This window comes from Mangifera indica, chromosome 5 (assembly GCF_011075055.1).
Source record: "Mangifera indica cultivar Alphonso chromosome 5, CATAS_Mindica_2.1, whole genome shotgun sequence".
NCBI lineage: Eukaryota > Viridiplantae > Streptophyta > Magnoliopsida > Sapindales > Anacardiaceae > Mangifera > Mangifera indica.
In genome coordinates, this window is record NC_058141.1 from 20,900,195 (window position 1) to 20,963,324 (window position 63,130).

A 63,130-nucleotide genomic window follows, 5' to 3' on the forward strand; every position below is an offset into this window, starting at 1 on the left:
GACATTTTAGTATTATAAGAATATCAAGTTCGTATATGTTATGAACATATAGAGTGCATTTTGATATTGTATAATATATTATAGAGTAAATAAAATATTAGAAAAATATAGAGATTATTTGGATACTAACCAATATAAGAAATAAACATTTGGTTTCAGATAATGTATGAGGGTATTTAATGAAATGTTGAAAAATTAGAGGTGGCACATAATATTCAACGATATATAAGGGGATTAAATGAAATTGTAGAAAAATGTAGTGGTCATTTTGATATTGGTAAATGTTTATTGCAAATTTTTTATTGATAAATGTTTAATTTTTGACCAAAATTTTCCATTATAAGATTGATAATTAAAATGACTAATTATGTTGTTATTTGTTTCTAATTAGAATGGATCTAACGTAATTAGAACACAAAAAATATATTGGAGGTTTTAAAAAAATTGGTTAAAATATTCTCTGGAACAATACTTGAGAGATTTATCTAACTCTTGAGTAAATAATGTGGTATTGATCTGATTCGAAATTACATTCAACTATACATAAAATCGAAAAGAATTGAGTTCGACTCCCCTATAAAGAATGAATATGATGAAGATGTGCAAAACTTTATTGACATGTCGCAATACTTCAAGAAATGTATTCATGTTTTTGTTACATGTGTTGTAATCTAAGGATACAAAGAAAAAGAAGAAAAAGAAATTGGTGGCAACGATGATAGTGAAGTGAAAAAGAATTTGTCAAGAAAGACTTGATTGATTTCTATAATAATGCATTTTATATTGTTGTTGAATGAGTTCGTGGAGACAAAGAGAGGGTTCCAGATTGGGATGACTTTGAGAGGAAAGAAATGATTGATATTTCTCTTGATAAGGCAGACTTCAAGGATATTTCACCTGTTAACTGTGATATAAATAGTTTTCAGTTTGAAGATCCTATTATGGGTGGTGAAAATTATTCTAGACTATTTTTTGATAATGTCTCCATTGATTCATTTAAGTGACTATCAAATTTTTCTTCACAACCTAAGCATGATAAAAATAAAAAAATAGATCTAAAATTTGATAACTACACATCAAAAAAATCCAAGAATGACAAAAACCAAAAAACAAACCTGAAATCTGAAAACTATAAATCCAAAAACCTAAGAATGATAAAAATAAAAAAATCGATCTGAAATTCGATGACTACACGTTGGAAAACCCAAAAATAACAAAAACCAATAAACGAACCTAAAATTCGAAAACTACATGTCAAAAAACCTAAGAATGATAAAAATAAAAAAATTGATCTAAAATTCGATAATTATACATCGAAAAACCTTAAAATGATAAACATTAAAAAACAAACCTAAAATTCAAAAACTACACATTAAAATACTTTATAATGTCAAAAAGAAAAAATAGATTTCAAAATCGAAAACTACACATCAAAAAACTTAGAAATGATTGAAATAAAAAAATGGATATTAAATATGAAAAATACATATTAGAAAACTCTAAACTAACAAAAACAAAAATCCAAAAACCGGCCAGGAAGCACAAAAATTGAAAACAGATTTGAAATTTAAAAACTACAATTCAAAGAACCCTAAATTTGGAAAAACAGACATAAAATTTGAAAACTACAAATAGACAAACCTTAAGAATAAAAAAAATCAATTTGTCCCCTTATCAAATTTCTACTCTCCCCGTAGGTGATATAGTTTTAATTTTCGCCTTTATCAATTTTATTATCTTCCACAAGTTTTATAGTTTCAAAAAATTATTTTTTCCCCCACCCTTGAATTCCCTCGGGTTCCTTGGAGCACCCCCTGGAGTTATTGCTCAAAATACCCCCCTCAGGATTTCCCCCGTAGTCCCCCAAGGTCCTTACTATTAGAAATTTTGCATTCCCCCATTCCACATGGCATCGTTCCAATCCAAAGGAGATTTTATTCATCTTGGAGAATCCCGAGGTCCCTCGAGGTAGATCTCCAGCCAAACTAAGCCATTTTCCACATGAAAATCATCATTTCAATCCTATAACATAATAACCCTCAACAAATTCAACTAAAACAAATAAGAATCAACACATTTAGATATTATTCAAAATCGAAACCCTAAATATTTAATGCTCAAAATCTTCATTAAATCGGTATAAATTTTTGGCTTATATATAAAGGTATTTTAGCTATTTCACATAAATGGAATATTTTTACTTAATATTTAATGTTTGAGACAATTTCACTTAGAACTGTGATGTTTAGACTAATCAATTTAATTTTTCATATATTTTTTTATAATTATTAATTATATAATTAATATAAACTAAAGATAAAAATATATTTAATAATAATTTAAGAGAAAAAATTATTTAATTTTAATAAATAATAAATAATATTTCCATCTTTCTAATTTACTCATTTTAAAATAGGCAAAACACCGATGCTTTATTTATTATTTCGTAAAAAAACTTTGTTTTTGTAAATGTGAACTTAAATTATAAATTTAAATTGGGTTTTAAACCTAGGGATTAATTTAAACTCAAATTAATCTTAATTTCTGTTGGTGGACAATCTCAAATCATTCAATTTTTCATTTAAACCAAACCGGCTTGATTTTTGTGCGTAAGCCTAAATGAAGAGGTAATATAAATTGTGATGCCTAAATCAACAGGCAAACTCCGGATCCAGGTTCCGGCCGTTATAAGCCAAAGGTACATACGAACGGATCCAGTACCTAAAAAGTGGTAGGAACTCAATCAAGCAAGAGCATGTCGTCAAGAGAAGCAGCTGCAACCACTAAACCGCCGCCATACCCTAGTGCCGCAAGAATCTCAGATTCTCCATGCTATCCTCAATACACCGCCTCTCTCAAATGTAAGCTTCAATTGATCATTTTTTCCTTTATTTGGCATTTTTCTTTATCATTATAAAATCTGTGGGAGTAAACTTTAATTGGCAATATTGGAAATATTAAAGGAGAAAAATTAGGGACTGCATACAAATGAACTTCCCGTATGTTCAATCGTTGCTTTGAGTAAATGGGAATTTCGTGTTTATTTATTCAAGTTCAGTTTTTTATGATCTTGGATGATGTATCAGTGACTTCGTGTTGGATTTTAATTTTGTGTTAAACAGCAAGATTTCAATAAACTGGTGTTGCTAGTGCATGCAATCCATCTTGTTTAAAAAAAATATAGTGTACAACCTCTAAGCAAATCCAGTATCAACAAGGAAGAGATGAAGGGTCTATAGGGGCATCCAACCTTGGAACTGTGTATATAAAGCCACGATATCTTGACAATGGGTTGGGCTGTTGATCTAGATGTTTGTGTGATAATAGTGGTTTCTCTCATGGCATTTACCCATTGCCAAGTTGAGTTCCATCTGATCAATGATCACCTCCCATTGCCATAAATGTTATTTCTTTTCACATTTGAAACATACACTGTTATCAAGTTGCCTCAGTGACAAAATAGGGAAAATCATTCCTTCAAGTTGCATGTCCAGAACATATGGTCTACTTTGTCAATGTGAGGGAGACTGTCTTTGTGCTCAATACTGGCATTATGTTTTCAATTATGTGTTTACTTATTGAGTTATATGATTAACAGGGCTTTGCCTTTTTATTTAAAAGTTGTGCACATAAAAAGTTATGTTGGGATCAAATTTTATTCTTACAACTTGACAAATAAAATGGCAAAAGTTTAATCCTAGGATAAGCTTTTCAGGTCTTGAAGAGTTTAGTTCAGACAAGAGCAAATGTCAAGAATATTTTGATGTTTACAAGGAATGCAAGAAGAAGGAGGTATTCCTTTACTTTTTTAGATTCTCTGTCTTCCCTGTTTATGTTGTTTTTCCATATATTTTTTCTGATCAAAGAGCTTTATAAACAAAATTTGAGTGAATAGTTTCTTCATGCTTGCATTTTTACAATCTTAATTTCTTTCTCCTGTTTGTGGGTGCCAGAGGGAAGCTCGGTTGGAACGCAACAGGAACCGGTCCTTATTCTCATGAATTCTCTCATGGCCCAGAAGAATAACAATAAATGTTTAAACTCATCCATCCGGTCAGGGCTGATTTATAGAGATGAACTCACTGTTAGGAATTTGGAAATTATAGCCCCCTTTTGTACTGCTATGAGTTAATAATATATTTGTTTAAATATTCGTATCGAAATGACAAATGATTTGTCCTGTGCTGTTATTGCTTGCAAAGTCTGTGTTGTGTGTATGTTTTCTTTTCATAGTGTTTCAAGTGAATTTGCATATAAGCCTGTGGGATCTTTTAAGCACCACTAATTCCATTGGCAAATCTTTCTGGGCTAAACTCGTGAGAATCAAGTCCCCAAAGATCTGGGTTATGTTGTAATATTGGAATTGGGACCTGGATGCCCTTGCCATCTGGAATCATAGTGTTTTTGAACTTGATATTATCCAATGCTTCTCTAAATACAATTCGGTTGGAGGGTATAATTGCAGTGTCTCTTGGATTACCACTGTTAGCTGCCACAAATTTTGAACAACAGATTGCATTAACATCATTTTAGATAATATTTGGAAAGGAACTGAAAAAACCATTTTGGATTTATACGTACAGATTTAATGCTTTGGAGCATATCAGCATCAGGATTGCCATCTTTACAAACTCTGACCACCTCTGCACAGACACGTTCCTGCCATTCCGGATGTAGAGCTAATAACAAAAAGGTTCGTGATGCTGTGAGTGCAGAGGTCTCATCTCCAGCAAATTAATTGTTCTTGCAGTTGTCCTCTATGAACTTGTCACAAGATTTATTTGAAGGGAACGCCATTGCTGTCATTGCAGCTTTGAGCTCCCTTCTGTACCATTTGCAAAAGATCATTCTCACGGAAAGAACGGTTGCTTCTATTTTTGACTACTAGTAGTATCACTGATGAAATCTGTTTCTCTAATTTCCGTATCTTTCTGTTGCTTTTGGTGGATAAGTACCTTTTAACAGGATAAGAAGTTAGTCACTGGTACTCAAGATTGCCCTTGAAACAGGAACTCCAACAGGACTCTTGGACATAACTTCCAAGTGAGATCCGAACTTCTTGAATATTAGTTGGCATTTGGTAACTGCTACTAAATCGAGCTCTTGAAATTACATCTGCAGCCAAGTTTTGTATATCCTTATCCAATCAAATTTCTGCATTTCCACCTTCACTTGGAATTTTACTCTTCCAAGTCCTGCCACCGATACAAAAACAAGTGAGGCAACATCTCTTTGTATATTTAGAGTAGAAAATAATTAAATAATTTGAATGAAAGTCATACCATATTGGTGTCTATACATCTCAAGATATGCAAGAACTGTTGAAGGCCAATTACGCAAGGTACCAACATGTGTTGGCATTTTGCAGTTGCAGCTTTTTGTTGGGTGATGTTTCCCAAGAGAAATGAAGAAGAAGGTCCTTTAAACCCTTGCTTTGGGAGCCTTGATCTTAACCTCATTGGTTTCAAGAGCAAAACGTTGTACAAGTGTAGAAACAATAACCCTATCTCTCCCAACACAATTGCTGATAAAGTTATCCTCTAATCCCTCAGACTTAACATATCTTTTACCTGCTCAGTTGCCCCTCTCTCTTAATTTTATAGCATGTAACATAAAGTCTAATTTGCATTTTTGCAAAGACTCCGGCTATTAGTCGAAGGAGATGACTTGAAAGTTATGATTGGTCAGACATTGGCATGTTCCCACTCTGAAAGCTAATTTCTGCATTTAAACAGCAGTCTAGGTTCTCATCACTCATGGCATTTGCATTACAAACTTTCATAATTTATTTTTAATTGATAATCTTGACTTTGAATATTTCTCCAAGCTCAACAATCAAAATCTCTTCTAGTGAATCAAATAATACCGAGTCTTTAGTTTTTGGTACAGGGTAATCACTAGTTTCAGCAAATGCTTTGAGGTCTCGATTCGCTTTCTTTATATAGCATTTCTTCAAGTATGGTAATGAAAAGACCCTATGAAAACCCAGGTCTGAGATTTCAAAAGAATAAAGAAAGGAGGCTCTCTTTGCTACTATTCATTTTCTGATTTGGAAGATTTTTTTAATCTGCAGTCCTACACATGTTAGTTTTTTATTTTTGTCTATGCGAAGCCATTTATTCAAATTATATAACAAATGCAAGAAGATGACCTTTTTGCTTTTATTGCTGCTTGATTGAAGGGTGATTTGGTTGAATTGTATGCCACTGATAACGAACTTAGAGACTCTTATTTATTGTCCACCGCCGAAATTTAAAGGTTTCCTACTTTCCTTACATATAGATTGACACCGTATTTAGGCTCCACAATCAAATTATAAACAGGGGAGTGAGAGTATTTCGGAGATATTGAGAACCAAAATTTTGATAAAATGAGAGATAATATCACCCTCAGTTCTGCAATGGCAAAGTGTTGGCCTGCACAGATTCGAGGCCCCATTCCAAAGGGTAGATAGGCTTGTGGAGTTTTGCAAGCAGCAGAAATCCCATCGGCAAATCTTTCTGGTTTAAACTGATGTGCATCTAGCCCCCATAAATCTGGACTCTGTTGTAACACAGCAACTGGTATCCGTATGCCCATTCCTTTGGGAATTACAATGTCTTTGAACTTGATATCTTGCAAAGCTTCTCTTGGCATAAATCCCACTGGTGGGTACAGCCGCAATGTCTCTTGAATCACCATTGTCAACTGCCGCCAAATATAAGTATTAATTTACATAAAAAAAAATCACATATGAGTGACTTCCTATACAGTTACTTACAATTTTCAGGCTTGGAAGCATATCAGCATCTGGAAGGCCATTTCTACAAATTTTGAGCACCTCAGTGCGAGCACGATCTTGCCATTCAGGATGTGCAGCCAATAAAAGCAATACCCATGATGCTGTAATTGCACTAGTTTCATGACCAGCAAAGTATATACTCTTGCAATTATCCACTATGAATTTGTCTTGAGAGATTTGAGATGTTAAAGCATTGTCAGCTTTATTACTTTTGGCAACTTGTAGAATCATCTGTAAAAGATCCATTTCACTGGAAGCCTCAAGTCTTAGTTTCACCACTTTGAGTATCACTGAGTTGATCTCTTTCTCTAATTTCCATATCTCTCTATTGCTTCTGGTGGGTAAATATCTTTAACAGTTTGTTGAGACATCAAATTGGCAGAGGTAGATAAGTCATTGGTCAGATCATAAATGAACAATTGAATATTAAAGAAGTTACTACTCGAATGCAATTTTACCTTAACCCAGGAACACCAACCATTCCCTTGGACATGAGTTTTTGTAACGATCTGAGTCTGGAGAATATTTCTTGACCTTTAGAGTAATTGCTTCCGAAACAAGCTCTCGAAATTATATCTGCAGCTAAGCTTCTCAAATCCACATCAACTGTAATTTCTGCAGTTCCACCCTCAGCATCAATTATTTTTTCCCAAACTCCTACCAATGATGTTGTAGAATCCACCATCAGTTTCACCATACCCTTTCAAAACAATTAATTGCAAAGTGATTATCAGCTCTGTAAAATTCTACCTAACATGTAACAAAAATTCAATTAACTTATGAGAATTACCTTGACTTTATCAAGGTAGAACTCGGGGGCAATAATCTTCCTTTGATGAGCCCAGAGAAGGCCACTAGACGAAATAAGACCATGGCCTAGAATTGGTCCACGTTCTTTGGTTAGATAAGAAGGCTTCCCCAAGCTCAAAGATGTGCACAAACTCAATTCTTTCACCATCTCAATATCTGCTACACATAGCATCTGCATATTACCGGTTGAATACAAGAACATTGGCCCTGCAACCACCAAAAAATATTATTAATTATTGTCTAATCTCCTATAGAATATAACAGAGGAAAATAATCATACAGAAGAGACTTGGCTTACCATATTCATTGGTCCACTTCTCAACAAATGGAAAGACAATGGAAGGCCAATTATGAGAGAGTGAAAGAGCAGCTTTATTTTGTTGTTCCGAAAAAACTTGGAGTTGGATCTTCTTCATTTCATGAATATTTCCCAAGAGAATAGAAGGTGAAGGTCCTCTAATCCCTTGCTTTGTAAGTTTAGACCTCAAAATCTTTGGTTTCAGCAGCACCACATTGTACAGATAGAAAAGCAACCCAACTAGCCCACCCACCACTACTGACAAAATCATCTTACCCATTAAACTTAACCCTACTCCCATTTTTTTTTTTGCTCCTTCCCCTTCCTCTTCTCCTTCTCTGTGTACTCTTTCTCACTTGTATTGAATTTGCTTAAAATTTGTCAGGTAAAGGAAAAAAATATATCCTGAAGATTGTGGTGAGCTGGAGTTATGGATCTATCACGTGAAAACTTAAGCTGAAATAGTTATTTTATTCTATCATAAGTTAAAGTCGTTTTTTAAACACGCTTCTATTTGTTTCTTACTTGATACAATCTTTAAAATCTTGATGATCAGAACTGAACTCATAAAACTGGCAAGCCTAAAACCGGTCCCTCTTCTGCCCTGCATACTCGCCACTCATCACCACAATTGGACAGATCACGTTGATCATGACTTTTGATTAGACATTTTCCCTCCAAATTAAATGATGGGAACACATTCGATTTCACACCGTCATTTTCCTTATTTTTGTCCTCAATAATTGATGAAAATAGTCATTTGGTCTGTGATTGTGAAGAACAATATTAATAATTCGACCATCTTTATCACAATGTCATTTATTGGATATGCAGCCCAGAAATTGCTTTAGACAAGTTCAAAGCATATTCCCAAAAGATCAATAATAAAAAATCCTGGAATATGAATCACATATGTTGAGCAAACCAGCCAATGTTTGAAATGTTTGAATCATTTCCACACCACATTTCATCTCACCAATCAGGGAAAGTTGCAATTTATTTATCTGATAAAGAAGTAGAAAGATGAAACTAAACAGTTAAAAGTTGTTCACAGTGGTGTGACGATTAGTCGAACTCCATCTTCTGGTTCTAGAACCAACCTATGGGAAGGTGAGTGATGGTATGTTGGAGAGAGCGAAAAGCAAAACTTTGATAGAATGAGAGACAGTATAACCTTTAGTTCTATCATAGCAAAGTTTTGGCCTACGCAGGTGCGCGACCCTGCTCCAAAAGGAATGTAAGCTTGTGGAAATTTGCAAGCCTTAAGAATTCCTTTGCCAAATCTTTCAGGATTGAACTCGTGCGCATCAGGCCCCCAGAGTTCAGTGTTTTGTTGCAACATTGGGATGGGAATTTGAATGTTCATTCCTTTTGGTATTACGATTTCTTTGAATTTTATATCCTCCAAGGCCTCTCTTACCACAAACACAGCAGGTGGGTACAATCGTAATGTTTCTTGAATAACCATGGTAAGCTGCAAATATATAAATACAAACACTTCAATATTTGGAGGCAGCTTGATTTTTTTAAGGAGATTCTAAATTGATATATAAATGAACATACAGTTTTCATATTTCGAAGCATATCAGCATCTGGAAGGGCACCATCTTTACATATATGAAGCACCTCAGTACGAACACAAGCTTGCCAATCCGGATTTGCAGCTAACAACATCAAGCTCCAAGAAGCTGTGATGGCAGTGGTTTCATGGCCAGCAAAGTAAATATTCTTACAGTTATCCACTATAAACTTCTCTTGAGAAAGCATGCTTCCTTTAATGTCAACACCATAACTTTGAGCACCCTCAAGTATCATTTGCAAAAGATCCTTCTCATATGGACCCTTAACACGTTGATTAACCACCTCTAATATCATGGAGTGAATCTCTTTCTCTAGTTTCCATATCTCTGTGTTGATTTTGGTGGGCAAATACCTTTGATATATATATTTCATTAACATGATATGAATGAATTAAAGAAAATATATATATTTAGACAAGAGATTAAATTTACCTTAAGCCAGGAATCCCAATCCTCACCTTGGACATTGTTTTTTGGAGAGTTCTAAGCTTTGAGAAGATTTCTTCCCCTTTGGAGTAATTGCTTCCAAAACAAGCTCTGGAAATTATATCAGCAGACAAGATTCTCATATCATCATCAACTATTATATCAGCACTGCCTCCACCATTCTCAATTCTATTCTCCCACGATTTCAATATACAAATTGTAGCATCTACCATCAGCTTCACCATGCCCTTGGAAACACAATTGGAATGTCATTTATAACAAATATTAAAGAACTTTTATCCACAACTGCAGGGGGTGGGAAAAAATTAGTACCTTAACTTTATCAAGGTATAATTCAGGAGCAATAATCTTCCGTTGGTGAGCCCAGATAGGGCCACTTGAGGATAGAATACCTTGACCCATTAAAGGGGCAAAATCTCTGGATAGATATGAAGGCTTCCCTAAGCTTAAAGAAGTAGATAAACTAATCTCCTTGGTCATTTCTATATCTGTTATGCATATTAGCTGTATACTTCCAGTTGAATACACAAACACTGAGCCTGTCAGTCACCAACGAATGCATAAATAAAACTGTTATTGTAAAAGTAAAAAACTTTGTACAGTTGTCAAGAAATTATAGTTGATAATTGACAAAAAGATGATCATTGAAGTAGAAGAACAAGATGAAAGATGAGTACCATATTCATTCCTCCACTTTTGAAGATATGCGAAGACGGTGGAGGGGCAGTCATGGGAAATAGCAGGTTGAGTAGATTGAGTTTGTGTTTGAGATTGATGTTGAACTATTCTTCTCATTTCAGAGATATTCCCCAAAAGAAGAGAAGGAGATGGGCCTCTGATCCCTTGGTTTTGAAGCTTTGACCTGAGTCTTTGTGGCTTCACAACCAAAATATTGTACACATGGAAGACAAAAACCACAAACCCACTTATTATAACTGACATAATCATCTTCAATATCCTCACTTTCTCTGCTTCCATTTGCAGGTTCTTCTCTCAACTCCACCAGACGCTCTAACAGACGAGTGACAAGGAAATCCTAATCAGTTTAGTATAATTAATAACCCAGCAGGGTAATTAATTAATGAAATAATTAATTAATTAGCCTTTTAGGGAGAATAAAGTAAGGAAGAGAAGGGGTGATTGTTTCTGGTGGAGGTGTTGTTATGAGTGAAAAAATGGCCTGTCTCCCACCCACGTAAGTGTTAAATGAATTTTGCTGCTGGATGAGAAAGCTAAATTTCACACTTTGTCCTTTGGAAAGCCTGGGTGAGAATTGAGAAATTGTCAGACCTCGTAAATTATCTGATGAAAATGGGCATACAGTTGTACTTTCGCAAATGCAATTCTATATATTCTCTTGATCCAAACATTAGAACTAAGAAATATTATCGAAGCTACAAAATTAGGAAAGGTCGGAATTTTGTTATCCTAAATCACAAATTTATTGTTTTCAAATTTTAAAAGTGGAAGCTTCTCCCCAAAATAGAAGAATGAATGATACGTCCTATTCATTAATAGTTATCGTTAAATTTAATCTGAGTTTTTAAAACTCAAATTATAACTATAATTGAATGATTTAAATTCAAATTTAAATAAATTTAAGATGATTTTTATAAATATATCAAATTTAAATCAATTCAAATATTCGATTTTAAGTTTAACTCCTATTGTACTTAAAACTAAACTGTTTTTAAAATAAGTTCAAGCCTCAATTACTTAACCATCTTAAACTAGTTTTTTATGTTTGAACTGATCTCGAACACTGTGAGTTACTCTACTCTCAGTGGGCCAGGAACTTAAGTGTTGGGCCTTTTAATCCAGATGGAAAAAAGTCAAAAAAAAAAAAAAAACAGAGAGAGAGAGAGAGAGACAAAAACAGTAAGCAGAACAAAACAAGAAAGACAGAAAGACCTAAGAGGAGCTCCTGTTATGTTTCTCCCTATCTCTCTTACATTCCTTTGTTGTCTCCGTCTCTCTCCCTCTCTTTCTCTTCAACCTTTCAACTCCTCTCTTTCAAATTTATCCTTTCGTCATCTTCATCTTCTACACGGTATCGTTTCTTCTGTTTAATAATTATATATAAAAAAGAAACCCTATTTTCGGTTTACGAATCTAGGTTTATTATTTATTATGTTTATTATCGAAGTTTAATTCTTTGATAGCAACACGTTTAGTAGGGTTTTCAAAATTAAAAGCAAAAGAATTGGGGGAGTTATGTATAGAGATCGAGGAGGTGGGGCGAAATCGGAATTAGTTGGCGGATCTTTGGATCGAAAGCGTATAAATGATGCTCTGGATAAGCACTTAGAGAAGTCCTCCCCTTCTACTTCCAGGGCTTTGAGTTCTAAGGATAAGGAAAGATTGTCCATTCCTTCTACTTCCACGGGTAAATCGCAGCTCGATCATCGCGATTCTCGCTCTGCTTCGATTGCGAAGAACAAGTGCTCAGATGGTTAGTTTATTTATACTCATTCCCGAGCTTTTCTTTTCTGGATTTTTTTAAGAATTCCTTTCTAAAGTGTGATTGGTTACTTGAATATTGTGTTTTTCATCCGTTCATTATCTGCTCGAATGTTTTATTTTGTACGCGGGATCTGGGAGTATGGAATATTTTACTGATTTTGTTTTAGAGGAGAAGATTGATTGAGGTTCTGAGTCACAGCTTTATGGGGTTTATTTAGCTTTTTGGTATTTTAAAGAGTGCAAGTGGCATATCTTTTTAGACCCTTAAATGGAGCTTTTCGATTACTTTGATAAATGGTCAATAGAGTAATCTGACATTTATGAAAAACATAGTTAGATTGAAAAGAAAATTATCCTTTAAAGAACATGTACTGAAATCTCATTAGGTACTATGATATCCATTACAGCTAATTAAAAGATGTAAATGGGTGAAAATGGTGATTCAGTACTGGCTCTCTTCTTAAGATTACTTTGGCATTTAATGATAGCTATTTAATGGGATCATCATTCTTACGTCAGGAAATTTTTTATCATCGATATCGTTTGTTTTGTTCTGGTATTAGATTAACTATTCAATTGGTATAATTTAGATGCTGCACCTCAGAACGGTACAGGAGTGATTTCAATGCTATTCTAAGGAAGAGGAAATAATTTAAATTTCCCAGGGTTACCCTGTTGGATGCTTGTCATATCTGTCATTTAGTGGAACTTGGGCCTCTGTGTTTCACATTCTCTACGTAGCTGCTGCTTGTATTATCACTGATAATAATCTGATGCTAGCCTGTTGCTGCTAATCTTCTTCGGCATATTATGATGCATTCTTATGATATGGTCCACAAGCTATGTGATATTCTTTTCACCTAGACTTTTGGATTGCCTGACTTTTCAGCTGATCATGTGCTTGTTTCCATTGACTGCAGAGGAATCAGAAACAGACAGTGAAGAATCAGATGTTAGTGGTTCAGATGGAGATGATACATCTTGGATCTCATGGTTTTGTAATTTGAGAGGGAATGAATTCTTCTGTGAAGTTGATGACGAATACATCCAAGATGATTTTAATCTCTGTGGACTGAGCAGCCAAGTTCCATACTATGATTATGCTCTTGATCTAATATTGGATGTTGAATCTTCTCATGGTGAGCATTTACCTTCTGTGCCCCTGGTCCTTTGTCAAAATAATGTTCAATTTTTTATATGAGAGTCCTTGTCCAGTAATTTCATAATATTTTACTTCTGTGATCAATAACCCTCTGTTAAAGAGAAAGATAACGCTATAAAATTTGTATTGAAATCAAGCAGTGTTAGATATTTCTCTTTATCAGTGCTTTTGATGTTCTGGTTTTATTTTGCTGGCTGTTGCAGCCATTTTATGACCTCTGCTGAAGTTTCATTTGGTACCTTTGACTCCAGAAATTGCTAGAGTATTATATAATTAGACACAATCAATTGTGCATGGTTATGTGTAATGTGAATATTATAATCATTAGTTTGAAACGACATTAGATTATTTGAGGTAGTTCATGATCTGGATATAGGATATGAAAGGTGTTAACTTATAATCTCTTTTGTGTCTATATTATCACAGTTATCTCTCTCTCTTCTCCCTTCCAGGCTCTAGCGTATCTGATTTTTGCTAAAATCCTTACTTTCTGTTTCTCATGTGATGGACCTCTTCAGGTGATATGTTCACAGAAGAACAGAATGAATTGGTGGAATCAGCAGCAGAAATGCTGTATGGTCTCATTCATGTCCGATATATATTGACCAGCAAGGGAATGTCTGCAACGGTAAAATTCTGAGTCATATTGCCTTTATTGTTGCTTTTTTCCTAAAATCATATTCTCTCTTTTTGGTTAAAATGCTGCTTTGGTTTGCAGTTAGAGAAGTACAAAAACTATGATTTTGGGAGATGCCCTAGAGTTTACTGTTGTGGACAACCGTGCCTTCCTGTTGGTCAATCAGACATTCCTCGTTCAAGTACTGTTAAAATATACTGTCCAAAATGTGAAGATATATACTATCCTCGATCAAAGTACCAAGGCAGTATCCTTTAAATGTTTTGATTGCTTTTAACTTTGAGGTTAGATTACAATTATTTTGCAGAGCTAATGTAGCTCTTATGATTAAGGGTCCTGTTCTCAGTTGACATTATTAGTTTAATGGTACGCATTATAGCTGGTTTGCTGGTGCCATTTTCAAGATTCCTACACTTCTTAGTCTGTGTGGTTTCCACAATGATTACGATTGTAACTTTCTGTTTTAAGTCATATTAATTTGCACAGCATGTTCTTTTGTTAATATTTCGTATTTTTTTCATGGCATAATTTCCTTGACATACCAAGATATTGATGGTGCATATTTTGGGACTACATTTCCTCATCTTTTTCTGATGACATATGGACACTTAAAGCCGCAAAAGGCAACACAGAGTTATGTCCCAAGAGTTTTTGGCTTCAAGCTCCACAAGCCTTGAGTCTGGAGTTGCTTGGTCCAATTGCATTGAGTTGCCCTCTTGTCCTTCTGCAGTGGTATAACATATACGCATTGATCAGATGCTTCTGTTGAAGTATGAAAGGCCCTAAGTGAGGTAAATTGAGGCAGTTCAACTCGGAGAGTTGTAACAATTGATCTGAAAGTGAAAAAATGTTTAAAATGCTAGATGGCCTACTAGTACAGTAAACCTATCTTTAAATTTTATTCCTGCATTTAACGGAGCGTTTGTAAGCTTATTTGGTTTACTGCTTTGAAGACTGTTTGAAGCGCTTTACATTGTAGCCCTTTTTTTTTTTTTTTTTTAATTTTTTAAATGAATCGAGTATGCATTTATATCTCGGCCTTTAACAGTAGCTGTTTGAAATGTTTTGGGTGTTGAATCCGTTTGCCTCCTCCATTCTGTCCAAGAATGGAAACTGGAAATAGAATTGTTTTGTCCTTTAAAAATTTGCCAGATTATAATTCACTTACACACTATTGTATCAGTAAAGCTGTAACTTAAAAGAATCTGTGTCCATGTCTTGATTGGTCCTATTGATCTAACTATTTGTTGAACTACCAATTGGAATTGGCCTAACTAGCTGGTGATAGAATAAATAAATATTAAAATAATATTTAATCAAAGAGGAGTTTGATTAAACTATATATTTTATCAAATGGATTTTATCTGCTTTATAACATATTGATATCAGCATGAACTTTGGCGGTTGGATTGATCATGGGCATTTGGTCGATCTGGTTTGATTAATTGGATTGACAATTTGGTTGTCAAACGAACTGATTCAAGAATTGACGATTCAGTTGTCAGCCTATTCGGGTTTCCAAACATTGGTTAGTTTTCAAGAATCTGATAAACCTATTCTCGCATACTATTGTAGTAAATAACAGATCATAACGTGATTGATGTCTCCCTGTTCAATTTCTTTTTCTTTGGAAAATTTATGAATTTGTCACACCATAACCATTTTGATAAAAGAAAATGACAAGAAAAGTAAATAAAAAGAGAAGGCAAGGGTATATTAGGAAGAAAACCCCAGTTTAGAGTTGAGAGAAGAAGTTAGCCCTGTGGTTTGAAATTAGTAATTGTTGATTACCATAAACTCGACGCAGAGACCGCTCTAAAGTCTAAAGCCCATCTATTTATATACAAAAATTCAGATTTGTGTTTCTTCAAAGTAGAGAAAATCTGATTGATTGATCCATCGAAAGCTAAAGCGAGAGAGAGATTTAAGTTTGTTTGGTTATGTAATGCATCAGAAGAAATCAGAAGTACAGATCGGAAAAGAAAGCAGTGGCGTCTCTTCCGATTTTAACCCTACTCCACCGCTATTTGTTTTCCCTTCAAATATTCATCAAAAACATCAATCTGCGTCTGAAACAACGGCCTCTACTATTCAAGGGATTCGCCAAATTTTGATTCAAAAGGACCCTATTACCCCTTCTTCTCCTTCTCCTTCTCCTTACAAACGTCCTCAACATTCTTCGTCAATTTCTAAAACCTCTACTTTGTATCAGTTGAGGCCTCCTCAATTCAATTCTCACCGACAAAACCCAGCTTTTATTTCCCTCCCAGTTGCTGCCAAATCAGCTGTTTTTCGTCTCCTTCGCCGTTTTAAACACCTTCGCCGTCTTAGAGTTCATCTTCGTTTAATCCTTTTATTAAGTCTTCCATTTTTTTATTTCTTGGTTTCACATCCTAGTCATTCTTTTTTTCTGGATTTTCTATCTGCTTTCGCCTTCTCAGCAGCTTTGTTGTTCTCTCTAAACCTCGCACGCCCTCGATTGCCTTCAATTCGCTTGTTCTTAGCGCGTTCTTTCCCTATCAAGCTCGCCTCATCTCCTACAGTTACTAAACCCCCTTTACCTGTGTTTTGGTCAATTGGGTCGCGCCCCAAATTGGACAAAAGGGTAAATTCTGGGTGCTGGGTGCAGGTTTATAGCAACGGGGACGTTTATGAAGGTGAGTATCACAAAGGGAAATGTTCAGGGAGTGGAGTGTATTATTATTACTTGAGTGGGAGATATGAGGGGGACTGGGTTGACGGAAAGTATGATGGGTATGGAGTTGAGACTTGGACCAGAGGCAGCCGTTTTAGAGGGCAATATATGCAGGGACTTAGGCATGGGTTCGGTGTGTACAGATTTTATACTGGAGATGTTTATGGAGGGGAGTGGTCTAATGGCCAAAGTCATGGTTGTGGAGTTCATACTTGTGAGGATGGAAGTCGATATGTTGGGGAATTTAAGTGGGGTGTCAAGCATGGCCTTGGCCATTACCATTTCAGGTTTAACTCTCTTTTTTGTTTATTGCCATTTTTAAATTGCTGTAGTTTTTGTTGTCTTTGGATTTGGTTGTGCTATTTCGGGTTCTTAGGTGTTAGATTTGTTGGTCTTTGAATGGTAGGTGTTAGATTTCTTGGTCCGTGAATTGCATTGGCGGATTCTTTGTACTGAGATTTGGAGTCTTGTTTACTTCCAAATACATAGTTGATGGCCCTACAAAATAATACGCAATAACTGGATTTCTGATGTTTTAGCTAACCAGTATCATTTGAAATGGCTATATGATTCCTAAATCAAGGCTTTCCTAAATTCTTTGGGACTTGGTTACATAAATCATGCTGTCATCATTTTTCTGGAGTGTTAAGTAATCATAGCTTGCATTTACATTTTCCATGTTATGATCCTACTGAACTTATGTTTGTTCAAATGGCCAATGTTATTAGGAATAATACTGTTGTCTCCTGTTTTGCATTGGGAGGCTTCTTTTTATTTGCAGCTATGGATGGATAATTGTTGTATATTAATACATATTGTTATGTGCAGCTGTAGATGGTTTTGTGTATATTATAACATAAGATTATTTGATTTTTTTTTTATCGGTTATTGAGTTCCAACAATGTAATTTTCTTTTTTCAGAAATGGGGACACATATGCTGGGGAATATTTTGCCGACAAGATGCATGGATTTGGTGTCTATCGTTTTGCCAATGGGCATCAGTACGAAGGAGCATGGCATGAGGGTAGAAGACAAGGGCTTGGAATGTACACATTTAGAAATGGGGAAACCCAATCTGGTCACTGGCAAAATGGAATTCTGGATGTTCCAAGTACACAGAACACCACTCATCCTGTATGTCCTGTTGGTGTTTATCATTCCAAAGTACTTAATGCAGTGCAGGTATCTAACTTTTTATGGCTCAAAATTTTTTTTCTTGTAGGTTAAATTTTATTCAATGTTTCTGCTAGTGTTAGGGCATACATTGTTGGCAACAATTGTGAATTTTAAATTTCTGGAAGTGCTACTGTCATTGAAATGAATATCTCTCCCAGAGATTATCTTCAGTTTTGCGTTTACATTTTCTTTTAGCATTTTAATGTGGTATAAGGTAGACATTAATGATATTAGTAGAAGTTTTTTTTTTTTTTCCTGACCATTATTTTGGTTGGCTAGAAGAAAATTGCAGGAGTTACCATTACTAGTTTATACTGGAATACCTTCGCATATCATATGTAATTGTAGAGCTCTTTCTAACAGATATCGTTTTACGATCAGGAAGCACGGCGAGCAGCAGAAAGAGCTTATGATGTGGCCAAGGTAGATCAGAGGGTTAATAGGGCAGTAGCAGCTGCTAACAGGTCAGCAAATGCAGCTAGAGTGGCAGCAGTTAAGGCTGTCCAGAAACAAATGCATCATAATAACAATGACTGTGTCCCCATTCCAGTTGTGTGAGACTCTCATGAACGGCATCATTATTAATAGAATTAGGTAAGATGTTAGCAATAGGACACATCTTCTCTGCAGAGTCTATCTTTATTTAAATGGCTGTAAATGGAAGGTTCTTCCATATACTGTCACTTGTAAAGGATAGAGATAATCCATGAGGATCATATTTTGGTCAGTCCTTTTTAAAACATGTATACACAGTTGAGTCCCTTCAAGAATAGGGAGTGGAGAGAGAGCAGATGTAATGGTTACTATGGATAGTGCATATTTGTTTTTGTATCTTTGTTACATTTTTGTAAAGTTAGATGTAATGTAAATGCTGGAGCAACCTCGACCCAGCTTTTGTTAAATGTGAAGTCAACTGCTGATTCTGGTTCGTTACAATCGAATATAGTCATGTTTATATGATATATTTTGGCTTCTCCTAAGCAAGTAACAGAATATTGGTCTGGCTTCTTTCCTTGATAAAAGCCAGCACTTATGATTAATCGATATGACCAAACTGAAAAATCCCACTAATTCAGTGGTTTTCCCACTATCTATTCATTTCATACATAGACAAATCTTCATTAGGCATGCAGTTGAACATATCTTCAACCAGTCAAATTAAACAGGCAACGGTTCTGCTGAAAATTTGTTTCGATCAAATTGGATTCAGATTCCCTCTGATTCTGCAATTGATATCGTACTTGAATTATGCTTATGTAGTTTTAAAATACTGATCCACATTAATAGGTCTTATAACAAAGAACCATTTCTTATGCCATACACCCGACACTAGAAAAACACCCCGTGATGAAAATAGCAACATTCTCAAACACCACCAAATTTGATTAACTAGATTCAAAGTAAAAAACACTCAAAAACAGATATTCATGTGTAACAATTCTGTTCAGAACATCTTGCACCAAAAATTATAGTTCAATGACATAACAAAAGAAAAACATTCAGCAATAAAATTAACTCTCAGTCTGCTCCCGCAGCCTACGGATGGTGCTCCTGACAGTCACAGCACTTGCAGTGCTGGCCAAAGATACAAATATTAGAACTAATGCACCTGTAAACATAAGTAGATTAGTATCAATGTAGGTAAAATTCTTACTTCAAAGTGTAAGCACCTCCTGCCTTAACCTTGCCGCAGTCTTTGCAACCCCAGATTCCAACAGCCTTCCTTTTCACTGCATACTGCAAAAAATAAGAGTTCATCAGATCAAAAACATCCATGTAGGAAAGCAAGCAAAAGAAGAACCGGAATTTGATTTGAGATGAGGAAGTAGGAGCAAATGGTACTGATAGTATTACCTTCCCACAGAACTCACAAAAGTACTTGCTGTGCTGACTGACTTCCATCTTTTTAATCTGCTTGCGCAAGCTAGCACCGTATCGGGTACCTGAAATGAGAACATGTTAAAATGCCTAATTTCCAAAAGTTACATTAAAAACATACAAGAATCTTCACAAAATCAACATAGCTTATACGTGGCTAGAAACTTGAATGATCAACCATTCAGTAAAGGAACAGAAAGGGTTTAACAAAAGGCCTTTCTAAATGAAGTTACTGAAACGAATTTCTCTGAATAATGCCATTTTCATAATAGAAGTACAAATAACCAATGTAGTTTATTTACCATTGTTATATCTTTGATACGGAGCTAACTCGACATCCCAAACATTAAAAAGGTACATAAACTAGGTTCAACACTTACCATACTTCCCAACAATCCCAGCCTTCTTGGTTCTCTTGGTCTGTACAAGAAACTCAAGTAAGAATATTATTAATACAATTTACAACTTCCTAATAGTGTAAACAAAGACTCCAGCCATTACAAAGAAACATAGATATAAATGACCATCAAAGAAAAACCAAAGCAGCAATTAATGGGGTTTTCGTTTTCGAATAATATAGATAAACCATCACAAAATAACTACCAGCTCGGAGAATCAATAGCACTCGATGTTATATATCTTATATTCATTTTTTCCCCTTAATTCAATATCACAGTCGATTCTAATAGCATTATCAAGCTACATCTTGGCAGGGATGTGAGTTGCCATAACTCGTAAAAACTCAATAACAAATTATAGATCTCATTAATTTTCTGCAATTAAAAATAAAACCATAAATAATTAATAAGTTCAGCAAAATAAATGGATAAACTAAATTACATCGAGAAGCTTGGAGGAAAATAACACAGAGTGAGAAACAGAGAGGTTTACCATTTTGGATGGGTTTGGAGAAGCAGACGAGAAACCCTAAAACCTGACTAAACCGAACAAAGTAGCCAACACAAATGGTTAAAAATGTTATTGCACTATATATATATACTGCCAAGCATACAAGATAAGCCATGGTTAGATTTTTGCCCGAGGACCCGACCCGTATCTGTCAGTTTTGAATCCTAGTGACCCGCAGAAGCATGGGCCTGGCCCAATTGTTGCAAAGCCCAAATTATCATGTGAAATATGCCGAAAATGAATTTTATAAATCATTTTTAATTACTTATATTGATTATATATTTAGGTACCGATAATAATATATAATTATATGATTAGATAATTTTAAATTAAGTATAAAATAAAAAATAATTATATAATAACACATTATCATAGATACTCATTATAAATGTCATATGACACATATTTTAATTGGTATATAATAGGGAAAAGGACTATTTCCCATCCAACTTTTAGCCCAATTTCAAACTCACACTTGTGGGAGATAAAAAATCCAAACTTCCACTCATGACCAAACTGTAGTCCAAATTTTTAGTTAGGGATAGGGGTAAAATCGTCATTTTACCTAAAAATTTTAAAACTTTAAAATTTTACCATTTTCCCCCTCCAGATTTTAAAAACTAGCACCTCAAACCCTCCTCAAAGTTTAAAAAGTCCCTAAGGTTTGCTTCCTTCTCCGACCACCACCAACGGCCGACGCATTTCATCGATCTCTCATCTCCGATTACAAAGGACGACCCTTCGTCACCTAGATCTAGACGACTAAGCGTCATCCAGACTTGGAAGAACAGACAAAGGACGACGCTTCGTCGTCATGTCTGGACGATGCGATGAGCAATGAAGCATTGTCCTTCGTCGTCTGGGTGGAGTGACGAATAAAGACCTCTTCGTCGCACTACCGCCATCGCACCAGGAGAAGGAGGCGGCCGAAGATGACGTCGGAATATGAAATTGAACAATGGGGGTGAAACTACTATTTTTGAAAGTTACGGGGGGCAGTTGCATTTTGAAAAATATGGAAACCCTAGGTTTGGAGGTGAAAATGTTATTTTTCAAAGTTTAAAAACTTTAGGTAAAAGTGAAATGTTAGTTTCTAAAACCTATGGGGGTGAAAAGTAATAAACTTTATAACTTTTAATATAAACAGTAAAATAACTATTTTACCTTTCCCTTTAACAAAAAAAATTAACAGAAGTTTGCTTATAGGTGAGAATAGAGATTTTTCATCTCCCATGGGTATAAGTTTGAAAATGACCTAAAAGTTATGTGGAAAATAGTCATTTTCCCTATATAATATAATCAAGATGGACAAATTTTACTATGCATAAACTTATAAATAATAATAATAATAAATTAAAATTATTTGAAAAGTTCAAACAAGCTCAAGATAGGTAAGCTTGAGCATAAGGAGTTTTGTATTATCGAGTTTTAGATCAAATTTAAGTCTAAGTTATATTATTTTATTAAATTCAAGTATAGGAATATTTGATTCCTCAAACTCATGAGTATAAAAAGTTTAATTTGAATTAACTAAAATGGTATTGTTTTGACTAATATGCATCAAAACAATATTATTTTAACCGATTTTAATTTCACTATAATATTAAGTTGAACTTAACTATATATATTATAATCGAACTTAAGATCAACTTATATCAAATCAAATCGAACTTGAGTTAGTTTGACAAAAACTCTAGACTTGAGATCGGCATGAGTCCATTTCTACAGTTAGGATCATTATGTAGTAGGTATAATTTAATTAATAATATTATTATTATTAAATTAAAATTATTAAGAACCAGTACTTACAGAAACTCAGTCTGTCTTTCATAATCTTTAACCTTGAATTATACATCTTCAGAAGTATATAAATTAATACAAACTATTTCTACATTTCGACAGGTCAAAGATCAGCTCTAATGGTGCCAACGCCATGAGTTTCTGCTTCATGCATGCAAGCTAATTAAACACGGGAAAGCGGGCATCATATGGAACTAAATTTCGGAGATATAAATATTCTGATCCAACTGAAACTAGAAATACTAGTTTTTCATTGAAATGTTTTGAATTAAAGCCCTGGATGTACCTATGTAATCAAACCCTATGTAATCTGCACGAGGATACAAGCTAGAAACCTGCTACACACAAGCTTTACAATATTATTGTGTACTGAAAAGTAAGAATAAGATATGTCCATAATCCTGTAGATGTGTAGCATCGTCCAATGTCTGTTAAGAGAGAAAAGTACCCAAAATGGTACCAAGTATCAAGACTACCCAATAGTCGATCATCAACAAGAAGGCAGGTAATGAGGATTGATCACAAAAGAAAACAGACAGCAACTTTGTACCAACCAAAAAAAAAAAAAAACCATTTTGATGCTGGATTGAACCCGTTTCATAATTGCAGTTAATACTTTGAAGAAACAATATAAGGCATGGAGAAGGAAAGCCCCATACTGCTGCCTGCCATACCAAATCCCACCCCCACCCACCAAGAAAAATATTTTCGCAAAATTAACAGGTACCCTAAAAGCACTGTGGATGAATTTCTTCTAACAAGATACAATCAGCATCACTATCCTCTAAATAAATTTTCTAATATCCTTGATCTTTTGGGATCTGGAGGCCGGAAATCCTCCAATCTCAAATTGGAGCTCATTCGAATCTCATTTAATTCAGTTTCTCCTTTAATTGATTTAACATTCTCTAATACGCTACCAAGAACATCACCAGCAAGCCCAATTCGTATAAGTCGTCCAGGCTCCTCTCCTCCTTCATACAACATTCGCCCTATGTCTCTCAAGGGTATTACATTCTCAACAATGACTTGCCCAAAGATACGGCCAAGAAATTCTGCTGCTTTTGGGGCATCATTTACCGCATCCTCCAAAGTACTAAGAACAGATTCAAACCTGCCCAATGGTAATAAGTCAATAAGAGATTAATTATTTTATCTACAATTTAAAAAAAAAATTGTATAAATGCCTAACATAATAAATCTTTCCTACCCTTTCGTGAGCTGAACTGGACTTAACATGCTGTCCTCAGATTTTGCAAGATTAACCAGAAGCCTTGCCAAAAGATCCCTTTCCATGTCCTTCCTCTCAAAAGAGTCTGTAACCCAGAGAGAGACCATTGAAGGATGGAAGCTTGGGGAATTCAATTCCTTAATGCACGAAGCAACTTCTTCCTCATCCCTGGCACTGAAAAGATTAAGAAAAAGGAAAAAGAATGTGAAAAGATTTTTCAAATTTGTCCCAAGCCAATTCTAAAAAATAAAATTTCATTTGCCAGCAAAGGAAATAATCATTGGATTATTTTACACTAAATCAGAAGCCATGAAGTATTATTGTTGAACCTCCTATTAAAACAATTCACACATTGAGCTCTAGTTAAGAACAGATTTCAAATTTTGAACAAAAAGAGTGATTTTTTACTGAAAAAACACACACTCTAACTCCGATGAAAGAAATCAAGTAATTAAATAATCATTTATACACATAACATTCAATATGAACTTAATGTTCATACAAGATTCAATCAACCGAAAGATCGATAAGCAAGCATATAGGCATTGATGTGATACCTGTAAAATTCTTTAATTGCTGCCAAGGACATATCTTGCAGTTGTTCTCTTGAACACACCTTCTCAGATGAAACATTAGGAGTGGAAGCTTGTCCCTGGCCTCGTGTGGGTGGTGAAGTTGTAACAGGTCTGTCAAAACTTCGATCTGGGGTCCTTGTATCCCTATTAGCAAAATTGATGTTATGCTCCTGAGCACTCATTTGATCAAAAGCAGTTGGGCCTGCAAATTTATCTGGAAGGTATCTTGGCATTAGATCCTCTCTAGAACCATAAACAGTTCGCTCTGATAAAGAACTGAAACCGTTCATACCCACTGTCATTCTTCTAGATTCACCAACACCAGAAGACAGATCAGGCACCGGAGTGCTTGACATTGCCGGTGGACCTCTACTTGACATTTCTCTGGCAAGACCACCTTGAGGCCCCAAAGTAATTGAATCATCACCCATAAGCCTGTGAGGCAAGGGAACTGACATGGTCCTAGCATCATATGATTGCCTATCATCCATTCGTACATCCTGAATAAGATAACCACGACTTTGAGAGGGCAACCCACGAAAACCACCCATCTGAGAAGTTGGGGAAGATAACATAGCTGATCTAGGACCAAAATCCATAGCTGCCCTTCTTGACAAAGAATTCATACCAGAACCTCTTGCCAGCCTATTAGTTTGAGCTTGCCGTTCTTGTGCAGCATCTCTGTGCACTTCCTCAATCTTTTTTGGTCCTTCAACCTTCCTCCTCTGCTGCCACTTATTATTCCTCAACTCAATTGCATCCTTCAACATAAACCTAACTCTAGACGATAACTTCATATTGCTTGACAACTTCGCCATCCTATCAAAATATGCATCCATATGCTCTCTGGCTTTGGGATGGTCTATCATTTCCCCTATTGTGCTCATCAATTTACACAAAGCTTCAACATCTTCCTCATCAGGACTCTCATACTGACCCAGCAACTTCTGGATACATTCATGCATAATTCTTTCAGTCAACATTTTCTTCTTGTACAGCTCACCAATCAGCCTAATGTTACCAAGCATCCGTCTTCGGGCCTTAATTCTCTTTTCTTCTCTTTCCTCATCAGACTGCTTATTCTCACCTTCTTTGTCAACTTTGTTAGCTTCTTCTTGCTCTCGCTCCCCTCTCTCAAATTCCTCTTGGCATTTGTTCAGCAGCAATCTCTTAAAAGTAATCTTTTCATTGTCTTCACTAAAATCAGGCAACTCCCCAGCAAGATAAAAGCAGAAGTTTGCATACATCTCACAGAATGTAGGCTCCATCAAAGCTTTATCAAAAATTTGAGAGATGACACCAGTAAGTGTTACAGCATTGTCAATATTTACTGCTTTTACTTGCTCAAAAAGTTTATCAAAATTCTGAGGTGTTAGCTTGTTCAGAATAGCTTTCAGCTGCCGCTGTTTGGCTTCTTCCTCATCTGCCACTTCACCCACTTGATACTTCTTCTCTGCTTTGTGCATGACCTGTAATGGAGTTGGAGAAGGAATTAAACCCTTCTGCTGGAAATTTGTAGCACGTTGCCACCTGTCAGCATCAGGACTACTTCTCTGCATCCCACCCTGAGGACCCATAGACTGCATAGGCCCAGATAAGATCCCTCCGGCATACTGCACAGGCATCTGCACCCGTGGATTTCTTAGGACACCGTAGTTACCTCCTTGGCCAGGTCGAAATCCTGTATTACCACCATAACTGACATCCAGACGCATATCCCTCCCCAAATTTGATCCAGGTACTCTACCCCACCTGTCATCATCAACCATTGTGCCACCACGACGATCCATTCGTGGTCCCCCAGTCTGCCTATCCATTACTCTTCCAGGACTAGGGTATGAATCACGATCAACAAGATGAGAGACACTGATATTAGTACCCATCAAGACCTCCGCAATATCAGATGCAATCTCAAAGCCATCTGGAAGCTCAGTACATTGCTCAGAAAATTTCAGGAGGAAATCTCTGGAGTACTTTTTTCCCAGGTTCCCATCTCTGTTGTCCTTGTTTTGCACCAATGGTCTTGTAGACTGTTCCCCAACACCTGAGGGTTCTAATTTAGGTGTGGAGATGTCAGCTGCATCTTCCCAATCATCAGGCTCCATTTTACTCTGCACAACTTTCTCACTTGCTACAGCAACTACAGGTGACTGTTTTAAATTAACAACAGTAGATAAGTTTTCCACAGTTTCTAAAGGCAAAACAACCTCCTTCTTCTCTTCGGGACCCTTATAAGCCATGTACAGATCAGAAGTTGTCCCAGCAGCATCTGCTTTCTGAAGAATTTCTTTCCTCTTCTTCTTAGCTTTACCAGTAGTGCTCTTTGACCTAGTTAATTCTGGTACAGGCTTCTCTTTGGTACCAGTTGTTGGAAGTGATGCCAATCCAGCCCCCATGTTCTCCAGACCTTCCCCTTCATTTTTCATAATTTCTCCAGGAGTTTCGGCGGTTATAGAGTGAGCAGAGTTCTGGTCTGTTGCACAACTTCTGCTTGAAGAGGCATCCACAGTTGAGGTCTTACTGCCATGTAAACTTTCAACATCTGTTGAACCCATGGCTCTATCGGTAGACATGTTGTCAGATACCCTGCTAGTGCCAACTTCTTTACAAATACTTGAAGGTTCATCCAACCTTCTCTCAGCGGTTCCAACAACTGAAACATCATTGCTGATAGCTGCTGTCTTCAACACTGGTTCTGGTTGAGTTTGGCCATCAAGTTCAGAATATCTTGAAGTAAGTGGTTGAGAAGGAATATGAACGGTATTACTATCTTGCTTGGACCTTTCACGCAATGTCTCTTCCACTTGTTCTTCTGTTATCGAGCATTCCCATGGAGCAGGTTCAGCAAGATTCACATTAGCATTTTGAACAACATCCAAGGAACTATAGTTGTTCACAGCACCAGAAATTTCAGCCTTTGACTCAGGAGCAGAAGTTGAAACATCAACAGTTGACACCAATTCTCTGCTTACTTCTGACAAACCTTTACTAGTTACTTTTGTAATGGTATTTGTTTTCACTTCTACAGGATCAGAAACTTCACTGCTGGAAGATATACCAGGCTCTGAAGCCTGCAAAGCCAAGCTTGATGTTGAAGTAGATAGTCCACCAACCTGCAAAGAAAGATTTAAATCCACAGAACTATTAACCACGCAAGGTTATAAAATAAATTATACCTGAAAGAAAAGTGATTGAAATAGAACATAATTACCTGCTGCTGAGGCTGGACCTGTTCTTTTTTGGCTGGCTTCTTTTGATGATCCTTGATTGAGCTTGACCTACTCAAACTTTCTCTTCTCTTGTCTTCCTCATTGGTAGCAACTGGTGCAGGCTCCTCAGATGGAGCAGTTGAACCAGAAGACATTGTCAGGTTCTCAGAAGAGGCAGCAGTGGAAACTGATGAAGACTGTTTAATAGCTGCCTGAAATGACTTAGGAACAGTTGATTCACCACCTTCCACAGACAGTCTAGAAGATTTTGACAAACCAACCGAGGTATCCAAAAGAGAAGAGTCTACAACCTTTTCTCCAACAGATACTGTGACTGGTTTAACTGTCACCTGTACAGTTCCTGAAGAAGCAGAAGAAATTATACTATGCACATCACGAAAATGATCTGAGTTCCATGGTTCCACAACAGCAGGCATTGCAGCCCCAATTTTACTAACTGGCAAGGAGCCAATGGTTGTTGAATTTATAAATGATATATTAGGGGGACCCTGGCTAACAGTATAGTTGTATCTTGGTGCCTGAGAATTGGGAGTTATCTGGCTATTAGTTAATGGTACAGAGCCTGGAGCTGGAAAAAACATGGAATTGGGATTGTATGAATAATTCATCTGATGAGCAGGTGCAAACGATTTATTTGGCTGGGATTGAGGAATGTTGGTGTGGGACCTAGGGGCTGAAACCCCACCATCCGTATGAGTGTCTGATCGTTCATCAAGTTTGACCTCTTTATGTGTTTCCGGATGAGTAATTTTCACTGGTGTCTTACGAGTATTAGCAAATTTCCCTCCCTGCTGTTGGGGGTATTGTGCGGTAATGCCAATTCCCATATTTCCCAGCTGGGGAGGACCCATCTGAGCTGTGAAATTTAGGCCCTGTCCCTGATGCATCATTCCCTGAGGCTGCATTGGATGCGGTTGGAGCCCAGGAACAAACATATGCTGCTGCACTTGGGGAGCATTTCCAATGGGTAATGCAATGGGAAGTGGCAATTGAAGTGAGGTACCAGTTACATTCTGAGACTGCATCTGCGGGTTATGCCCACCAAACTGCACAGATACCTGTTGCTGGTGAAAAGGCATTTGCATAGAAGCCATTGACATAGGAAGAACAGAAGGCTTATGCGTTTGATTTGCAGTGGGAGGATGCGAGATGTGTACTTCCTTTTTGGTTTTTGTCACTTGATGAACTTCCCCAGGACTAGGTTGAGCAGTAGCACTAGTATCCTTCCTTGACGACTGCTGCTTAGAGGCAGATGGTGTTGGCAAATTTGGCATTGGCATTGGCATTGATCTGTAAGTTTCATGGCGTGCCTGTAAATCAAATGTTATAAGCAGCTTAATGATTTGATCATCAAACACAAGATGAACAATAAACTATAACTATCTAAGCATTAATGTCAAAATATATTTGTAGGTAATATCCCATCCAGACACAAAAATATATAAATAAGGGTCAAACCTGTGATCTATATTGTGAAAATAACAAAAAGACTACAAAAGAAAAAGAACACACCTGATCACGTTTCTGCTCATCCAAATTTGGGGGAGCTGAACTAGTTCGAGCTGGAATCTAAAAAGAATATATTTGTATTAAATTTTACAATAGTTTGATCCTATAAAGTTTTTCACTTTACCTAAGGTTTAAAAGTAATACATATTACCGGCATCCCAATTGAGCCAAATTGAAAATGGAATCCCTTCGATGCATCTCCTTGAGCTATGCCACAAGGTGAAAACGTAAGCATACAGTCAGTCACATGAATGGGGTCACATGTTATACAAAGTTGAAATATATGGCAGCATTCAGCATTCTCATAATTAACTGATACTTTAAGCAACCAGTGTACCAAGCACACGGTGAAAAAATAAAATAAATGAATACCCTTTGATTGATTTGCAGGTCCAGTACTTTCGGGATTCACGGAGGCAGGTTGAGAAGTTGGAGCCTTTGGAACAGCTCCGGTGCCCCTCTGAGTGGTAGACGATTCAACTTGCTTGGAAGCACTGCTACCAACCGGTGTCTCAAATGCTCCTATAACTAGTACAGATTTAGAAATCCTGGTATGATTTCACTTCTAGCTCTCTTTTCATAATAAAAAAGACAGACTTCCTCATGTGAGAGATAAGCAAAATAGGAATTTTCTTAATGGGAAACATACCATGTAACTGAGACTGTGAGTGTGCACCATTCTGTACACTTCGCGATTCAGAAACATTACTGCCGGAATCCGAAGAATTGACATTAGGGACGTTTACCCTATATTGACTTCCTTGTGCATTGTGAGACTTCTTAAAACTATAATCAACAACCAAACAAAAAATCAAACCCTGATTTGATAATGGAGTGATGGAAGAAACCCTAAAATTGGAGAATGAAAATGAAGGTTACAAAAATAAGCATGTACCTGCGACTAGACGAAAGAGAGGGAGAAGAGGAAATAGACGGTGGTGAAGGGCCGGGCCCACCGCCAGAGCCCTTACCGTAAGAGCCTGAGGAGGTCCGCTGCTGATTAGGGCCGGCGGATCGTCCTGATTTTCGAAACTGTGTCTCGCTTCTGTCGGACCTTGATTGATGGAAGGACATAAATCCCTAGCGTCAAATAATTCCTTGAATCGTTTAGATTTTTCTGCGACCAAACAAACAGAACAAAACAGATCCACACATGAAAAACAGAGATTTTTAAATCATAATAATAATAATAAAAATAACAATATATATGTATGTAATGAAGAATAGGGTTTAATTGTTAGAGTGCGTAGTAGAAGACCTGTGAGAGTGCAGAGCGATAAAATTAGGGTTTTAATAGGTGGACATGACGGTACTCGGAAACAGAGAGAGGAGGGAGAGAGAAAGAGAAGAGAAGATGAAAATTGAAAAATTGAAAAACAAAAAAAATATATATTATAGTTGAGAGAAAGAAGGGTAAATTATTTTAACAAACTGACCACGAAGGTGGTCAAAAGATACGTTTTTTAGGGGACTGAAATCGAATGGGTCGCGCGTCGTGATGAGACCTCTTCGCTTTATTACGTTTTTTTTTTTTACTTTTACTGTCTTGCCCAGCTCACTTGCTTAAGGCCCTTAACTGACAAGAGGATGAAATTGCATCGAAGCTAGGTTAAATTAAATTAAATTAAATTGAAGTCAAATAAGATTCAGATAAAATTCAATTTAAATATAAATAAAACAATCAGTACAAATGTGAGTTTGAATTGAATCAACTCAAAATGGTTAATAGTTATATTGAAAAAAATCGTCGTTATTAAAAAATAAAAAAAATCATTTATTTAAATAAATAAATTATAAGGTCACAACACAAACTCAATCTAAACTATTTATTGAACTAATATTTCAAGTTAAGCTCAACTCATTTGAGTCCAACAAATACAAAGAGATGATAGGTTAGGTCATATTAAATTAGAATGAACAATATTTTTAAAATCGGATTAATGATTAAATCAATTATCTTATTGATTCGTAGTTCAATTGGAGAATCGTTCAACATAACTTATTATCAAATTAAAATTTAAAAAAATTCAAAATTTTGGTTAAATTCGATTTTTGACCGGTTCATCCTATCAAACCTAATTTTTGATCGAATCAATAACAAAACAGACTTTTTATATTAATTAGACTGGACTTAAAGTTGGTTTCCGATTTAACCGTTTGAATCAATTGATTCGATATAGTTTTTAAAATCATTGAGAATGAAGGTAATTGTATTGTATAATTTATTAAATCAAACTACATAACAAAGTCATGATCTGGAGATGGGCCATATGGGGCTTCATAGTAACGTTTCTTTAATTTTGACACCCCAAGCCCATCGTGAATGGACGGATCAATTGATTTCTGGGCTCCAGGGGCAGAAATTAGATCCATGAACTGATATTGGAAGACCCATTTAGAATGGATCTGCCCCTGAATTTATAGCTTCATTCATTAATTCAGGCGGAGATCAGCTTTGTTTGTTCGTTCGTTCGCCTATCCAATTTACATTATTTATTCATTAGCATATTGTTTACTCTTTCAATATCCTAATATTATTTTATATCATGGCATGTAGTATATATTTTGGAAAAAGGAAAATCCAGAATTTTGTCTTGAAACCTGAAAAGGATTTGATTATTTATTTATTTATTTATTTATTTATTTTGATTTGAAATTCACAATGCTTATAATAACCTTTGGTGCCCTCGGGAAGTTACATTTCCAATCAATAACACTTCATCCAAATAATCACTACTTACTGCTATTGGGTTTTCTATTTAAATATTTTCATAGTTTTAGTTGACAAAATTCTACTTGAATAAGATTGAGATTAGACATTCCAGAAGGTCATCAGATTAAGATTAGACGAAAATAATAATAAAATACTGGCATTTCTTTCGATTGGTTAATAAAGGAGCCAAAAACCATGTTGGCAAAAGTCGTGTTTGACCATGACAACGGAAATCTCAAGGGGGATCTGATCTATCTATCTGTCGCCAGGATGTTCAATTCTTCAGTCTTCTTCTGGAAACGAGGTATTTGTTGGGGCCTTGAGGATTTGTTTGTCAGTTTCTAACAGTCATCTGAATTCAACCAACCCATCTTAATCACCAAATCACTTAGAAAAAAATTTTGAGATTGAGACCCGTGAGGAGAAAAAGTCTTCTTTCTCTGCAAACAGTAGATACATTCAGGTCTCTTACCAACCAATCTACTCTCCAACCAATCTACTCTCCAACCAAACAAGAGCCTCTTTTATATTAATAACACACTCAAAGTCAATGACTACTGTTTGATCTCTCCTCTCTTCATTTTTCCCTGTTGTCTTCTTTCACAAACGTCTCTCTCCTTGTTCTGATTCTGTCTCCACTCTGTCCTTTCTCATGTTGGTATACTAATCAACTCCAAAAAAAAAAAAAAAATTCATTACCTTTCTGAACGAATTCTGTTTTCCCATCTGGGAATTGTTATGGTAGATTTTTTATTTTGACTAGTTTATGTATATGTGCCTGTTCTTTGTATTTAGTTTCCCTGTTGAATATATAAACATAAGATGAAGTGCTTTCACTACTTCAAAGAGAAGAAGTTCAGAATCAGGGAAGAAAGATCAGCTCCAGAGTTGAAAGAATCAAGAAGATCGTATGATTATTCCGGTGGTGAACGTGTGGTTAAGTCTTCATGTTCAGAAGCTTCTCATCGTGGTATACCAGAGTTGTATGAAGAGAAAGCTCATAACCTCCGAGTATTTTCTTTCTCCGAGCTCAAGCAAGCCACAAATAATTTCAATAGGCTGCTTAAGATTGGTGAGGGTGGATTTGGCATCGTCTATAAAGGTTCAATCAAGCCTGCTGATGGGAAAGGTGACTCCACTGTAGTGGCCATTAAAAAGCTTAACAGGGATGGGTTACAGGTAACGGTTATTTGGAAGTATTGTGATTCATGATTTAGTTTGGATTGAAATGTTTAAATGGTGTTTGTTTTACAATATTGGATTCAGGAAATTGCTTCTTTTCTTATAAAATGTAGAAAAATATTTTGAAGTATGTCCTTTGATGCGTATGAGTTTTGTATTGCTGACTGACTTGGTGATTTAGGGTCATAAACAATGGGTGGCCGAAGTTCAGTTTCTTGGGGTTTTGGAACACCCGAATCTGGTCAAACTCATAGGATACTGTGCTGCGGATGGAGAAAGAGGAATCCAGCGTCTTCTTGTGTACGAGTTTATGCCAAATAGGAGCTTAGAAGATCATCTATTTGGCAGAGCATTCCCACCTCTTCCTTGGAAAACAAGATTACAAATAATACTCGAGGCAGCTCAAGGATTGGCTTATCTGCATGAAGGATTGGAAGTTCAGGTTCGTTTCGTTTATATATAAATTACTCGTAGAACGTTACTTTTGTGTTGAGAATTTGTCTCTATCCACGGTAATTCTAATGGTGAAGGTGATATTTCGAGATTTCAAATCTTCCAATGTGTTACTGGATGAGAATTTTAAGCCCAAGCTTTCAGACTTTGGTCTTGCAAGGGAGGGGCCATTGACTGGGCGTTCACATGTTTCAACAGCAGTAAGTCACTTTTATTTTCTTCATGGTGGTAGTGGTACATTACAGATAAATAAGTTAGTTATGGTTTGGAATGATCAGGTGGTGGGGACATACGGATATGCAGCTCCAGATTACATAGAGACTGGACATTTGACAGCAAAAAGTGATGTATGGAGTTTTGGAGTAGTACTGTACGAGATTCTAACAGGGAGGAGGTCTCTGGAAAGAAACCGCCCAAAGTCGGAGCAGAAGCTTTTGGAATGGGTCAAGCAGTATCCTGTTGATAGTAAAAAGTTTGGGTTAATAATGGACCAAAGACTTGAAAATCACTATTCTATCAATGAAGCTCGCAAGATTGCCAAATTAGCAGATACTTGTTTGTCAAAGAGTGCCAAAGATCGTCCCATGATGAGTCAGGTAGTGGAGAGGCTGAAGCAAATTCCAGAAGAAGTGGACTCTTCTCCTTCTAATAAGAATTTGGAGCTGAATGAAGGGGACCCAGTAAGAGAAAATAAGACCACTCAGTTTGAACCTTCTGAATCATGGAAAAGACGGATGGCTCACCTAGCTAAACTGAGCGACCATGTAGATGGAGCAAGTAGAAGAAGACTGATGATCATGCAGAAGACCAAAGTGCTTTGAAACTTTCAAATTTCGTTCCTTGTCTTGTACAGCCGATGTAATTATTGTTATCTGAGGGACTCTTGTGCTGTTATATTTGGAAGTAATTCTAACCTAATTTGTAAGTGTGGCATGTAGCAAACCAAACATTTCTAACATTTCAAAGGTGAGAATCAATCAAGATTCAAAACCCCTCAACTTACCAACAAGAGAAGCTCTCACTGGAATATTTAAATAATTCTTACCTAATTGAGATGATTTTTCTCACAGATGAGAATTTGGGTAAAAAAATAGAATTTCATTTCCATCTTAATCTTTTTCAATGTCACATAATGTGTACAAAAATATTAGAGAAGGGAAAAAAGTGAAGAAGTTCCTGAAAGTATATCATTAATTTGCTTCTGAAACTCTGATTTTTCTCACAGATGAGAATTTGGGTAAAAAAAGAGAATTTCATTTGCATCTATGTCTTTTTCAATGTCACATAATGTGTACAAAAATATTAGAGAAGGGAAAAAAGTGAAGAAGTTCCTGAAAGTATATCATCAATTTGCTTCTGAAAGTCTGCTTCTGGCTGCAATGGGCAAATGCTGATATTTTGAAATACCCATGATTATGATTGCTTTGGAAAGCTGCCTATATGCACAGATGCACAGAGTAGCCACAACACGAATTGTCACTGCAAACACCAATAATTGTTTGCCATTACTGAGTCTGGGCAGATATACCTTCTTCACTTGCAAACACCAGCTGCACCCAGCAAACAGCAATTAGTCACCCATTTTTACCGCTTCAATCCCTTCTCATCAGATCTGGTGCTATTCTATAGACTCTTTTGTTTCTTCAAATTAAGATCACAAATTCACAATCTACAATACAGAGTTTTACATATATACAGAGGAGAATTTAAAATTAAAAGAGGGAGGAGCAGTTACTTACGCTAACCTGTTACTTCTACTTTTGTCATGGTATATAATAGGACTCCCATGATAAAAAATGATTTAACTCACCCGTTAGAAATCAACTGCAATCAGCATTTTACATCTTACAAATATAACACTTGAAATAGATTTGATAAAATAAAAAAAAAACATTTAGGCATGACATACAAAACATACCAGAAGAGCCATCAAGCAAGACTTCTCCCAATGGATTAGGGCTACCCTGATATCTCTACCCACTCATCTTTTGATTTCTTTGCTCTTTGCAGTACTCTCAATTACAAACTTGTCCTTTCAATACAATCACCAATCTCTAGTAAAATGATCTCAAATAAAAATTTTCATCTCTTCTCACCAGAGCTGCTGTTTGTACCAATGTTGTGCAGAAGAGTATGTGCACAGAAAAGTCATGGTGATCCTGAGACTGCCATATGCCAATTCATGATCAGACAAGTGATCCAGGGAGACAAAAGAATGCAAGTTGCAAAAGATGTACTATAAATCAAATCTCAGGATCCACAAGAACCATATTAAATTAGTTTAAGAGGAGATTGAATGGTTTTCCTGCAAGGTCTATTTCTACAGAAATAATCATACGTAATGTACATGAGGAAATCCAAAAAGAGGCTCTTTCCAGATGTTTCACTAATAAATCCAGCATTTCCTTGGATGTTACAGTAGGCTCTGTCCATTAAAAAATAGGAAGTCTCATCAAAATTGAAGGAAATCTCACTCAGCTTCTGACTCCACAATAAAGTCTTCTCTGGCATCCCCTGCTTGCAAAAGTGAGACAGCAATGTATTAACAGTAATGACATTTGGAACAAAGGCCATCTTAAGCAATTTTGCGGCCACTATCATAGCACGATCCATTATGTCACGACAAACACCATTCATCATAATGTTATATGTTACTGTATCCGGAACAATACCAGCTCTAATAAGCTCATCCAGAATAATAACAGCTTGATTCATCTTTCCAATATTGCTGAAACCATGGATCTGTAGGTTATAGGTCGTAATATCTGGATCCCAACCACTGGCATACATTTTACTCACAAATCCATCTGCATTAACCATGTCTAACGCTTTACAGTACCCAGCAATCAAAGTGTTGTATGTAATTATATCAGGGATTAAACCAGTCCGATACATGCCTATAAATACATCAATTGCAGATTTCAATCTGCCTTGTTTGCAAAAGCCATTAATGATTATATTCACTGTAAAAATATCTGGAAGCAGACCTTTTTGCCTCATCTCTTTCTCCAATTTTAATGCTTCAAGCAATTTCCCATGGCCACAGAACCCAGAAATTAAGGAGTTGTATATAAAGTTATTTGGAACAAATCCTATCCTTAACATTTCTAAAAACACATTATATGCATCCTGCACCAGGCCTGCCTTAGAAAGTCCATTAATGTAGGCTGAGAAGGCAACGGCATCAGGAAACATTCTCCTCCTAACCAACTCATTCCACAGATTTTGAGCTCCCACCAGATCCCCCATCCTAAAGTACCCATCCAAAAGCATGGTAAAAGCCACTCTATTTACTGGCAAACCTTTCTCTATCATCATATATAAAAGCTCCCCAGCTTCTTGCAGTCTCCTCTTCTTGCACAAACCAAGGAGCAGAGAACTGCATGTGGATGAAGAAGGAATCAGACCAAACTTATCCATCATTTTATATACTTCATAAACTTTTTCTTCTAAACCCTCCCTGCTATAAGCCGCAATAATAGAGTTGAGAGCAACAACACTTGGAGGTATTCCTTTCTCAAACATATTCTCAAAAAATTGCAAAGCCTCATCCAGATGACCAGACCAACATAGTCCTGCTACTGTAATATCATACAATGAGCAATCTGGAAGCAACCCTGATTCTGTCATATCCCTTAATAACCTGTCCCCATCCTCTTCCCTACCATATTTATAATGCCCTAAAACCAATACATTAAAAGTTACACCATCAGGAGCTATACCTCTAATCTTCATTTCTTGATAAAGCATGTTAGCCTGACCAATGTCCCTCGCTTTAACATAACCATTAATCAGGCTATTATATATTACCACATTCGGAGAAAGACAAGCATCTTGAATCCCATCAAAAATCTTCCTCGCTTGCACCATGTTTCCCTCTTTGCAAAAAGCATCAATAAGTGTACTGAATGTAACAATGCTTGGTTTACAGCCCCTTTCAATCATTAAATGCATCCAATATAGACCATCTGAAGAGCGCCCCCTAATGCAATAAGCATTTATCAGAATGTCATAGATATATATGTCAGGTACACACATATATTTTTGCATCACATGAAACAAACTCTCACCAATGCTAACATATCCTTTTCTACAAAAGCCAAGTATCAATGCAGTGAAAGTATAATTACAAGGCCTAGGCCCTTTACCAAGTATATCCCTAAACAACTTCCACACACTACCATAATCACCAACTCTAAGCAACAAATTGAAAAGAATATTAATTGCAGACAAGCTTGGCCTGACTCCTTCTTCCCTCATTCGACACAAAATCTCCATTGCCTCCATAGGCATTTCCACATGCAAAAAGCCACGCATTAGCGTATCAAGTACAGAGAAATCTGATTCGTATTGATGGTGACCGCTCCACATGATCTCTACAAATTCTTTACTCCTACGCACCCCAATTCTACTTATCACCCAAGTAACTATATCTTGTGCAAGAAAGCGAAGACTATCTACCGCTAAAATATGCGCGGCGACACAAGAAGAGCGAATTACAGACTCGGAATCATCGCAAAATGCAACTTTGAAGAATGCAAAAGCCGTCTCTCGACTTTCTAATAGTTTCATTATCTTAACTAAAAAAAAGGGGCAAAAATTATGTGAGAATCCTCTCAAAACGTATCCTTTCTGACTTTTAATGATTTTTGATAACCCCACAATGATTTTCCGCTGCTCATTGGAATTTGTAAATTTAAAAGAATTTGAGTTGGGCTTACAGGAAGGTATAAACTGATCTATATAATCAAAGCTGTCACGATTTGAAGAAGCGGAAGAAGCATAAGAAGAAGAATTTTTTAGGGTTTGCAGTTTTGAAGAAGAGAGAAAAGGAGATGAAAAGTTTACCTTGAAAGTATTGCGCACCCCGCGTACATTTGACATCCGAAGTTTTCGGAGAAGGGTCAGCGAATATTTTTCCGGCGAAGGGGTTTTAGAAAGGTTTTATTCAGTACGGCAGAGCAGTGTTTGCGTTAAGCGTAGCAAATGTCCGTCACTTGGTGTTTTTATTTAGTGTTTTAAGCCCAAATCGAGTCTGTTGTACCCAAATTAGTGCAATGTGGGCTTGAAGGCATAAGAAGAGCCTCCTTGGTGAGATGTAACCATATCCGGAAGTGACTCACCAATGTGATAGTTTTGGGCTGCTTGTTTGACGTATAAGTTCATATTTTATGTTTAGGCACCCAAGGTATATTGCGCTTGCAAACTCACATTCTTTAACTATTAAAAACTCATAATCTTCCTCTTAAATTAATTTTTGTTAAAATTTTTAATTAAAATTAAGAATAAAATTATTATTTAATAATAATATTTAAAAAATAAAAATTTATATTATTTCTCTCTCTTAATTTGAAAAACTAATAATTTTTCCTAAAATTAAGTATTAAAAAATAATATTTTTTCTCTATCTAAGGTTTCAAATTTCTCTGATGAATGACAGACCGCTCTCTCTCCCTCCAATACTTTCTCTTTGTCCAAATCTTTTTCCCTTAGACGAACAATAAATCTCTTTTCCTCAGACGAATGAATTAGCTTAATCCAAATAACAATGATGTATCCAAACCAAGACATTGTCTTCATTGTCTAGATCGTGACCACAGGAGTGAAGAGACAGAAACAACAATGACAACAGTTTATAATGAAAATGGGAGGTCGTTAACACCAAATATGATGATGGAAGAGATGAAGAAAAAAATCATAGATTTTGAAAAAAAAAAATATGATTTTTTAAAACTAAAAACTTTTAAAAAATGTATTAGTTTTTAAAATCTAAAATAAATATAATAAATTGTATTTTTTTAATATAATTATTAAAATAATAATTTTATCTTAATTATAATAAAAAAATTTAATATAATTTATCTCATGGATGAATTTTAAGTTTTTTGAAACTGACGGGAAAGATTTCGTCAGACCTGGGGTATGAACAAGTTTTTTGGCCTTTAATATTCTTAACAGAAAATTATGTGCACTGCCCATTTTAGTAGGGATTTATTCTGTTCCAAAATTGGCATGTTTAACCTTAATTAATATTCCCAGATCATGGTCATAGAAAACGTCACGAATATGGCACTTGAAAACTTCATCTATGACTTGATCAATCAAACAAAGAATTTAGACTGAGATTCTTGTGATTGCTAAGTTGAAAATCACGATTTCATTACAAAAATTACACAGATCATCATCCCTTACAAGAACGCTCCGGTTGCTTCCTCTTATCGAACATTTAATCCAGAAGAAAAAAAACGAAACAAAATGATGGGGTTGGTTTTGCTTCGTCTCTCATCCACTTAAACTCAATCCACCATTCACTTTCAGATCGAAGTCTGGATCATAATGGTTTTACTATTACGTGGGAAATTTAAAAACAAAAATTATCCTGGCGAACCGTGGTTGGTTGATTGGTTAAAGTCTTATATATCCTTAAGCCACAGCAACTGTTCCAGTGCGTACAGTTTTGTTGGTTTTAGTGGAAGAATTCTTTGATTCTTTGTTTCTGATAGATGATGAAGACGATCTTTTCCAACTCTTCTCCTTCGCCTCATCTATCTCTATCTGTTCTTGTCTGCACTCTTTGCTACAAAAAGGTGTGTTTCCTCTGCATAATTCCATCAACATACGCTCAGTAAATCATAATTAAATTGAATTTAAATCAATCGACACTGTTACTGGATCCAGATTCATATAAATTTTTTTTTTTTTTCTGAAAATTCACATCAAAATCAAAGCTGACCTGTACATGAAGATATCGGAGTTATAACCAAGTGGTTTCCGGCACAGAAAACATGCATCAAGAAAGTAGGGTTCCTGATGATGGTGATCTGAGCAGCCGCCGTAATAGTAAGACATGGTTGATCGATTTGAATTTGAATCGGAAATATTGCTAAAATGCGCCAGGAGATCACGAATCTGTATGGAAGATTGAAGAACGAGAGAGGGGGAGAAACAAAAGTGTTTGGTGGCTCTATTTATGGTGACATGGCAAAGGAAACTTGATACAATCTCCTACATTAGTCAGTACTCTAAGAGTATACTCTAAGCAAATCAAAGCTCTGCAATAGTTTTTTGCCAAGTGTCATGTGTCTATTGGATAAAAGATAAAGTAACAGCCATATGACAGGGAAGTTTCTTTAAAACCTACTTACAAAAAAAGTTTCTTTAAAACCAACGGCGATTTACAGAAATGTGCGGGGAGGAATCTATTGGCGCAGTGCATGAATGATACATCAATTATTTTCTTTTATTTGTTTTAGGTGTAAATTCCATTTGGGTTGGAGTTGTGTAACTTGGATTAAATTCGAATTGAAGTAATTTTAATTTGCCAGACTCAAATTTGGATCATAACTGGCGGTGGCATTCGAGATTATCTCATTGATAATTATCATTGTTCTTAGTTAGTGATTTATTTTGATTTCTATTAATTATTTTCTTCCTTTAACATTGTTATTCATCTTTTCTAGCATCACTATTTATCATATCAAACTCAAGTTAATTGTTCTAAATTTAGATTGAGCTCAATATAATTTGTGTTTAAATTTGTTTAAATCCATATTTATGTTATTCATATATTAGTTATATTTATTTTATTTATCCATACTCTTTTATTTGGGAGTAGATTTGAATTGAGTTAATTTGAGTATAAATACTAATTTGGTTCAAACAAATTTAACTGAGGTAAATGTAAACTCAAGTTTAAGGATTTTATACTGTTAAATGTAAATTCAAATTTGAAAGTGTTCAATTCTTTAAGCTAATAACTCTATAAAAATTTAAGTTAAACTTAAACTTAACACTCCGTCAAGACAAACCAAGTTTAAATTGGTTTGATACCAACTTAAAACTGGACTATTTAAAACTAAATCAAATTCAATTTAAATTCATTTTATTGAAAATCACACCACGCTTAGCATCAATTAAATCATTTGAATTTCAACCCACCATAATATATGTAACATAATACCATTTGCCCAGTTGAGATATTTCTATTACGGAAAATACAGTTTGCATCAATTCAATCATCTTCCACATTGAAATTAAATGTATATTATTATTAGATTATAAAGTATGTTATTATTCAGAACTTGTAGGTTCATAAAAGTATTATTAAAAAATAATGGGGTGGAACAGAAGTTTGTCAAGTTTGGGAAGATGCACTAGAAACGCAAATCGGTAAAGATCTCTCTACACTGTAGATACAATACAAGGACCACTTTTGTCGTGACTTTCTCCAACTAGGAGTTTGATACGTGGGATGGCCCCACACGTCTCTAAATAACAATAAACCGAACTTGGAGCTGAGTAGACTGGGACCCATCAAGCTTGAACAAACAAAGACATACCACTGATTAATGGGACCCAGCAGTTGGCTCATTTTCCTAGGTCATTGTTCCCCTCGCCCCACCCAACTGCCCGTTTACATAGGGCAGATTCTGCCCTTTAAACGTGTGTATTGTTTGGATACCAGCGAAGCACCGTGCAATTATTTGGACGTGCTACGTGGCAACTGATTAAGAAGAAGAAAAGTAGTTCCCTTTGGTATTATTTTATCTTGATCATTAAAAGGATCCAGATCCAGTGGATCTCTCTCTCCCACGTTGAAGGATCGATCCGATGTCTTTTTTTTTTTTTTCTAATTATGCAAAGTTGATTGATACTGTGATGGGAGTGAAGGTGAGGCCTGATGGGCCAAGCTTACGTGAGAGATGACATGTGGGGAGTCACTTGTCTTTGCTTAATCATTTTATTTTTGGGATTTAACATGTGTTCCAATACAACTAAGTGAGTCTAATCATCATATTATTTAACTTTAGCTTTGAATATATTCAACTTGAAAATAACAACGTTTGGAGGCACTTTCTATGGAGGGGAGGGGATTAAAATTTATTTGTTTCCAAATGGAAAGATAGAATTTTCTTATTTTACTATTAAAAATCATTTAATTTCTAATTTTATTAAAAATTAATTATATAATTTTTTGTTTTAAGTTGAAAATAGTGATTGTGATAATTTTTGGAGAATATAAAAAAGTTTAATCCCTTCAATATAAAAATTTGAAATTTTTGTTTGTTTTTTTTTTTAAATTAAAACAAAGTAATAGAAAGTGGCTGGACCCTTGTGGTGGAAAGTTGGGCTTTCCTCCATGGGCCTATCTAATGGATTTATTACACCACTTGTTTGATCCAATATAGGCTAATGGGCTTTGGGTGGTATTTAGAACAGTAGTAGTGTGTCTTTAAAATTTGCTCGTGACCCGCTAAGGTTTTAACCCTGTAGTGTGTGCGGGAGGTTGTTGAAACAATTCCATGGAAGACCGAAGTGCAGGAAGAAGAGGCAACCTGATGATGACACAAATATTGTGGTTCTTCTTCATCGCCGCATGCGTAAAGCTTCTGCTCATCCCATCATATCATAGCACTGATTTTGAAGTTCACCGCCACTGGCTGGCTCTCACTCACTCTCTCCCTCTCTCTGATTGGTACTTGGACGAGACCAGCCCTTGGACTCTCGATTACCCTCCATTTTTCGCCTACTTTGAACGATTCCTCTCTATTTTCGCCCACCTCATTGATCCCAAGATTGTGGATATTCACAATGGCCTAAACTATAATGCCAATTCGGTTATCTATTTTCACAGAATTAGTGTTATTTTATCAGATTTGTGGCTATTGTTTGGGGTTTATAGATTGAGCAAAAAATTGGATGTTAAAAAGCGAGATTTGATGTGGGTATTAATCATTTGGTCTCCTGGGCTGGTGATTGTGGATCACCTGCATTTTCAGTACAATGGTTTTCTGTTGGGTTGGTTGTTGCTCTCGATTTCGTTTTTACAAGAAGGGAGGGATTTGATGGGTGGATTTGTTTTTGCGGTATTGTTATGTTTCAAGCACTTGTTTGCAGTAGCCGCTCCGGTTTATTTTGTTTATTTATTGAGACATTACTGCTGGAAGGGCTTCGTTAGGGGATTTAGCCGTCTTAATGTAATGGGTGCGGTCGTTGTGGCGGTTTTCGCCCTGGCTTATGGACCATTTGTGTACCATGGGCAGGTATGTCAAACTTTCCTTGAGGCTCAATTTCGTTGTGTAGGTCTGATAGTAGCAATTTTCACTTGAATGTGCTTTGATTTCAATATTTCTAGCTTGAGTCCATTTGGCATAAAGGATTATATGTTTAGGCGATGGAATCGTTTGATTATCTTTGACTGTGGTCGTTTAAAGTAAATGTTGTTGTTTAAGCGATCGAATCATTTTAAATAAATGGCATTTCACTGAGTTTTTTTAAGGCTTTTTAAACAAAAAAATTTGCAGTTTGAACAAGCTTTTAAGCTGATGCTCTAGGTTTTTTTTTTTTTTTAAATTCAAATAACATTTAAATAAATTCAAATGAATTTCACTGGAGTCACCCTATTCGTGTTTTGCAGATACAACAAGTCCTACACCGCATGTTCCCCTTTGGCAGGGGACTTTGCCATGCCTTTTGGGCTCCAAATTTTTGGGTTTTCTATATTCTATTAGACAAAGGGCTTGCTTCCTTTCTCAGAAAACTAGGTTTTGATATCCAGACACCGTCAGCTTCTTTCACTGGTGGACTAGTAGGAGATTCTTCACCTTTTGCTGTACTCCCTCAGGTAATAATAAACAATCGACTTGACAAATATGCACTAGAAATTATAATAATCACCTAATAACTTGATGAATGGCGACTGTTCACCTTTGGCAAAATCCTTATTTGGTAATTCATGAGTTAGCCTCCTTTCCAGTGTTTGCTTTCTTGTATTGGACTCAGAAATCTGATGTAGCATCGGGAGGAAGCATGTATAGTCATTTCTTGAATTACTAGAAAGTAATGTGATTCTGTTTTTTGACCATAAGAAAATAAGCTTATGCTATATCTGCACGTTTATATTCCAAGTGCTGGTGAGACTTATTTTTGTATATGCTATATAATGAAATTGCAGATCACCCCAGCAACAACCTTCATCTTGGTTTTGCTTGCCTTAGCCCCTTGTCTGATCAAGGCTTGGAGAAATCCCAGACCGGGGATGATTGCTAGATGGATAGCTTATGCCTACACCTGCGGTTTTTTATTTGGGTGGCATGTGCATGAGAAAGCATCACTTCATTTCGTGATTCCCCTTGCTATTGTTGCAGTTCAAAGTTTGGAGGATGCAAGGCATTACTTTGTGTTGTCTATAGGTTTGCAATTTGCTTATGTTATGAATTATTAGCTCTTATATTTCTCATATGCAGCTACGATTTATATGCTGATGGGGGATTTTATATTTTGTATGGTATGCAGTATCTTGTTACTCACTATTCCCGCTGCTATATGAAGCCCAAGAATATCCAATAAAAGTTCTGCTGTTGCTGTTGCACTGTGCTTTGATGTGGGTTGGTTTTTCTGCACAATATGCTGAAGATGCAGTAGGTAAAGCAACTGCACCTGCCAAGAAAAAGGTTGCTCAATCAAAATTGAAGGCTGCTGCTTCTGAGAAACGTGGATTTGTTTTTGGGTGGATTGGGAAGATTTATCTGTTTGGTTTTTTGGTTGTAGAGATATGGGGTCAGTTTTTACACCCATATCTTCTTGGTGAGAAGCTTCCATTTGTACCCCTAATGTTGATCTCAATATATTGTTCACTAGGGGTAATCTATTCTTGGATTTGGCAGCTGAAATGGATAATTAAACCCACCTGATTTCTATTCCCTAGGTGATGTTTGTATATGAATACAGCATCTCAACACATTTTCTTGTATTCATACAAACGATTTTGGTAATCAAAAGATGTGTGACCGAAAATTTCCTTGAGGAGTACCCAAAGAAGTCTCTTCCTTGCTAGAAATCCCCATGGTTGTGCTACAATGGAGTTGTAAGATTTATTATAATAACTGTGGCATTTGGGTATTTTGCTTAAATTTGAAAGGGGCAAAATCTCAACTTCAATGTGGTCACTGCCCATTACTTTCTTTGTTTTCTGATGAAATCCCAGATCTGGTGTGAATAGTCATGGACAATGTCGGGGATATTTGCTGCTTTATCTGTTGCATCGACTTTTTTTTATTATGAACATCTTCATTTCATCTAATCTTGTTCGGAACTTCAATTTTGCAGCAATCCTAGAATTAATTCGGTGAACATATGCGTTGGAATTATTACTGAAAAGCAAATGAAGTACAAGGCAAACAATTTAGTAATGTCGTGTGCTCAATGTCTGAGCCGTTGCTCTGCTCTGTAATCTTTTACTGGATGTAAATGGGTTTCTTTCTTTTCTGGGAAAAGAATTGAATGAGTGTTGGGGTATTTATCACTTTTCCCTCAGTCATACCTCTTTTGTGGACACCTATTGTTATTTTATTCTTTGCAACTTTTTCCAAATGTCTTTCTCTTTCTTCTTCATCTTCTGTTGATGATTCAACATAATCATAAAAGGAAACTACATGAATCTATAAAAACAAAAGAAACAAAAGTTGTCATCTTCTCTTTCTCAAGTCAATTATGTGTTGCTCAATTTTGTTCTGTCCTGTCCAACCTTGCCTATATCAATAAACGTAGGGAAGAAGGAAGGATCTCAAGTAATTTCCTATATCTATCTATGTCAGTGTAAAAATAGAAGAAAACTTATAATCAGTGTATGATAAAAAAGGGTGGATGTTGAACATAAGTTATGAATGTCAAGGTTTTTAGGGACATGCCAAGAGTAGAAAGAAAGCAAAGTAAGGAGTAGAGAGGGGTTCTGTTCTGTCATAAAAGTAAGGTTGTTAGTTAGTAATATGTTCATAACAACTGTTACTTACTGTGTATCACTTTAACCCTTTTACTGGTAATATGGAGAGATCATTTATGCTTTCTATTAAGAGGTTAGTTGAAGAATTTATTTCTCTAGTTTCTTCTGGTTTTGTTGGAGTAGTAGAAGATGATGAGGCTTTTTTTTGTTAAATAGAAAAACTGTTATATTATTTTTAATTTAAAATTATCTAATTATATAATAATAATAATAATAATAATAATATATTGTTATTATTGATATTCACATAGTTTTAGTGCTAATCATGCATCAATAGAGTTAAGGTGGCCTAACCCATTTAAATTGAGCTAATTGCATTGCATGTTGTTATTTTAGTTTTGAATTGTAAATGGATTAGGTGAGCAGTGAGCAATTTCTTTTCCAATTCCTATTCCATTAGACAATCCAACCAAATTTCTGTCAAAGTGGAAAACCTCCTCTGCCATAAATTACATGACCCACATCAGCTACTTCTTCAACCATAATCGTATAACTAAATTAATATTAAAAGGTGGCAGCTTCAAATATCCTTAGCTTTCGAGAGGCATTCCAAGAGTGCGAAGAAAGCAAGCAATGTCACCATTTTTATAAAGGGTGGGTTGTGACACAGTTATGCTTTTTTATTTTATGATTTTGGAATAATTTGATGGCCGCTCTCTATGCCTCTCTATTCTATTTTATTATGCAATTTCTCACTAAGTCAAGTCAACTACAACTAATTTAACGGTTCATTTCAAATAAGGCCTTTGCTTGGCCCACCTTCACCTTCATTGCCTATGCCATGGCTATCTCAAATGAACCATGGTTCACTTCATTCATTCCTTTCCTTGCCTTGCCTTGCCCTGGGTGGCTGGCAAGCTTGCTTTGTCGTCTCTTAAAGTCTGGGCGGGCGCATTTACTTCCTCATTTTGGCAGTTCGATAATTGAATGAATTTTAATGCCTTCTTTTCCTGTCACGTGACTTCCACACCACCCTCTCCTCTCCTCTCCTCTCCTCTACCACTCTCTGTCATTGCCATATTATTTCATAAACTCTTACCCACCACCGGGGCAACGATTTCTATCTCTCTCTTAGTCGTCGTCATGTCAACGCCACCGCCTCCTCCTCCTCCTCCTCCTCCTCCTCCTCCTCCTTATCTCAGTGTTATTGGGGCTGATATTGTTAACACCAACGATGGAATTGGAAACGGTCGTCACTCTCATTCTTTGGATAAATTCAAACCGAGTATTATCATTATCATTTTAATTCTAACCATTACTTTTCTTCTTTCTATCTCTCTTTGTCTCCTTCTTCGTCATCTCAACCGTCGCTGCCTCCGCCATCTCTCCACCGTCACTACTGTCTCTACTACCAATACTGACTCACGCCGTGTCTCCAGTCGCCGCGTTTCACCGGAGAATGTTTCTACATTATCTATACTTGAGTCTCTTCCGCTTTTCACCTTCGCCTCCGTCACTCGCCGTTCCTCTTCTGGCGGAGATTGTGCTGTCTGTTTGTCAAAATTTGAACCACAGGATCAGCTCCGTTTACTTCCTCTTTGTTGCCATGCGTTTCATGTTCTATGCATTGACACGTGGCTTCAGTCTAACCAAACTTGTCCTCTATGCCGATCGCCGATTAACGCTTCTGAATCTGATGTTTTGAAAGCAATACAAACTTCTTCTGCAGCCGTTGGAGCTAATGATAGCTTCCGTCTTGAGATCGGCTCAATCAGCCGCCGCCAAGCCGTTCCAGAATCAGTCGAACCGCAACCAAGATCATACTCTCTCGGTTCATTTGATTACATTGTTGAGGGAGATTCCGATATTACAATGAACCAAACATATCGGAGAAGTGTTTCCGAAAAAGAGGACATTGTAGCAGACTCCGTTACACCTGCTTCGGAAGCCAACCTAGCTTCCGAAGTAGCCATGGGAAGAAGCTGGCTCAAGGACTATGTTGATAGGCTATCTTTATCTCTTTCATCACGAACCATTTCGTTCAGGAGCTCTGGAAGGTTCTTCACCGGAAGCAGTCGTCGGACGGATGTGGCCGGTGTTGGAGATTATGACGTGGAGGCGAATCGTGTTGGCGAAGAAATTAGCGAACTATTTCGTTGGTTCTCAGGGGTATGAACGTAACTACGCGTCTTATTAAGGTGCATTTGCTAATTTTGCCTTCTCCGTGTTTTTTAGTTTTGGTTTATCCACTCAGTTGCATTTACACATGACATGAATGAATGGTGTGGATAGAGCAAAATTGGAAGCAAATACAGCAAACAAAAGGGTACCATTTATTTCAGTTTTATCTTCTTGTATAGATAGAATGGTTATGGATTGCGAAGTTTTGGAATTGTTACTTTTGATTTAAATCTTTAGAGATGAGAATGAGATGATAAAGGGTGCTTCTCTGTCCATCTAAATTACTTAGAAATATGATTTTAGCAGAACATATAGGGTATCAATAAAATTATGTGTATAATTTTACGTATAAATAATGATATATCGTCATATAATTATATATTATTTTATCTTTAATTTTTAATTATATAATTATGTAATAATTATTATTATTTATGTATAAAATTATGCACAAAAATTTTATATATAGTACTGCTTAGCTTTCAGATTGTGAATGAATGGTAGCTGAGACAAATGTAAACTACCTTTTGTGTTTGGATCATTGATGGGCTATATAAAGTTCACTGAGGCTCAGCCCATCTGACCCTCTGTGTCTGACCTGAGACTTGGTGGGAAAATGGTAAAAAAACGAAAGGTGAAAAACACATGGCAAACACCCAAGTAAGATTTTGATCAAACTTCTAGGCATACCACATGGTTTTGAGAATGGTCAAGATCATCTTTAAGATTCATAATCATCAAGAAACTGAAGAAAATCTGAAAAATTATACAGAACCTTTTTCACAATGTTATTATCTTCTCACACTAAGTTGTGGTAAAAATGTTGTAGAAAAAAAAGACATAAGAAAACCATGGTCATTCTGTAGTTGTTGAAAAACAAAGTTTTCTTCTTCACTGCACCAGCACCACTGCATGGATATGTACTTCCACTGAAGCACCCTTTCTTTTGTTTAATCCCCTGGCCTTGATCTTCCAGAACAAACGTGGTATTTGTGCCACCATCACTAAATAATGCACACCAATAAAAACTTTTATGATACCCAACTAATCCCACACCTACCTCTTTATGTGATTTATTTCTCAGAAGAGATAAAGTTTTGTTGTCTTTGACCAGCACATTTGAAAACGCTAGAAATGGCTCAACATATTTCGATTGACAACCCACAATGTGGCCTGTTATGGTTCCAAAAGTTGGTAGCTCTACACCACAGTTGGGAGCAAAAACTTCTGTGAAGTCATCTTCTGGAGGTTGACAGTTCACAGCATTTCCGTTAGTGCAGTTCCCCTTGCATAATTCAACATATTGCAAAGCCATGCAACCCAGACCAGGACTGTCATTTAGTTTTTTAAGTTTTTGAGAAGTTCGATTGTTGTTAATGATGTCGACAAGTTCACTTGCAGGGTTTCCTGCAGATTAAACAAAGTGTATGCTCAAGAGTATTGGGATTATGACTATAAAAAAGCAACAGCATATGCAATTCGGGGACACCAAACCTTGCCACAATCTCTTTAGAACATTTAATTACAGCAACAAACAAATTTCTTCAAAGGGTAAGGTATTTGACTTCAAACAACGAAAGAAAGAACATTTGAAAAAACAGAAGGTCATGAGGGAATTAATGTAACAACAAATCATGAAACCCTTCAATTACCAAATACAGAAAAAAGCTCTTCAGAAGTCAAATTAATGGTGAGGTGGGTGATCTTCGTCAAAGTGAGGAACTGATTTTCAAAAACCCTTAACCCCTAAGAACAATTTCTGTCTCTGTTTTTTCAGTTTTGAGAAAAAACAGAACCCATTAATCTGCTTTATAAGTTACATGGAGAGGCATCTGGCATTGACTGAGACTGAGAGCATTCAAAGTAAACAAGCATAACGTCTAATCAACAGACAATCTCAATACATTACAATATAATTATGCACAGCTGCTACAAATAACTTTTCAAGCAACCACAAAACACAATAAGGAAAGTAAAAGTTGAAGAAGAAAGTACATTACCATGTTTGTTGGAGAAAACCAGTGACAGCAGCAGTAGATGACAGAGAAGAATGAATTCACAAAAACAAAGCTTCTTCACCATTATAATGCAGGGTTTGTAAAGAGAAGAAAACCCTAGAGGACTGAGAAAAAAAGATCACTTCTTCTTTTATAGTGATGGAAGGGGAAAAGAAAAATGAAAGTAAGGGATAAAAGTGTAACGGAGAAATAGATTAGGAAAAATGGTGGTCCCGAATAGGTGCAGATATTCAATGGCTGAATACTCGAAACGGGACCCATCGCCATTTACGCCAATTTTCTTTTCTTTTCTTTTCTTTCTTTGGATTCCCCATTTACTTGGCGTTTGAATGTGAGTGTGCAGTTCATTCAAGTATATTATCAATTCAAGCACCATACCATCCAAAGCATAAGCTCAAAATCTGCTTACTTTTTCCACTTTCCAGCTGTTCCCAGTGTTTTTTGACCAATTCTTATTCTTACTCAAATTATTTTATACATTCTTTTCTTTTCATTTCATAATGTTAATAAAAATTTTCCTATTTATTTTTCTTAATAAGTATCAGTCTTGGAAGGCACAGAAGTTGTCAATAATAAAATGTTTACTCGGATGAGGCTTGTATTGTAGGGGTGAATAAATTGAGATAGGACTATACTAACTATTACTTGAATTTGAATTTTTGACTAATATGAACTAAATATATATTTGAGTTGAGTGCGTACTAATTTGGTATAATTATCATACAAACTTATCACTTTTTTCTCCTCAAAGTTTAAGGTAATACAAACACACCCAAAGTTATGGGTGGTAATATAAATATATCCAAAACTTTGATTAATTTATTATATAAAAAAAATATAATACTCTTTTTTTAATTATATATTTTCCTATTTTTATTTTTTCAATTTTATTTTAAATATATAAAAATTATATGATTAAAAACTAAAAATTATCTAAATTTTACCCTGAAAGAATACAATTAACTCTTCTATTTTACTTTTTAGTACATATTTCATATATTTTTAAAAAATATATATATATATATATATGTTTGGATGCATTTGTCATTATTAAAAGTTTTAGGATATTTTGTATCTCTCCTTAATCCTGAAGGTGAAAATTGTCATAACTCTTTCTTTACCATTTACATAAAAGATAACATTCCAGACACCTGTATATTAATACTTTATATAATACAACATTTGTTCCCAGACACCCTTTCTGTGAAGCTTTGTCTTGCAATCTTCTTCAAACTTTGTTTATTTCCTTATTCATGGCGTCTACATTTGTTGCACTATCAAGCCCATTATTATCTTTTAACAAAAAAGGCATTCCTTCGCCTTCTAACCAGAGGATGTTGGGTAAGCCCTTCATTATTTTTTTATCAACTCTCCTTTTCTTTTTTCTATGTTCATTTTTTTTTAAATAATTTATCTAATTTATGTATGTAGGGTCGCCAACACATAGCATGAGTGCAATTTCTAAGAAATTGGAACTTACTAAGGTTACTTATTGTTGATAATTTTGAGATTGTAAACCATTTTAATTGTTTAACTTCAAAGGTGGGTTCTTTGATATTAGTTGTTATGGCTATGATTTTGGATTTGTAGGTTGTTGCTCAAGCTGATAGAGTTTTGATATGTTTGGAGCAGTTACCTGAGGTTTGCCTCACTTTTACTTTTTTTTGAAATATCAAATATCTAATTTTTTAAAAATGTACAAGACTTTTGATAATGAGCAATGACTATTTCTTATGAATCTTGAAGTTGTTGTATTGTTGTGTAACTTGCTCTTATTTTTTCTTTTTAATGGCAAACTAAATCTTGCCTTTGAATTTGTTTGTCTTGTATTTTTATTTTACCTCATATGCATTTGATATGCACCAGCAAGGATTATTAATGTGTGTGCTAATGAAAGTTGAACTCAATTATATAATGATATATCATCATAAATATACAAATGGGCAGGAACTGTTTGTGTATATAGTTTTATTGATATCTTTTATATTCAGATAGGAATGTATTAATAATGCTCTTCAGTTATGGTAAGTTCTAGGAGTTTTTTTTTTTTTTTTTTTTTCTATAGAATGGAAATCCAAACACATACGGTAATTTTCACAATGGTTGGCACTATGATGCTTAATTTTTGGTGATATTTCCTTCCTGATAGAAAGAGTTAGAAATGTGATGTTATCTCTAGGCCTTGTGAAGAGGGATACAAGTTGATGTGAGAGGCCAGAGTGTATCAACTTAGGAGTATGGTTTTTGATGGTGATGGATGAAGTATTTGGTTTGCATAACAGAAATCAGGTGGGGGTGTTTTGCGGACTAAAGCAGCGGTTAGATATGAGCGGTGTCTCATGGCGGAGGTAAGATAAGATGCATCTATACCCTTTTGTTTGTTATGATGCTCAAGATGTTTATATGAATGAATGGCATTGGCAACTCTTTCTTCAGATTCTCTCTGTTGGCTTTGATATTGGATAAGTTGGGATTGACTTTCTCTCTGGAAAGAAGGTAATGGTTTTATTTTCATTGGCCTGGTATAATTTTCTGCCCCATCATTTCCACTTTTGAGGTCTTCTAAAAGATCATGTATGTGCTTCTACTTATGCAGGTTCTTTTTCCACTTTATTCATCCTATTTATTATAAATTAGATTATTTTTCTTTGAGGCCTTGTGCTCTTGAGATGCTTAAAATTTCATGGTTATGCGATGATTAGGCCAGTTTTATCTTTACCTTGACCTAATGCTTGTGTGGCCTTGCCTTAGGTTGATTTGGGAACAGATGACAGACAGGCATTGCTTTGTTAAGGAGATTGATTTGCTGGCTGTGGTCGACTGATTTTCCACTGGTTTTATAGGATATTATTACCAACTATTGGCTTCCCTAGTAGCTACTGTTGTATCAATGTCTTCAATTGTATTAATTTAGGGGGACATTTTTCCCTTTTTTTTTTTTTTTTTTTTAATTTTGATGCTGCCATAGTTGGGAATTGTCCCCAGGTTTAACCTCTTGTATTTTCCTTTGACCTGCATTTATTTGTACCTGTTTAGGCTTTGCTATATTCGGCAGATGTCCTATTCTATTCTGTTGGTCCATATCATGGTATTCTATTCTGTTGATTTGGAATTGGAAGCATAGTGGAAAATTGGTAGTCAATTTTGAGCTCATTTTGACTTGGAAGATAAGAAGAGTAGGAGGAGAGATTAGTGGTGTGTACGGCCTTCATTGAATCACAAATTGTCAATTAAAACACAAAATTTGTTAAAATTTTACAAAAATCGTTCATCTTTAAAAAACCATTTTAAATTATAACTTTGGTTAGTTTATAAGGAGGAGGGGGGTCTCACTCACCCACCCTCTGCTATCTTTTCCATCCACAGGACAGGAGCCCATGGATTCTAGATACTTCTTTCTTATTCTTCACTTGAAGCCAAAGAATATTAGGTCTTATCGTATGTCTTATGCAAATTTTGAGTTCAATTTTATTAAAACGGTATTTCCATTTACTTATTGCCGTTGCTTAAGCCTATTTCTGTATGCTTGTGTATGTAAGTAAGTGTGCGTGTTCAACTCCATCTACTTTGTTATCATGTCGTTCAAATGGAAAGATATATCCGCAACCAACAACCCATCCCTCCAAAACACTTTATATTTCTTCAAGACAAGAACAAATCATACCAATACATCAACATGATGAAGCTTCACTTCTCCTCACTTTCGCTTCTCTTCATCTTCTTCTTCGTCTCTGATCATCTAATTACTGCCCACAACTTGATCCACCAAACTTGCAAAAAATGTTCACAAAATGACCCTAACCTCAGCTACACCTTCTGTGTAACTTCTCTTGAGGCAGTTCCAAGTAGTCACTGTGCAAATCTTCGTCAACTGGGTATGATCGCAATCAACTTAACTCGACGCAATGTCACTAGCACAAAGTCATATATCAATGAGCTCTTGAAGAACAAAAAGTTGGATCCATTCATGAAGGCATGCCTGAACGATTGTTATGAACTTTACTCAGATGCTATTATGACCCTCCAACAGGCCTTCATAGACTACAAATCTAAGCACTATGAAGATGCTAACTTTGAAATAAGTTCTGTCATGGATGCTTCCACCACGTGTGAAGATGGGTTTAAGGAACAAGAGGGTGTGGTTTCTCCATTAACAAAAAGAAATAACAATACCTTCCAGTTGCCTGCCATAGCCCTTTCTATCATAAATATGCTCCAATCATAGATTTCATCTTTTTCTTTTGGTTTATTTATATATTTGGTTCCATTTCCGTAATTATTTATAATCATGATACTTTCAAAGTTTCATTCATTGTCCAGCTTCTTGTATGTTGTAGGATCATATTTCAGGTGGTTGGTTTGAACTTTGAAGTTAAACACCAAGAAAGAGTGACTTTTAATTAAACTTTACTTGGAATTTAATTTTATAATTGTCTACATCTAAACTAAATTACATTCTAAATCATGATTTCAGGTAGCAATTCCTCACGCAAACTCGATTTTTGGCATGACAAAATCACTTCTATTGGTAAAAACGCAATATTCATTTCTGTTGAAAAGGTTTCAATGTTTTTCGTCTAAAGTAACAGAAATTGTAAATATTTTATCCAATCCAATTGTTGGAACTCAGCTTTTACACATTGACGACTAGATAAGGAAGAAACTCTTCAACTTCAGCCATGGCATCATCTCCATAAATCCCAATCCCACCACATAGGGGTTTGTGGTTGAAGTTACAAATTTGTCAATCAGAAGTTAGGCCAAAAGGATTCTTTCAGATGAGAATGGCAAATGCTTTCTTTTATTTATGTCCGTGTAGGGCTGGATACAAGCCAGCTCTGGATTGAAATCCGTTTGGTGTTAGGCTTTGATTTAGTTGAACTCAGGCCAAAATAACCTCAGCTCAGCTCGACTTGGGTGAATAATTGACAGATTCATTTTGTTTATTGACTTTTCTTATTCTTTAACGACTCTTCTTCTTTTTTAACAGTTTCCGACATTTTCTCCAACAAACTCATCAATAACTTGAGCTAGATTTTCTAAACTCGAGACAAGGTCAAACAAGTCTTTGTTTTGGTTTGGCTTGAATCCACTCTTATTTCCGCATTTAATATAAAAACAATGGCTAGGGGATAATTTTAAATCACGTAAACAAATACACACTATGGTGGAGAATGACTTCCATTAAAAAGTAAGGCTAAGATAAGGATAAGGTAAAAAATCCATCGACTAAGCAATGAATTTTCTAAAGAAAGACAGATTAAATTCACAGTTGAAATCATTATACAACGCACTCAATTAGGCTAGAAAGAGCAATCACGGTTCCCCAGTTATATTTCATTTCAAAACAGTAGGATTTAGAATAGCATACGTTTGCTTACATATATGTGAAATTTTAAGTATCACCAACCTAGTTCAATTACAACACTACATTTTCAAACGAATTCAATGCAATAAGGCCAAGTTTTGATTCCAAGACACAATTCATGCAACTCCAAATGCCCAAACCATAATTAGAAATCAACATTACACAAAAACAAGCAAGCATCTCAAATGTTATCCAAGGAGGGAATCATTGCAAATTGAAAGATCGAAAGTTTACAGCAGAAAGTCATGAGATACTAATTCTGGAAATTGTATTTTTTATCAGACAGTTTTCGATTATTTTCCATCTTCATTACAGGGATCAAACCCATACAAGCACCCAAAAAGTCTGTCCAAATGAGGATAGCAGATAATAATTTCTTTCTCAAACGAAATTCAAAGAGTGAGGCCTCACTGCTCAAATCAACTAGCCATTGGATGGTTAGAGATGTATTCAACTGCAAGATGGCATGAATCTATCTTATCAGCTTCCTTGTCAGGAATTTCCAGCTTGAACTCCTCTTCTAGGGCCATTACAATCTCCACATTGTCCAAGCTATCCAGACCCAAATCCTTCTGGAAATGTACTTCAGGAGTCACCTGCAGATAATTAAAAATATATATATTATCTCAGTAAAAGAATCAGTCAAACTATAATTGTTATGAAGCATGAAAAATCAACGAGCACAATTATAATAGTGAAAGAATTCACAAGAGAAATAATTTCTAAAATACTAAAGAGACAAGGAACAAAAAGACATAGAAATTTGGTTTCTTAATAGATAGTTAGATACAGGAGTGTCACAAGGAGTGAAGCTAAACCAAATGAATGCAAAGAGAAATAGCCAACAAAAAAGAGGTATCATCAGCACAATTGACCAGGAAAGTAGAATGGACTCAAGGAGCAACAAAGAAAAAATAAGACTTAAGTGCTTTTTGAAACTTCGATTTGTCTGATAATTTATTTTTCAGCCTCAGAAAATAGAATAGATGCAAAGTAATTTAAGCACATTGACAGGATTTTATGAGTACAAAATTATGAGCAAAAACAAAAGGATGAATCAATGGTGAGACCAGGCATTAAAATATGGGGTCAAAGCACCATTAATGGGCTGTGCTTTGGAAAAAGAATCTACTATCTAGGCATCTGACTGGAAATAACAAGAACATCCCAATCTTACCCATGTGTTATATATTCAAACAAGTTGAAATCCTAACTTTTAGCAAATGCTTGGTCATCGATTATGATTGGAAAGCCTAGAAAAGATTATTATTATTGTATGGGAATGATTGTGATACAGAGGTACGATTTCCAGGGAAACACAAAATATGCAAAGCACTTACGCATAATCCCTCAAACATTTGCTTGACAAAGATAAATCAAGCGGCTATATAGACCCACATTTAATCAATAACCAGAGAGGAACTAACTGATTTATCCTAAATTGGATTTACTAATAATCGAATCCCAGATCTAGGTTTCACAAAAGCTATTAGCAGCACAGACTGTTCGAATCAGTCAGATAATACAACTTTTTATTGAAAATATATTCATAACAATTGCATTTAAGCAAAGAATTGAAAACAAATTATATATATATATATGTATATATTTTTTGGTGAATAGAATGACCGACCTGGGCAGGATCCACTTTGGGGAAGCTCTTGACCACAGAGAGCACTCGCTCGATTACCTCTTCCTTGTTAATGTGATCATCGTGCGATGACATAAATCGTAGAGTCCATAGCAGTTGTTTGGAGCCGTTTAGGGTTAGGGTTTGAAGGGGTAGTCGAACATGGCTGAGTACGGCTCTCCTCAGTGCCATTTTTGTAGCAGCTCCTCGTAGGCTTTCTGAATATGCTACTTTATTAAAATTTACTAATTAAAATAAAGTTTATATTTAATATAATATAATATAATATAATATAGTATTATATGAAAATTTAAAGCAATCAATCAATAGCTTAGCTTATAAATAATTTATGTGACAAATTATGCCAAGATTACAACAATAAGATTAGGCTAGCGTTTTAATCTTTTTCCGCTACGTACGGTTAAAACAAAAACTATATAGAGTGAGCATTAGCAATTATAATTATTATCCTTTTATAATCATTATATTTAAGTTTGATGAAATTATTTTCATATATAAATTCAATTTTTAATATTTCCCCTTATTTTGCAAAGATAAATCTTACAATTTTTTTTATTTATTTTTTATGCAACTCATTTAATTTCGGGTAATTAATTAAAATAGGCAAAAAATTAAGCATTTATACGTTTTTAGGCCACCCTAGAAAAGTTTTACCAAAATAAGCAAACTGTATTTTTTTTACCCTTTTTACCCTTATGTTGAAAAACCCAGTAAAAATATTTTTTCTGAGAATATGCGTCGGTTTACGGCGGTTACGATGGTAGCTAGGGATTTTACAGTAAAACCCTAAATATGTCGAATATATATGGATGTTTTTGAATGTTTCGAACGCTTAAAATGATGTAGTTTCGATGTTAATGGATGCCTAGAAGTGTAGCCGTTGAGAGACAAAAACGCAAACTGTGAACAGTGTCGCGCAAACTGTGAACAGTGTCACGCAAACTGCGCAAATACTATTTACATCGCGCAAACTGCTTGCAAAATCGCACAAAAAATACTGTTCACAGACTATAATATCTACTTTTGCGCGATTTGAACAGGTTTGCGCGGTGTAAACAGTGTTTGCACGATTTGCGCAGTTTGCGTAACACTGTAAATTTGCACAGTTTGCGTGACACTGTAAATTTGCGCGTTTTTGTCTCTCAACGGCTACACTTCCAGACATCCATTAACATTGAAACTACATCATTTTAAGCGTTCGAAACATTCAAAAACATCCATATACATAATTCGACATATTTAGGCTTTAGTGTAAAATCTCTAGCCACCATTGTAATCACCATAAACCGACGCACATTCTCAGAAAAAATATTTTTACTGGGTTTTTCAACATAAGGGTAAAAAGGGTAAAAAAAATACGGTTTGCTTATTTTGATAAAATTTGTTTAGGGTGGTCTAAAAACGTATAAACGCTTAAAATTTTGTTTATTTTAATTAATTACCCTGTAATTTCTGTCTGCCTGCACAATGAATGTCTAGCAACTCATTTATAGGGACAAGACAAGACAAGACATTCAACTCAACTCATCAAGAGGAAAAGGAGGCTCAACTCAACTCAAACATAGAAAGGAAAAAAAAAGGGTCAAATAAAGAGGTAGGGTGAAAAAAATGCGAGCCAAGGGAAGAAAGATCCCATCCCATCCCATGTAAAAGGAATAATATAAAGGAATGTGGTAAGGTATTGTGATTTAAATAAGTTATCATACTCGATTTAAGAAAAATAAACAAACTCACAAAAGAGTATGATTTTTTGTGGTTCATATAAAAAATTTATTTATCAATAAATAAATAAAAATATATGTTTATTTTTTTTAATGAAAATATTATTTTTTATTTTGTTAGTTTAATTATGTCAATCATTAATTATGTTTATGAATAATATCACATACCCATTATACTTATCTCGCCTGAAAGTGGTATCATAACTCAAGCTAGAATATATATATATATATATATATATATATATATATATATTTTAAATTATAAGACATAAGATTTACACCCTATTTTGAATCATATGTTATGAAAGTCTAACCAAAATATTAAAAGAATGTATTTTGTAAATAATGAAAAATCATCAAATCACATAATGATACATTATTTATATTTTTAAGTTATGTATTAAAAATTGTATATATCTATCTTTATTGAGGTCAAAATACTTATTCCCACCCAAGGTTTGGTATAAAGACAAACTTACATTTACGGGGTTTCAAAAACCTAAAAATCTATCTTATTCTATACTTTTATTAGAATTTTATGTTAGAACTAAAAAATTAAAAATTTTCTTTTAGGAATAAATTTTGAAAAGTTATCATTTTTCTCTTAGGGTTTAGAAAATTAATTCGGTGAACGAACAATGTCTAGACAACGTCTTTTAATTAGGTGAAAATAAGTTCATCTAAAAATTTTACAAAATGACGACATCTAAATGACACTTCTTTTAGATTTGATGGGGGCGATAGAAGAAGAAAGAGATGACGATGGTTTATAGTGCAAAGAGATAGTTGTCGAAGATGAAGATGGTAGTCGAAGAGGCAAAGGGGAAATGTGATTTTTCAAAATTTGTAAATTTTAGGTAAGGGTGAAATTATTAGTTTTTAAAACCTAAAAAAAAAAAAAGAGAGATAAATTATATATTTTTAATAATATTATAAAAACAATAATTTTAACCTTAATTTAACTAGAAAATTTAACAAAACTTAAAAAAGGGGTGAATATTAAAATTTTTAAAACTTCATGAACATAAGTTTATCTTGACATCAAACCTTAAACATTGATTTTGTAAATTTGATTGTGATGTTAATGCGTAATTGTGAATGTGAGCTAAGCATTAGTTGTAGATGATTCCAAGAATTCTTGTTTTTAAAATTTGATATCAGTTTGTTTATATAATTCAAGAAAGTGTAAAGTTTATGAAGTTGTCAAGAAGTTGCCGTGAAAAAAAACTAAAAAACGCACACTTTAATCGATAATATTTTCATTAAATATTAAAGACTAGTGTAACATAAGATATGTGGAAGAAACTACATGTAGACTTGATATTTATGAATGATGCGATTTTTAATTATTTTAAAATAATTTAATCACAACTTACCAAATTTTTGCATAAACAGTTGTATTCTTTTATTTTTGTATTTAACAAAGTTTTTATATTTACAAAAGGTTATAATAAGAATGGACTCAATTTAAGTAAATCTAGTTTGAATTAGCATTTGATTCAATTTGAATTAAATTAGGATTAGAGTTTTAATTTATTAATTTGATTCGAATTTAACTTAAATCTTATATTGATGATATTATTTATTCTATTAATAATTTTTGATGAAACTTAAATTCAAATTAATTATTTAAAATTTAAGTCAAATTCACACCATTTAGAAAAGAACAACTTGAAATTCATTGTAACAATGGGGCAAATTCAAAATAAAATAAAATAAAATAAAAATTAAACCACCCCCCCATATTTACTTTTCTAACCTAATCACCAGAATTGGTCCGTTGTTTTGTTTACCTTTCAAACCTTTCACGCGCAAAAGGCTAGCGGCCAACCAAACCGACCCGAACCGAGCCCATTTCTCCTCTAAAAAATGAGCTATAAATACACGCTAGCCCAAAACGACCGAGCATCCTGGATCTCAGTCTCTCCGCTTAAATAACCTCTATATTCCCGGCCGAGATCCCGATCTTCTTCCTAATTGTAAACCTTATTTGAGCGCATCCGAAAAATGGCGCCAGTTTCCGCTCTCGCTAAGTACAAGCTCGTTTTCCTGGGAGATCAGTCTGTTGGCAAGACCAGTATTATTACTCGCTTTATGTACGATAAATTCGACAACACCTATCAGGTTCTATTTTATTCAACTCAATCAATCTCCTAGTATTATTTTTCAGATCGGATTGTCAAAGTGTGGATCTGATTGACGTATTTTCCCAATTCGATTTATTCTTAGTCGATTATTTATTTCTACGCTAGTACAATTGTCTGTTCTGATGTTAACTCAGTTTAATCTTGATTCCGTTTTGGATCTGCCTGGGCCTTGTTACGATTATCAGTGTTTACACGTAGTACCGAGATTGTATGTTTCATATGTTGATCTGTTTCCTATTTTTGAAGTGTTAAGAGGAGACTGTGTTGCCGTCTTTTACTTAGTAACAATTTGCCCACTTTGTTTAGTCGTGTAAGAGGATCTGATGTTGAAAAGAGACATGGCAATTGATTGGTGTTGAGTGCAGTTTGGATGGGCAAATTGGGTAATGAAAGATTACTTCTAGTTGAACTTTCCTGTTAGTTGATGTTTATATTATAGGTTGTGCAAATGGATCCATTTTTCTTAGCTTTTATGAAGTTATGGTTAACTTTTTTCTTTCAATATTGTGTTACTTTAGGATTGTGATGCTGTTGCTTTATTTTTGTTTCTTTCATTCATATACAAGCTTTCAGTCATGGTCCACAGTTTAGAACGCGATGATGTAGTGTCTTGTATAAAATGATCTTCCTCTTCATGAATTGTTAAAGTCATCGTTATCTAATTTTCATATTCTGCCTTTAGATATCAGTTTTGTGGCTTTGAATCAATCTATTCTTATGCATTCTTTCTTTTTAACAGAATCACCGTTTTGAATCTCACTTTCTTCTTCCTTTTTAAAAAAAAAAAAAAAAATTAATGCTCAGGCTACTATTGGCATAGATTTTTTATCAAAGACGATGTACCTTGAAGACCGAACAGTTCGACTGCAGCTTTGGTGAGATTTCACTACCTTCTCTTAACTGCAATTTTATTCTCAGTTGATATGGTTGGATTCACTAGTTTAGTACCCAGATCAGGATTGGTGTTCTTGATGTTTATGCATGTCCTATGAAAATAATTTAATGTTTAAAACATAAATATCTTGAATTTTTGGCAGGGATACTGCAGGACAAGAAAGGTTCAGGAGTCTCATTCCGAGTTATATCAGGGATTCTTCAGTTGCTGTGATTGTATATGATGTTGCAAGTATGTCCCTCTGAACTTCTTTTTCTGATCTGGGATTTGTTTTCTGGATATCCATTTGCTCAATCATATCTTGTTTATGTGTATATAAAAGGTGAAATACAGTTTATATATTGTCAAAATTTGTAGATCATAAGAAAATAATTTTCTTTGTGTGGTTGATTCTATGGTATGCTAACTTTTTTAATAAAATTGTATATAATTTGGTGGTTGCATATGGTTTAGGCAGACAGTCATTCCTAAACACTTCCAAGTGGATTGAAGAGGTTCGCACTGAGCGGGGCAGTGATGTTATCATTGTACTTGTTGGGAACAAAACAGATCTGGTGGACAAAAGGTAAATAATTACTGTATCGGTTGAAATTATTATTAAATGAACTTTTCTGGATAGATTGAAACTTTTTTGTTGCTTTTATTTATCAATGACCTGACTTTGGATGTACAATAGAGTGGGAAAATTTAGTTCTGTGAAATCCATGGTTAGAAGTAGATTTTCTGACAATAAAATTTATATAAGACTCTTTCACATTCTTGGTCAAATTCTAATAAGACTAGTTAAATTATATTAAACCAGAATGGATACTGCTTTTAGAGACTATTTTAGATGCCCAAGCTGGGTCTTTCTTAGAGAATGTTTTGCCCAGTAGTGTCAGTTGAAGGCATAGATTGA

The 63,130-nt window shown here is 35.2% G+C and overlaps 17 protein-coding genes across 29 annotated transcripts in view; 9 read left to right on the forward strand and 8 right to left on the reverse strand.

Moving 5' to 3' along the window:
* The first annotated feature begins 2,607 nt into the window (after window positions 1–2,607).
* On the forward strand, window positions 2,608–4,201 carry LOC123216904 (cytochrome c oxidase-assembly factor COX23, mitochondrial). Its single transcript, XM_044637563.1, has 3 exons — window positions 2,608–2,861; window positions 3,716–3,792; window positions 3,954–4,201. The coding sequence occupies exons 1-3, from the start codon at window positions 2,756–2,758 to the stop codon at window positions 3,999–4,001; spliced, it is 231 nt and encodes a 76-aa protein (XP_044493498.1). The 5' UTR covers window positions 2,608–2,755; the 3' UTR covers window positions 4,002–4,201.
* A 2,006-nt stretch (window positions 4,202–6,207) lies between these two features.
* Window positions 6,208–8,445, reverse strand: LOC123216902 (cytochrome P450 714C2-like). Its single transcript, XM_044637561.1, has 5 exons — window positions 7,890–8,445; window positions 7,572–7,798; window positions 7,240–7,481; window positions 6,761–7,130; window positions 6,208–6,687 (listed from the first exon to the last, which is right to left on the reverse strand). The coding sequence occupies exons 1-5, from the start codon at window positions 8,188–8,190 to the stop codon at window positions 6,253–6,255; spliced, it is 1,575 nt and encodes a 524-aa protein (XP_044493496.1). The 5' UTR covers window positions 8,191–8,445; the 3' UTR covers window positions 6,208–6,252.
* Window positions 8,446–8,771: 326 nt separating this feature from the next.
* Window positions 8,772–11,234, reverse strand: LOC123216903 (cytochrome P450 714C2-like). The gene is made up of 5 exons (XM_044637562.1): window positions 10,594–11,234; window positions 10,229–10,455; window positions 9,902–10,143; window positions 9,453–9,822; window positions 8,772–9,363 (listed from the first exon to the last, which is right to left on the reverse strand). Exons 1-5 carry the CDS (start codon window positions 10,892–10,894, stop codon window positions 8,938–8,940), a joined length of 1,566 nt encoding a protein of 521 aa, XP_044493497.1. The 5' UTR covers window positions 10,895–11,234; the 3' UTR covers window positions 8,772–8,937.
* Window positions 11,235–11,817: 583 nt separating this feature from the next.
* Window positions 11,818–15,156, forward strand: LOC123216238 (putative casein kinase II subunit beta-4). 3 transcript variants are annotated; one of them, XM_044636639.1, is made up of 6 exons: window positions 11,818–11,966; window positions 12,091–12,368; window positions 13,300–13,518; window positions 14,060–14,169; window positions 14,260–14,425; window positions 14,725–15,156. In XM_044636639.1, the coding sequence occupies exons 2-6, from the start codon at window positions 12,131–12,133 to the stop codon at window positions 14,853–14,855; spliced, it is 864 nt and encodes a 287-aa protein (XP_044492574.1). In that variant the 5' UTR covers window positions 11,818–11,966; window positions 12,091–12,130; the 3' UTR covers window positions 14,856–15,156. The 3 variants fall into 3 exon arrangements, with proteins under 3 accessions (XP_044492574.1, XP_044492575.1, XP_044492573.1); XM_044636640.1 differs by having other exon boundaries at window positions 11,833–11,966; window positions 12,094–12,368; XM_044636638.1 differs by having other exon boundaries at window positions 11,837–12,368.
* A 615-nt stretch (window positions 15,157–15,771) lies between these two features.
* Window positions 15,772–19,010, forward strand: LOC123216237 (alsin homolog). 2 transcript variants are annotated; one of them, XM_044636636.1, is made up of 3 exons: window positions 15,772–17,160; window positions 17,795–18,056; window positions 18,414–19,010. In XM_044636636.1, the coding sequence occupies exons 1-3, from the start codon at window positions 16,124–16,126 to the stop codon at window positions 18,606–18,608; spliced, it is 1,494 nt and encodes a 497-aa protein (XP_044492571.1). In that variant the 5' UTR covers window positions 15,772–16,123; the 3' UTR covers window positions 18,609–19,010. The 2 variants fall into 2 exon arrangements, with proteins under 2 accessions (XP_044492571.1, XP_044492572.1); XM_044636637.1 differs by having other exon boundaries at window positions 15,780–17,160; window positions 18,432–19,010.
* A 402-nt stretch (window positions 19,011–19,412) lies between these two features.
* On the reverse strand, window positions 19,413–20,925 carry LOC123216239 (60S ribosomal protein L37a). The gene is made up of 5 exons (XM_044636641.1): window positions 20,820–20,925; window positions 20,309–20,348; window positions 19,905–19,993; window positions 19,705–19,787; window positions 19,413–19,625 (listed from the first exon to the last, which is right to left on the reverse strand). Exons 1-5 carry the CDS (start codon window positions 20,820–20,822, stop codon window positions 19,562–19,564), a joined length of 279 nt encoding a protein of 92 aa, XP_044492576.1. The 5' UTR covers window positions 20,823–20,925; the 3' UTR covers window positions 19,413–19,561.
* A 1,901-nt stretch (window positions 20,926–22,826) lies between these two features.
* LOC123217650 (eukaryotic translation initiation factor 4G-like) lies at window positions 22,827–30,600 on the reverse strand. 3 transcript variants are annotated; one of them, XM_044638742.1, is made up of 11 exons: window positions 30,441–30,600; window positions 30,078–30,299; window positions 29,832–29,968; window positions 29,555–29,710; window positions 29,334–29,389; window positions 29,186–29,242; window positions 27,655–28,983; window positions 24,736–27,556; window positions 24,426–24,657; window positions 23,848–24,042; window positions 22,827–23,751 (listed from the first exon to the last, which is right to left on the reverse strand). In XM_044638742.1, the coding sequence occupies exons 2-11, from the start codon at window positions 30,254–30,256 to the stop codon at window positions 23,415–23,417; spliced, it is 5,499 nt and encodes a 1,832-aa protein (XP_044494677.1). In that variant the 5' UTR covers window positions 30,257–30,299; window positions 30,441–30,600; the 3' UTR covers window positions 22,827–23,414. The 3 variants fall into 3 exon arrangements, with proteins under 3 accessions (XP_044494677.1, XP_044494676.1, XP_044494675.1); XM_044638741.1 differs by having other exon boundaries at window positions 24,426–27,556; window positions 29,555–29,704; XM_044638740.1 differs by having other exon boundaries at window positions 24,426–27,556.
* A 1,804-nt stretch (window positions 30,601–32,404) lies between these two features.
* LOC123216910 (probable serine/threonine-protein kinase PBL19) lies at window positions 32,405–34,456 on the forward strand. The gene is made up of 4 exons (XM_044637569.1): window positions 32,405–33,074; window positions 33,259–33,519; window positions 33,608–33,730; window positions 33,809–34,456. Exons 1-4 carry the CDS (start codon window positions 32,718–32,720, stop codon window positions 34,349–34,351), a joined length of 1,284 nt encoding a protein of 427 aa, XP_044493504.1. The 5' UTR covers window positions 32,405–32,717; the 3' UTR covers window positions 34,352–34,456.
* Window positions 34,457–34,695: 239 nt separating this feature from the next.
* On the reverse strand, window positions 34,696–38,637 carry LOC123216909 (pentatricopeptide repeat-containing protein At5g39710-like). 8 transcript variants are annotated; one of them, XR_006502371.1, is made up of 3 exons: window positions 35,449–38,637; window positions 35,276–35,354; window positions 34,696–35,080 (listed from the first exon to the last, which is right to left on the reverse strand). XR_006502371.1 is itself a non-coding variant. In XM_044637567.1 (2 exons), the coding sequence occupies exons 1-2, from the start codon at window positions 38,405–38,407 to the stop codon at window positions 35,802–35,804; spliced, it is 1,740 nt and encodes a 579-aa protein (XP_044493502.1). In that variant the 5' UTR covers window positions 38,408–38,632; the 3' UTR covers window positions 34,696–35,801. The 8 variants fall into 8 exon arrangements, 2 of the variants coding, with proteins under 2 accessions (XP_044493502.1, XP_044493503.1); XR_006502369.1 differs by having other exon boundaries at window positions 35,270–35,354; XM_044637567.1 differs by having other exon boundaries at window positions 34,696–37,512; window positions 38,379–38,632.
* Window positions 38,638–39,643: 1,006 nt separating this feature from the next.
* LOC123215951 (FCS-Like Zinc finger 3) lies at window positions 39,644–40,496 on the reverse strand. The gene is made up of 2 exons (XM_044636270.1): window positions 40,264–40,496; window positions 39,644–40,128 (listed from the first exon to the last, which is right to left on the reverse strand). The coding sequence occupies exons 1-2, from the start codon at window positions 40,377–40,379 to the stop codon at window positions 39,954–39,956; spliced, it is 291 nt and encodes a 96-aa protein (XP_044492205.1). The 5' UTR covers window positions 40,380–40,496; the 3' UTR covers window positions 39,644–39,953.
* Window positions 40,497–42,784: 2,288 nt separating this feature from the next.
* Window positions 42,785–45,902, forward strand: LOC123216839 (probable dolichyl pyrophosphate Glc1Man9GlcNAc2 alpha-1,3-glucosyltransferase). The gene is made up of 4 exons (XM_044637447.1): window positions 42,785–43,573; window positions 43,948–44,154; window positions 44,485–44,722; window positions 44,826–45,902. The coding sequence occupies exons 1-4, from the start codon at window positions 42,833–42,835 to the stop codon at window positions 45,221–45,223; spliced, it is 1,584 nt and encodes a 527-aa protein (XP_044493382.1). The 5' UTR covers window positions 42,785–42,832; the 3' UTR covers window positions 45,224–45,902.
* A 1,267-nt stretch (window positions 45,903–47,169) lies between these two features.
* On the forward strand, window positions 47,170–48,816 carry LOC123216840 (E3 ubiquitin-protein ligase ATL4-like). Its single transcript, XM_044637448.1, has one exon. It carries the CDS (start codon window positions 47,239–47,241, stop codon window positions 48,424–48,426), a length of 1,188 nt encoding a protein of 395 aa, XP_044493383.1. The 5' UTR covers window positions 47,170–47,238; the 3' UTR covers window positions 48,427–48,816.
* A 313-nt stretch (window positions 48,817–49,129) lies between these two features.
* On the reverse strand, window positions 49,130–50,604 carry LOC123216841. The gene is made up of 2 exons (XM_044637450.1): window positions 50,433–50,604; window positions 49,130–49,839 (listed from the first exon to the last, which is right to left on the reverse strand). Exons 1-2 carry the CDS (start codon window positions 50,512–50,514, stop codon window positions 49,232–49,234), a joined length of 690 nt encoding a protein of 229 aa, XP_044493385.1. The 5' UTR covers window positions 50,515–50,604; the 3' UTR covers window positions 49,130–49,231.
* Window positions 50,605–51,617: 1,013 nt separating this feature from the next.
* On the forward strand, window positions 51,618–53,531 carry LOC123216842 (10 kDa chaperonin 2, chloroplastic-like). Its single transcript, XM_044637451.1, has 6 exons — window positions 51,618–51,791; window positions 51,882–51,934; window positions 52,041–52,091; window positions 52,733–52,798; window positions 52,887–52,946; window positions 53,202–53,531. Exons 1-5 carry the CDS (start codon window positions 51,704–51,706, stop codon window positions 52,914–52,916), a joined length of 288 nt encoding a protein of 95 aa, XP_044493386.1. The 5' UTR covers window positions 51,618–51,703; the 3' UTR covers window positions 52,917–52,946; window positions 53,202–53,531.
* Window positions 53,532–54,003: 472 nt separating this feature from the next.
* Window positions 54,004–54,758, forward strand: LOC123216843 (putative invertase inhibitor). The gene has a single exon (XM_044637452.1). The coding sequence runs from the start codon at window positions 54,037–54,039 to the stop codon at window positions 54,673–54,675; it is 639 nt and encodes a 212-aa protein (XP_044493387.1). The 5' UTR covers window positions 54,004–54,036; the 3' UTR covers window positions 54,676–54,758.
* A 1,246-nt stretch (window positions 54,759–56,004) lies between these two features.
* On the reverse strand, window positions 56,005–57,708 carry LOC123216844 (acyl carrier protein 1, mitochondrial-like). Its single transcript, XM_044637453.1, has 2 exons — window positions 57,452–57,708; window positions 56,005–56,414 (listed from the first exon to the last, which is right to left on the reverse strand). The coding sequence occupies exons 1-2, from the start codon at window positions 57,638–57,640 to the stop codon at window positions 56,238–56,240; spliced, it is 366 nt and encodes a 121-aa protein (XP_044493388.1). The 5' UTR covers window positions 57,641–57,708; the 3' UTR covers window positions 56,005–56,237.
* A 3,371-nt stretch (window positions 57,709–61,079) lies between these two features.
* LOC123216845 (ras-related protein RABH1b) overlaps window positions 61,080–63,130 on the forward strand; it is a 3,163-nt gene continuing 1,112 nt past the window's right edge. The window contains exons 1-4 of the mRNA XM_044637454.1: window positions 61,080–61,314; window positions 62,142–62,212; window positions 62,375–62,463; window positions 62,686–62,797. Of these exons, the coding sequence (XP_044493389.1) occupies window positions 61,198–61,314; window positions 62,142–62,212; window positions 62,375–62,463; window positions 62,686–62,797 (389 nt within the window). The 5' untranslated portion in view covers window positions 61,080–61,197. The remainder of the gene's footprint in view (window positions 61,315–62,141; window positions 62,213–62,374; window positions 62,464–62,685; window positions 62,798–63,130) is intronic.

What these genes read in the sequence shown, in the direction of transcription:
- LOC123216904 (XM_044637563.1), top strand. Translation starts at nt 2,756, where the DNA reads ATGTCGTCAAGAGAAGCAGCTGCAACCACTAAACCGCCGCCATACCCT. An exon ending in ATACACCGCCTCTCTCAAAT is followed by an intron (nt 2,862 to 3,715) that starts GTAAGCTTCAAT and finishes TAAGCTTTTCAG; the next exon opens with GTCTTGAAGAGTTTAGTTCA. An exon ending in AGGAATGCAAGAAGAAGGAG is followed by an intron (nt 3,793 to 3,953) that starts GTATTCCTTTAC and finishes TGTGGGTGCCAG; the next exon opens with AGGGAAGCTCGGTTGGAACG.
- LOC123216902 (XM_044637561.1), bottom strand. Translation starts at nt 8,190, where the DNA reads ATGGGAGTAGGGTTAAGTTTAATGGGTAAGATGATTTTGTCAGTAGTG. An exon ending in TCTACCTTGATAAAGTCAAG is followed by an intron (nt 7,482 to 7,571) that starts GTAATTCTCATA and finishes TTGTTTTGAAAG; the next exon opens with GGTATGGTGAAACTGATGGT. An exon ending in GTTGGTGTTCCTGGGTTAAG is followed by an intron (nt 7,131 to 7,239) that starts GTAAAATTGCAT and finishes AAACTGTTAAAG; the next exon opens with ATATTTACCCACCAGAAGCA.
- LOC123216903 (XM_044637562.1), bottom strand. Translation starts at nt 10,894, where the DNA reads ATGGAAGCAGAGAAAGTGAGGATATTGAAGATGATTATGTCAGTTATA. An exon ending in AAAGTGGAGGAATGAATATG is followed by an intron (nt 10,456 to 10,593) that starts GTACTCATCTTT and finishes GGTGACTGACAG; the next exon opens with GCTCAGTGTTTGTGTATTCA. An exon ending in TGCTTCGAAATATGAAAACT is followed by an intron (nt 9,364 to 9,452) that starts GTATGTTCATTT and finishes ATATATTTGCAG; the next exon opens with CTTACCATGGTTATTCAAGA.
- LOC123216238 (XM_044636639.1), top strand. Translation starts at nt 12,131, where the DNA reads ATGTATAGAGATCGAGGAGGTGGGGCGAAATCGGAATTAGTTGGCGGA. An exon ending in GAAGAACAAGTGCTCAGATG is followed by an intron (nt 12,369 to 13,299) that starts GTTAGTTTATTT and finishes CATTGACTGCAG; the next exon opens with AGGAATCAGAAACAGACAGT. An exon ending in GCAAGGGAATGTCTGCAACG is followed by an intron (nt 14,170 to 14,259) that starts GTAAAATTCTGA and finishes TTTGGTTTGCAG; the next exon opens with TTAGAGAAGTACAAAAACTA.
- LOC123216237 (XM_044636636.1), top strand. Translation starts at nt 16,124, where the DNA reads ATGCATCAGAAGAAATCAGAAGTACAGATCGGAAAAGAAAGCAGTGGC. An exon ending in CTTGGCCATTACCATTTCAG is followed by an intron (nt 17,161 to 17,794) that starts GTTTAACTCTCT and finishes TTCTTTTTTCAG; the next exon opens with AAATGGGGACACATATGCTG. An exon ending in AAGTACTTAATGCAGTGCAG is followed by an intron (nt 18,057 to 18,413) that starts GTATCTAACTTT and finishes TCTTTCTAACAG; the next exon opens with ATATCGTTTTACGATCAGGA.
- LOC123216239 (XM_044636641.1), bottom strand. An exon ending in TGGGATTGTTGGGAAGTATG is followed by an intron (nt 19,994 to 20,308) that starts GTAAGTGTTGAA and finishes TTCTCATTTCAG; the next exon opens with GTACCCGATACGGTGCTAGC. An exon ending in GGAGGTGCTTACACTTTGAA is followed by an intron (nt 19,626 to 19,704) that starts GTAAGAATTTTA and finishes ATCTTTGGCCAG; the next exon opens with CACTGCAAGTGCTGTGACTG.
- LOC123217650 (XM_044638740.1), bottom strand. Translation starts at nt 30,256, where the DNA reads ATGTCCTTCCATCAATCAAGGTCCGACAGAAGCGAGACACAGTTTCGA. An exon ending in ATGAGCAGAAACGTGATCAG is followed by an intron (nt 28,984 to 29,185) that starts GTGTGTTCTTTT and finishes TTTGATTTACAG; the next exon opens with GCACGCCATGAAACTTACAG. An exon ending in GCAATTAAAGAATTTTACAG is followed by an intron (nt 24,043 to 24,425) that starts GTATCACATCAA and finishes TAATCTTTTCAG; the next exon opens with TGCCAGGGATGAGGAAGAAG.
- LOC123216910 (XM_044637569.1), top strand. Translation starts at nt 32,718, where the DNA reads ATGAAGTGCTTTCACTACTTCAAAGAGAAGAAGTTCAGAATCAGGGAA. An exon ending in ATGAAGGATTGGAAGTTCAG is followed by an intron (nt 33,520 to 33,607) that starts GTTCGTTTCGTT and finishes CTAATGGTGAAG; the next exon opens with GTGATATTTCGAGATTTCAA. An exon ending in GTTCACATGTTTCAACAGCA is followed by an intron (nt 33,731 to 33,808) that starts GTAAGTCACTTT and finishes TGGAATGATCAG; the next exon opens with GTGGTGGGGACATACGGATA.
- LOC123216909 (XM_044637567.1), bottom strand. Translation starts at nt 38,407, where the DNA reads ATGTACGCGGGGTGCGCAATACTTTCAAG. An exon ending in GGGTGCGCAATACTTTCAAG is followed by an intron (nt 37,513 to 38,378) that starts GTAAACTTTTCA and finishes TTATTGCATTAG; the next exon opens with GGGGCGCTCTTCAGATGGTC.
- LOC123215951 (XM_044636270.1), bottom strand. Translation starts at nt 40,379, where the DNA reads ATGTCTTACTATTACGGCGGCTGCTCAGATCACCATCATCAGGAACCC. An exon ending in TCCGATATCTTCATGTACAG is followed by an intron (nt 40,129 to 40,263) that starts GTCAGCTTTGAT and finishes GGAATTATGCAG; the next exon opens with AGGAAACACACCTTTTTGTA.
- LOC123216839 (XM_044637447.1), top strand. Translation starts at nt 42,833, where the DNA reads ATGGAAGACCGAAGTGCAGGAAGAAGAGGCAACCTGATGATGACACAA. An exon ending in CATTTGTGTACCATGGGCAG is followed by an intron (nt 43,574 to 43,947) that starts GTATGTCAAACT and finishes CGTGTTTTGCAG; the next exon opens with ATACAACAAGTCCTACACCG. An exon ending in CTTTTGCTGTACTCCCTCAG is followed by an intron (nt 44,155 to 44,484) that starts GTAATAATAAAC and finishes ATGAAATTGCAG; the next exon opens with ATCACCCCAGCAACAACCTT.
- LOC123216840 (XM_044637448.1), top strand. Translation starts at nt 47,239, where the DNA reads ATGAATTTTAATGCCTTCTTTTCCTGTCACGTGACTTCCACACCACCC.
- LOC123216841 (XM_044637450.1), bottom strand. Translation starts at nt 50,514, where the DNA reads ATGGTGAAGAAGCTTTGTTTTTGTGAATTCATTCTTCTCTGTCATCTA. An exon ending in GGTTTTCTCCAACAAACATG is followed by an intron (nt 49,840 to 50,432) that starts GTAATGTACTTT and finishes TTTAATCTGCAG; the next exon opens with GAAACCCTGCAAGTGAACTT.
- LOC123216842 (XM_044637451.1), top strand. Translation starts at nt 51,704, where the DNA reads ATGGCGTCTACATTTGTTGCACTATCAAGCCCATTATTATCTTTTAAC. An exon ending in AGAAATTGGAACTTACTAAG is followed by an intron (nt 51,935 to 52,040) that starts GTTACTTATTGT and finishes TTGGATTTGTAG; the next exon opens with GTTGTTGCTCAAGCTGATAG. An exon ending in AGCGGTGTCTCATGGCGGAG is followed by an intron (nt 52,799 to 52,886) that starts GTAAGATAAGAT and finishes CTCTTTCTTCAG; the next exon opens with ATTCTCTCTGTTGGCTTTGA.
- LOC123216843 (XM_044637452.1), top strand. Translation starts at nt 54,037, where the DNA reads ATGGAAAGATATATCCGCAACCAACAACCCATCCCTCCAAAACACTTT.
- LOC123216844 (XM_044637453.1), bottom strand. Translation starts at nt 57,640, where the DNA reads ATGGCACTGAGGAGAGCCGTACTCAGCCATGTTCGACTACCCCTTCAA. An exon ending in CCAAAGTGGATCCTGCCCAG is followed by an intron (nt 56,415 to 57,451) that starts GTCGGTCATTCT and finishes AATTATCTGCAG; the next exon opens with GTGACTCCTGAAGTACATTT.